Source organism: Hyperolius riggenbachi, chromosome 1, assembly GCF_040937935.1.
Source record: "Hyperolius riggenbachi isolate aHypRig1 chromosome 1, aHypRig1.pri, whole genome shotgun sequence".
NCBI lineage: Eukaryota > Metazoa > Chordata > Amphibia > Anura > Hyperoliidae > Hyperolius > Hyperolius riggenbachi.
This window is the reverse complement of record NC_090646.1, coordinates 23,573,457-23,645,545: the sequence shown is the minus strand read 5'-3', so window position 1 is coordinate 23,645,545 and position 72,089 is coordinate 23,573,457. Positions and strand designations below refer to the sequence as shown.

Genomic DNA, 72,089 nt, shown 5'->3' with positions numbered 1-72,089 from the left:
AATGAGTACCTTTAGGATTTCACAGGTCATTTTGAGAAATTTCGTTTCAAGACTGCTCCTCACAGTTTAGGGCCCCTAAAATGCCAGGACAGTATAGGAATCCCACAAATTACCCCATTTTAGAAAGAAGACACCCCAAGGTATTCCATTAGGAGTATGGTGAGTTCATAGAAGATTTTTTTTTTTTTTTGTCACAAGTTAGCGGAAATTGATTTTAATTGTTTTTTTTCACAAAGTGTCATTTTCCGCTAACTTGTGACAAAAATAAAATCTTCTATGAACTCGCAATACTCCTAACGGAATACCTTGGGGTGTCTTCTTTCTAAAATGGGGTCATTTGTGGGGTTCCTATACTGCCCTGGCATTTTAGGGGCCCTAAACCGTGAGGAGTAGTCTTGAAACCAAATGTCGCAAAATGACCTGTGAAATCCTAAAGGTACTCATTGGACTTTGGGCCTCTTAGCGCACTTAGGGTGCAAAAAAGTGCCACACATGTGGTACCGCCGTACTCAGGAGAAGTAGTATAATGTGTTTTGGGGTGTATTTTTACACATACAGATGCTAGGTGGGAGAAATATCTCTGTAAATGACAATTATTTGATTTTTTTTTACACACAATTGTCCATTTACAGAGAGATTTCTCCCACCCAGCATGGGTATGTATAAAAATACACCACAAAACACATTATACTACTTCTTCTGAGTACGGCGATACCACATGTGTGACACTTTTTTGCAACCTAGGTGCGCTAAGGGGCCTAACGTCCTATTCACAGGTCATTTTGAGGCATTTGGATTCTAGACTACTCCTCACGGTTTAGGGCCCCTAAAATGCCAGGGCAGTATAGGAACCCCACAAGTGACCCCATTTTAGAAAGAAGACACCCCAAGGTATTCCGTTAGGGGTATGGTGAGTTCATAGAAGATTTTTTTTTTGTCACAAGTTAGCGGAAAATGACACTTTGTGAAAAAAAAACAATACATATCAATTTCCGCTAACTTGTGACAAAAAATAAAATCTTCTATAAACTAACCATACTCCTAACGGAATACCTTGGGGTGTCTTCTTTCTAGAATGGGGTCATTTGTGGGGTTCCAATACTGCCCTGGCATTTTAGGGGCCCTAAACCGTGAGGAGTAGTCTTGAACCCAAATGTCTCAAAATGACCTGTGAAATCCTAAAGGTACTCATTGGACTTTGGGCCCCTTAGCACAGTTAGGCTGCAAAAAAGTGTCACACATGTGGTATCGCCGTACTCAGAAGAAGTAGTATAATGTGTTTTGTGGTGTATTTTTACATATAACCATGCTGGGTGGGAGAAATATCTCTGTAAATGACACATTTTTGATTTTTTTTTTACACACAATTGTCCATTTACAGAGAGATTTCTCCCACCCAGCATGGGTATGTGTAAAAATACACCACAAAACATATTATACTACTTCTCCTGAGTATGGCGATACTACATGTGTGACACTTTTTTGCAGCCTAGGTGCGCTAAGGGGCCCAACGTCCTATTCACAGGTCATTTTGAGGCATTTGTTTTCTAGACTACTCCCCACGGTTTAGGGCCCCTAAAATGCCAGGGCAGTATAGGAACCCCACAAGTGACCCCATTTTAGAAAGACGACACCCCAAGGTATTCCGTTAGGGGTATGGTGAGTTCATAGAAGATTTTATTTTTTGTCACAAGTTAGTGAAAAATGACACTTTGTGAAAAAACAATAAAAATCCAATTTCCGCTAACTTTTGACAAAAAATAAAATCTTCTATGAACTCAACATACACCTAACAGAATACCTTGGGGTGTCTTCTTTCTAAAATGGGGTCACTTGTGGGGTTCCTATACTGCCCTGGCATTTTACGGGCCCAAAACTGTGAGTAGTCTGGAAACCAAATTTCTCAAAATGACTGTTCAGGGGTATAAGCATCTGCAAATTTTGCTGACAGGTGGTCTATGAGGGGGCAAATTTTGTGGAAACGGTCATAAGCAGGGTGGCCTCTTAGATTACAGGATGTATTGGGCCTGATCTGATGGATAGGAGTGCTAGGGGGGGTGACAGGAGGTGATTGATGGGTGTCTCAGGGGGTGGTTAGAGGGGAAAATAGATGCAATCAATGCACTGGGGAGGTGATCGGAAGGGGGTCGGAGGGGGATCTGAGGGTATGGCGGAGTGATCAGGAGCCCACACGGGGCAAATTAGGGCCTGATCTGATGGGTAGGTGTGCTAGGGGGTGACAGGAGGTGATTTATGGGTGTCTCAAGGTGTGATTAGAGGGGGGAAATAGATGCAAGCAATGCACTAGCGAGGTGATCAGGGCTGGGGTCTGAGGGCGTTCTGAGGTGTGGGCGGGTGATTGGGTGCCCGCAAGGGACAGATTAGGGTCTAATCTGATGGGTAACAGTGACAGGTGGTGATAGGGGGTGATTGATGGGTAATTAGTGGGTGTTTAGAGGAGAGAAGAGATGTAAACACTGCGCTTGGGAGGTGATCTGATGTCGGATCTGCGGGCGGTCTATTGGTGTGGGTGGGTGATCAGATTGCCCGCAAGGGGCAGGTTAGGGGCTGATTGATGGGTGGCAGTGACAGGGGGTGATTGATGGGTGGCAGTGACAGGGGGTGATTGACAGGTGATCAGTGGGTTATTACAGGGAAGAACGGATGTAAATAATGCACTGGCGAATCGATAAGGGGGGTTTGAGGGCAATCTGAGCGTGTGGGTGGGTGATTGGGTGCCCGCAAGGATCTAATCTGATGGGTAACAGTGACAGGTGGTGATAGGGGTGATTGATGGGTGATTGATGGGTAATTAGTGGGTGTTTAGAGGAGAGAATAGATGTAAACAATGGATTTGGGAGGTGATCTGATGTCCGATCTGCGGGCGATCTATTGGTGTGGGTGGGTGATCAGATTGCCCGCAAGGGGCAGGTTAGGGGCTGATTGATGGGTGGCAGTGACAGGGGGTGATTGACGGGTGATTGACAGGTGATTGACAGGTGATTGACAGGTGATCAGGGGGGATAGATGCATACAGTACACAGGGGGGGGGGTCTGGGGAGAATCTGGGGGGGTGGGGGGTGATCAGGAGGGAGCAGGGGGCAGTTTAGAGACTAAAACAAAAAATAGCGTTGACAGATAGTGACAGGGAGTGATTGATGGGTGATTAGGGGGGTGATTGTGTGCAAATAGTGGTCTGGGGGGTGGGCAGGGGGGGGTCTGAGGGGTACTGTGGGCGATCAGGGGGCAGGGGGGGCAGATCAGTGTGTTTGGGTGCAGACTAGGGTGGCTGCAGCCTGCCCTGGTGGTCCCTCGGACACTGGGACCACCAGGGCAGGAGGCAGCCTGTATAATACACTTTGTAAACATTACAAAGCGTATTATACGCTTCCTATCCGGGGATCGTCGGGTTAACAACCCGCCGGCGCTTCCGATTGGCCGGCGGGTTGACGTCGTGGGTGGGCGGAGCCTATTGCCGGCGGATGCGCGCGCATCCCAGCGCGCGATCCCCGGCCAAAGAGTGCCCCAGGACCTGACGCCATTCTGCGTTACATGGTCCTGGGGCTGCCACTTTGCCGCCGCCAATACGAAGTAGGCGGTCGGCAAGTGGTTAAGCAGAAAATGGGAGTGCACACACAACTTCTCTCACTGGTCAGCTCTGTTGTGCCGGGTAGAAAAGAAAACACACAGTCTTTGGTTCACAAACAAAAAAACTATACACAGTACACTGGTGCTGCTATGACGACATTTCATCTTTTCTGTTCTTCTCACACACACTGTATATATCAGCTGATATTAGCACAATCACCTAAACTGTAGAGGATTTAGAAAAAGCAGTTTCAGCTGACTTGGGTTGATAGATTTTTTTTTGTGTTCTTACTATTAGGGAATATTTTTGAGTAATGCTGAAATGTCTTTTTAACCAGTTCGCATTCAGTCGTTTTTCGCTTCATGCATCCGAACAATGTTCACCTCCCATTCATTAGCCTATAACTTTATTACTACTTATCACAATGAACTGATCTATATCTTGTTTTTTCCGCCACCAATTAGGCTTTCTTTGGGGGGTACATTTTACTAAGAGCCACTTTACTGTAAATGCATTTTAAAAGGAAGAATAAGAAGAAAACGGAAACAAATCATTATTTCTCACTTTTTGGCAATTATAGTTTTAAAATAAAACATGCCTCCATAATTAAAACCCACGTATTGTATATGCCCATTTGTCCCGTTTATTACACCATTTAAATTATGTCCCTATCACAATGTATGGCGACAATATTTTATTTGGAAATAAAAGTGCATTTTTTCCGTTTTGCATTCATCACTATTTACAAGCTTATAATAAAAAAAAAAAAGAAATATTTCATCTTTACATAGATATTTAAAAAGTTTAGACCCTTAGGTAAATATTTGTGTTTTTTTTTTTTTTTTAATTGTAATGTTTTTTTTTTTTTTTAAATTAAACATTTTACGCTTACGCTTAGAGCGACATAGGAAGCAGAAAAAGCGTAGCTTCCGAGAGAAGCTGTCGCTTTTTCTGCGGGGGAGAGGAATCAGTGATCGGGCACCATTGCCCGATTCACTGATTCACTGGCTAACAAACCGCCGGCCGGGAGCGCGCGTGCATGCGCGCGATCGGCCGCGTGGACGCGCAGGAGCGCACATGGCTTCCTGGACGTGAGTTTCACGTCCAGGAATGTCAAATAGTTAAATAAACTCCTGTCACTTTCTTTCTGCATTTCCGTGTGGTGTGATTTCACTTATCTGGTTACTTTTCCCTGAAGCTGTCTCCCTGGCCTTGCTGAGTTGTCTCTCACTCATTTGTGGATGATATTTGGAAAAGAAGCAGGCGGTTTACTTTCGGCAAAACAGAAGGAGCGATCAGAGTGGCAGGGTGGAAGAGGGGAAGGATAAAGGTGCTGCTCTTGGTATCCACCTCGGTGGCAAAAGTATCTGTGTTTGAGACAAGAAGAGACCGAGCGCACTCAGAGGAACAGTACAGCAGTAGATTGGGTGAATTCAGCATAATCTCACCTCTAGAAGTTGCTGGCGAGCCTGTACAGGAGTAGCCGGCGTGTAGGATTTTATCCCTCTAGCCAGGGATCAGGCACAAAGGCAGCTGGATTCCTCCTTCACTCGGATGGTTGTTGGCAGGCAGCGAGCGTCTCTGAGGTTGTACACCCTGTCTGTGTGCGAGTCCCATAGCCGGCCTTTGACCTGTGCGACCAGAGCGGTCGCTCAGGGCGCCGGCTTCCAAGAGGGCGCCTAATAGCTGGTTACCTATACTGAGAGCACCTATACCTTATTTCCTATACTGCGGGCACCTTTAGCTGGCTACCTTTAATGAGGGCACCAACACATGGCTACCTATACTGGAGGCACCTACGCCTGGCTACCTATGGGGCGATGGAGACCTTAAACTGACTTCCTATACTGGGGGCACCTATGCTTGGTAGTGTTGTCCGGATCATGAACGATTCGGATCTTTGATCCGAATCTATTTTGTGAGTCGAATCATCCGAATCATCAAAATGAGTGATTCGGATCGCAAAAGGGGCCAGGAGCGACACGCCCCCTCTCAGCGGGCAGCGGGGTCCTGGAAGCAGAGAGCAGGGATGGATCGCTCAGTATGAGGGGAGGCAGCCTTGCACAGGGACAGGTAGATGAGAGAGAGGGGACATGGGTGCCACTGCCAGATATGTGTAGAGCACACATACTGGCTATAATGTGCTGCTCATTACAGGCTGTCTGTTCCGTAGTTGTGCACAGTGAACAAATTGGAAGCTTTTGGCTCAGCTCAGCACAGCTCAGTAACTTTGCAGGCACTGTGATTGCAGCGTAATATGATCCTCCTGCACTCGGCACTAAACAGCTGCACTTATCTTCTGGGAATGCTTTGGGGAATGCTTTCTTTCACTGTGCGACGTTTCCATTCAAGGTATACAGATGGAGATGTAGGTGAAATATATGTAAAGCATAATGATTGCAGCATGTGGGTATTGTGTGCAAGCAAACATTTCTGCTCTCTGCTTCCCTCCTCCCTTCTCTGTCCACTCCCTGCCCTCTGTCCATCTTCTCCCCTTCTCTGTGTGTCCACCCCCCTCTCCTTCTCCTGCCCTGCTAGTCATTTCAACCCCCGAATGCTTCGGTAGTAAAATGATCCGAGATTCGGATCAAAGATCCGGATCTTTTCAATGATCCGATTCGAATCATCCGGATCATTGAAAAGATCCGAACTTCCCATCTCTAATGCTTGGCAACCTATATTGAGGGCACCTACACATGAGATCGGGGGCGTTTTTTGGAGGGGGCGCACTGTGGCTATAACGTGTGGTGCAAATTGTCGGTGCTGTGTTATCATTCTAAATGGGGGGAGAGGGGCGGCTAACTGTCCCACTGATTGTTTTTATTAATATTCCTGAAAGGTTCTAGCCTTCATTTTTAAGTATATTCAGGATAATGCACTCCCTCCATCCATTCGTGGTTATTAATAGTATTTTTCTATTATACATATGTGACATGTCACAGAGATCTGAGCATTTAGCGTGATGTGTCACGACATCAAAAAGGTTGCTAACCACTATCCTAGGAGATATCTCAGGAGAAAAGGTGAATTGCATATGGGCCTGTGTGCGCGCATGCGTGAAGAGGATGAAGGGGGCACAAAAATCAGGTTTCGCTCAGCGCGCTGTGAAACCTAAGGCCGGCCCTGGCGAGTCCGCTGCATGCGGTTGCACAAACAGATTGTGGTGGATTTCAAAGCATCAGCTCCAGGATTGAGGGATCTAAAAGCAAAGCTCCACGCTGCTCCATGAGTCTTGCACAGGCAGTTCACGAGCAGTTGGAGTGTTGGTCTAATTGTAATGCAGCAATGCGTGTAGGAAAGAAGAAATGTCGGCTGCCGTATAGTGTTGATTGAGATTTATTAAAATATATTGCAACGTGTTTCAGGAGACCAAGTCCTCCTTTCATCAGGCAAAGATGCCATTTGTGGATGAGGTGTCTCCCGTTTTGGCTCTGGGCGCTGTCTCTCACATTCCCCCCTCACTGTGTGTCATCTGTGGACTACACTGCTCTGCTGCTGGGTGCCATATCTCTCTCTGTGAGCTCAGCTCCTCCCCCTCTCATGTCTGCCTCCTCTCCACACGCTGCCCGTGTCGTTCTGAGGTAAAATCAGAGAGGGCTTGCCTCTTCAGCTGGAGGGGCGTTCCCAACCTCTGTAACTGGCACCCGCCCCCTGTCTGAGAGCAGAACAGCCATCTTGAGTGCTGGCTGCTTGCTCTGTGTAAAAACAGCCTGTGCCAGCACTACTTCTCATAGCTGATGCTGGCCAGGGTAGAAATAAATCTTTTTAAAATTAAAAAAGCTGTTCTATTTGTAGCAGGGCTACACCCCTCTTACATTTTTGTAAATATTTTATTATATTGCCATTTTCCTCTGTGCATTAATTGTACAGTGATGTCCACAACCGATAAAAAAATCAAGGCTTACCAGCCACAAACAACCCACAGTATAAGGTTGTTAAATGAGCAGTAGAACAATCTCCAAGCACTGGATATAGCCAGATATAAGTGCCCCCAATATAGCCAGGTATAGGTGACCCCAGTATAGATAGCCAGGAATAGGTGCCCCCAGTATAGATAGCCAGGTATAGGTGACCCCAGTATAGATAGCCAGGAATAGGTGACCCCAGTATAGATAGCCAGGTATAGGTGACCCCAGTATAGATAGCCAGGTATAGGTGCCCCCCGTATAGGTTGTCCTGTGTAGCTGTCACCAGTATAGACAGTCAGGTATAGTTGCCCCTAGTATAGATAGCCAGGTATAGGTGCCCCCAGTATAGATATTTAGGTATAGGAGCCCTTAGCATAGATAGCCAGGTATAAGTTCCCCCAATATAGTCAGGTATAGGTGCCCCCAGTATAGACAGGGCCGGCGCTACCATTAAGGAAAAGGAGGCAGCTGCCCCAGGGCCCCAGAGCTTGTAGGGGCCCCCAGTGGCTACAAGAGGAAAAAAAAAATTCAAAATCGGCCTTATAGTTTTTGAGAAAATTGATTTTGAAGTTTCAAAGGAAAAAAAAACACATTTAAAAACCTGCCGACTTTAATGGTTAATAGTAAATCCACCTTAAATGCTAGAAACCCTAAATTTGCAGGGTATGTTAAGGAGATCATTAGGAATAAGAGGAAAAAACAATTTTTCAAAAAGACCTTATAGTTTTTAAAGTTTCGAAGGAAAAAAAGTATACTTTTAAATGCGGTAAATGTCACTTTTAGTAGCAAACCTAACGGTAGTGTAATTTTACATGCAACAAATGAAAGCGCAATACATTTCCTGACGGGGTTTCCAGGGGGTCTATACGCAGCCGCAGCGCTTTGGCCAGGGATCGCTATACAGCCGCAATATGGCTGTATGAAGATCCCTGGCATGTTTTCCTATTTTCCCAATTTTTTTTTTTTTATGTTTAGAGTGTGGGAATTTAAAAAAAAAATTGTGGGGTCCCCCCTCCTGAAACTTTTTAACCCCTTGTCCCCCATGCAGGCTGGAATAGCCAGAATGTGGAGCGCCGACCGATTGGGGCTTCACACCCTGACTATACCAGCTGCAAAAAAAGGTCTCTTAATGCCGATTTTTGTTCCGGGGTATATGTTGGGGGGGCCCCCCAGGTTTATTTTGCCCTGGGGCCCCATTGTTGCTTAAACCGGCCCTGAGTATAGATAGTCAGGTAAAGGTGCCCCCAGTATAGATAGCTAGGTATAGGTGCCCCCAGTATAGATAGCCAGATATGGGTGCCCCCAATATAGGTTGCCCTGTGTAGGTGTCCCCAGTATAGATCGTCAGGTATAGTTGCCCCTAGTATAGATAGCCGGGTATAGGTGTCCCCAGTATAGATAGCCAGGTATAGGTGTCCACAGTATAGGTAGCAATTTATAGGCCCTAGTATAGATATTCAGTTATAGGTGCCCCAAGGTTATAAGGGATAGCAGCAGGCACACACAGCAGCAGGGAGGGGAGCCCGACTCTCCCCTCCCTCAACTCAGGCTCCCCCTTCAGCACCCCCCCCTCTAGAAATTAGAGCAAGGGCAGGGAACGCAGGCTCACCTCATGCGTTCCCTGCCACACATCTCTGGTCTTCTCTGCAGCGCCTCATTCTATTTCCTGATTAGCTCAGGAAGTAGAATGAGGCGCTGCAGAGAAGACTGGAGGTCTGTTGCATGGAACATATGAGGTGAGTACACATTCCCTGCCCAACCCTTGCTCTAATTTCGGGCGTGCAGATGAAGGTTGAGCCCGAGGTGAGGTGTGGTAGTCAGGCCTCCCTCCCCACCACTGTGTGCCCGCGGTTCCCCCCTCTTGTGCTGCACCCCCTCCTGCCCCTAAAAATGGCCCTGGTCGAGCCCCAGAGCAGCAGGCCCCCCAGGTTTCTCCTTCTATGGGCCCCCTCCCCCAGGCTGCACACATTGGGGAGGCAATTGTTATGCCCTGATTCAGACACTCCCAAAGCATGAAAGACCAACAGGACTGTTGGGCAACTGATATTGTTTAACAGGGAATACATATGGCAGCCACCACCTCTAACTTCAGGTGTCCCTTAAAGTACATGAAACACATGGATATGACTTGACACATATTGCACATATTTATCTAGTGAAAGCAGCAATATTCTTTTTAAGGAGTCATCAAACAACTAATGCTACCCAGAGTATTACTTACCCGGGGGTTCCTCCAGCCCCTGGCAGCCGCTATGTCCTTCAGCTGTTGACCCTTGGCCCCCGACGAGTGTGCAGGACGACCTCCAGGTTGTCCTCTACTGTGCCTGCATGAGCGTTGCTGTCAATAACCTCCACGTGGTGTGGAGTATACTGTGCCTGCCCAGTACGTTCAGGTAACCCGGAGCCAGTGGCGGAGTGTGGAGGAAGCACCGGGTAAGTAGTACTCTGGGTAGCATTAGTTGCTTGATGACGCCTTTAAAGGGAACCTAAACTGAGAAAGATATGGATTTTTCTTTTTAAATAATACCAGTTGCCTGACTCTCCTGCTGATCCTGTGTCTCTAATACTTTTAGCCACAGACCCTAAACAAGCCTGCAGATCAGGTGCTCTGACTGAGGTCAGACTGGATTTGCTCCATGTTTCTTTCATGATAATGGTAGAGCCTAATCCCCTTTCCACCATTCTCACCCCATTCTTAAAACTCTAAAATAAAACACGGACTACTTGGCATTGAATGGATTTTAAGGCCAAAGCAGTCCCTCTTTATTTAATTTGGTTGAATAAAGAGGGACTGCTTTGGCCTTAAAATCCATCCAACGCCAAGTAGTCCGTGTTTAACAATAATCCAAACACATTGGGTAATAAATAACGCATTAACAATAACAACCCAGAAATTAATCCAAGAGAGCTGGGGATAGAGGGATCCGGAGTGTAACGATTGTGGAACTTTCTCAGTGATCAGCGCACAACGCGTGCGCTGACACGGCAGAAATCCTCTACAAGCGTGTAATTGCAGGCACCCAGCAAAAGGTGCTACGCACCTGTAGAGGGAAATTCCTGTCGGCAGATGGCGCTGGGGAGTGCAGAGGAACCAATCCTCTGTACCTCCACAAATGCCAGACAGGAATTGTACGAAGCGCAGAACGCAATCGCAAGAGAGGCGATTGCGAATGAGAACGAGCAAAGGGACAGGTTGTATGTGTGTGCGCCAATCCAGTCGCCACCCCGCAACCGCGCACACACAACAGCAGATATGAAATAGGAACGCGATCGCGAGAGGTGCGATCGCCAGACGTGACACAAGGCAGATCAGAATAGAATACGAGGGTAGCAAAGGCACAGCAAATAAAACAATGAGGAGATACGGAAAATAACAAACGCTAGCTAACCGCGAACACCGCACTCATTCGCAACAGTGCACGCGGTTATGTGTGGTCTCCACGTGATAAGCACAATAGAGACAAGCACGCCTAACTAACCATTAACAGACAAACATGAAACAGAGGACGCGAGCGCTTGCTTAACGGTTACCTCACCAAGCGTAGCAGACAAGACAGACACACGAAAACAGGGACAAGCGAGAGATAGGATCCACAGCACTAGCGAAAAGTGGCTAGCGCGATCCAGGTACAGAGTAGCAGAACAGAAGGATCCCCAGCGCTAGCGAAAAGTGGCCAGCGCGATCCCAGAAGAAAGAACAGAAGGATCCCCAGCGCTAGCGAAAAGTGGCTAGCGCGATCCAGGTACAGAGTAGCAGAACAGAAGGATCCCCAGCGCTAGCGAAAAGTGGCCAGCGCGATCCCAGAAAACAGAACAGAAGGATCCCCAGCGCTAGCGAAAAGTAGCTAGCGCGATCCCAGGAGACAGAACAGAAGGATCCCCAGCGCTAGCGAAAAGTAGCTAGCGCGATCCCAGGAGACAGAACAGAAGAGATAGCTGGTAGCAACCGCTGCACTAGCTATACTCCAAGAACAGAGATCAGAACCATTTCCTGTCGACCACCGTAGGGACTGGACAATGGCAACAGGCAAGACAAGACAGAACAGGCAATGTAGATAATACAATCCTAACTGCACTAGGGAAATCTGCCTAGTGCAGATTCAGGAATTACTCTAAGCTGATGTTCAAACAGAGAGCAAGGCTGACACCCCACCAGGAGTGTTACATAGGACGAAATCCTTATGAACAGCGAAGCATTGTGGGAAAGACATAGTACTTATAGTACACGCCTCCAATGAATGTGGCCAGGCAATTTGCATGACAACGTATGCAAATTCCTCTGCAAGCACAAGCTGCAAAACTGACAGAAGCTCTTCTTTCCAGAGTCCTAGAGCATGCAAACCTACACAATGGGCAAAAGGCTGGCTGCCTGCACAGGCAGCTGAGCAAATCTTCACACGGAGGTACTGAGTTAATATCGATAACCATAAACCTGGCGTGCAGCCTTGTAACCGTCCCCCAGCCGTGTTCACCGGCTCAGGGACAACTGCATGCCCACGCCATCATAACTTGTCGCTGGACCATAAAACACTGGATTTGCCCTGCGGCAAATCCCCATACCAAATATCCACCAAACTCCGGACCCCCCACCCCCCTCCGGCTGCAATGACAAAACAATACAAATAAAAGCAATAAAACATCAATCATAATAACAAAAAAGGGCAAGAGGGAGGGAGCTTCTTCAACCTCAAGCTTCCTGAGCCAGGAAGGTCCGCCCACCCCACTAATACCCCTCCTCACCCAGGCCGGCTCTTTCCTGCCTGCACCTACACTCCTTCCCCCCACCCACTATCCTTAAAGTGGACCCAAATTAAAAATACAAGATTTCAGAAATAAAATCTATTTTCTAAATGATAATTATAAATAGCAGCCTTTTTTCAGCTGCATGATGACAAATATAAAATATATTACATTTATTGGAGGAACCCCTCCCTTCCTTTCAAATTGCTGGGATTTTTCCGGCAAACTGGTGGAGTAGATGGTGTCCGGCAATGGAGGAATTGCTAATGGCTGCCCCCAGTATAACCCTAGTTATGAAAAGAGAAGGGTGAAAAGCATGCACCGAAATCTGAAATGCTCATAGGTTTGAAGGAGTGTTTATTTATCTTTGTATGTGTCAGAGGGGTGCAACTAAATATTTTTCATTAAAAAGAATGTTCGGTTTGGGTCCGCTTTAACCCTTGCTTTCCCGGGGAGGTCACCGCAAACAAAAACATGTTTAAACGCAGGCAATCCAGTACTAACTGCTGTATCAAACAAATAACCGGGGGCGGGGGGGGGGGGGGTGATGCTGAGCAATTCCAATTCAAAATTGTTCACTGTGTCCTGCATCCATAGCAACCTTCAGTTAAATTCCGTAAGGAACACCTCTGCCTGCAGATCCGCACTCAGCCGAATACGGTGATGCACAGCAATCTTTTCCGCCATTGCCAGGGACAACCTCCTGCAGAATATACGCCCCATGGACATAATCCTGCAGGCAAAGTTCAACTTGCCTAATAGTGACTGAATTTCTCTCAGTGTGAGCTTTTTGCTGCCAATTGCTGCTTCCTCAATTGTTTTTTTAGGATTATGCACCTTATCCTGCGGCAGCCTGCACTCCATAGCCACTGTGTCTATGGTGATCCCCAGAAACTTCAAGGAGGTTGTTGGGCCCTCAGCCTTGTCTTCCAGTAACAGCACGCTGAAACGTTCACAAACATGCCGCATAGTGGCAACTGGCTAGAGCGTATGCACAACAAGGTGAATCAGCTGATCCCATGAATAAGAAATTGTCCAGATAATGTATGATCGACTGGACATTCGACACGTCTCTAACAACCCATTCCAGAAAATGACTAAACTTTTCAAAAAAGGAACAGGAGATGGAGCAACTTATAGGAAGGCACCTGTCCACGAAATACTCACCTTTCAAAAAACAACATAACAACCTAAAGCTAGAAGGGTGGACAGGTAACAGCCTAAATGCTGCCTCAATGTCAGTTTTTGCTAACTGCGTTCCCTGCCCCAGCTTCTTCACTCAGGACAGAGCCATGTTAAAAGAGGTGTAAACTACCAGGGTGTCTTCGACCAACAGACCATCATTAACCGACGACCCTCGCGGAAACAACAAATGGTGAATGAGGCAGAAGGAACCAGGTTCCTTTTTTGGCACTACCCCCAATGGAGACACAACCATCCCCTCCAATGGGCAAGTCGCGAAGGGTCCCACAAGGCAACCTGCTGCCACTTCTTTAGCCTTTTTTTTGTCAACTACTTCCGGGAGCATGATAGCAGATTTCAAATTCTTAAAAGGGGGCTGGGACATTAATGAACAACTACTGGGTATAACAAAACACTCCTCAAAACCAGTTCGCAGGAACTTGGACATCTCTGCCCTCGGTTATCTTTTTAGGAACAGCTTCATCCCTGCTACCCTCACTGGAGTCGTCCCTCTTGCTTGCAGCATCTGTAGACCTCCCCCTCCTTTGCTTGTAGCATCTTGAAGCTGCATGGGAGCCTCCGGAACTGGTGTACTCGTGCTTGAAACGGCATGAACCATCATTGAATTGCCAGCACAAGCCCCTTCCCTTTGTTGGCCAGCTGTCCGGTGGGAGCCGCACCGCTGGCCTGACCAGGAAAGGACTGCGGGCCCCTTGGAATCATGAGCTGCATCCACAAGTTAATATCCTTGTGATCCAATCGTACCGCAGTCCGCACCGCCTTCGTTCGTCTAAACTTCTCGTCATATTGCAGTCACGAGTTGCCCCAGTATGACCTGTACGCCTCCCTGATTGACTTCATATATCCAAAAAGTGCCGAGCAGTGTTCAGGCTGTTTCTCCCCGATCACACTAGCCACAATTTAAAATGCCTGAAACCAATTTTGAAATGTGCTTGGAATCAGTCGATACCGCCGTTCTTACTCCCTTTTCTTTTCATCTGGCTTACCCTTATCCAAATTGAATATTCCAAGGGTAAAAGAGAAAATATTTCAACGTATTCCCCCTTCCAAATATGTTCCTTTACCTCTTGCTTCAGATGTGTGCCCAACAGACATCTGAAGCAGACATACAGCTCAGCATGAGATGCATCAGCTATCCTCACCTGACCTATCTCGCCTGACCTACCAGACTCACCTGCTGCTTCCATCTGTATCACCACCTCTGACTGTACACTGACTGGGACAAACAACCGCTCCGGAGTGGTCACCACTGTAACACCCTGAGAAGAGATTGGGGAAGGGGTGGGGGCCCCAACCGATGATTACGTGCTGTCTGATCCCAATACACTAGGTGATGCAGCCCCCAAACCCAAGGGAGAGGCTGACCATGCCCCCACTGGTGTTATAGGCCCCACAGCGATAGGTAAAGGTAATGTAGCCTCACCCATCACGACTGCCAAAGGAGGCTGACTTGCTTGTGAAGCTACATGTACACCTAATCCCCCCCTGTGCACCTCCTTAATAGCCCCCAACAACAACGTAGCTTAAGTATTTAAGGCATTCAAATTGAACTCACCTGGCCGCTCCGGACGTTCATCCAGGACAGCCGTCCCTCCAGATCCAGCTGACGGGCCTGCACCATCCTCTGCTATCGATCGTGCCTCAGATGTCGAGCTGCTCCCTGGCACTTGGATGTCACTATGCTGGGCAGCGATCTGCTGCAAACGACAATCCTGGCCATCCACTCTCCTCTGACTTGAGCCCCGGGCCTGTGCTGTGGCCCCACCCTTCTTGTTCTTCTTGTTTGAGCTCCTGCTCCCACCACATGTAGACTGGGCTGCCACCGTGGGCCGGGAAGAGGCGGTGCCCACATGTCTGGTGTCCTTCTGCTGCTTCTGCTGGGCTTGCTTGACCTGCCGCGCAAAGCGGGGGTCAGGAGCCGCATCAGGTCCGGCAATAGAAGCCGGCGAGGCAGCGGGGGACGGTGCGGGCTGTACCTCACCGGACGAGCTCCGCCTATGCTGGAGAATCCTCTCGGCAGCCCCGCTGGCCGAAGCAGTGGTTCGCTTGGCAGGGGGAGCCGGAGGATCCTTGGCAGGGCTCCCATTGTGGCGCTGAGCTCGAGGCGAAGAGTCCGGGCTGAGCCGCTACAGCGGCTGAGACTTCCTCTTCACTCCCTCCTGCTGGCCAGATGTTCCTGGGGCCAGAGCGGCAAGCTGGACCTGCACCCAGTCTGGTTCCCTGGCCACAGCTTCAGCCCGGATCCTGCTCAAGAGGTCCTCCACACCTTCCATTAAGGCCAGCAAGCGAGGCACAGCTATCCAGTTTCTTCAACCTCGAGCTTGCTGAACCAGGAAAGTCTGCCCACCCCACTTAAACCCCTCTTCACCTAGGCCAGCCCTTTCCTGCCTGAACCTACACTCCTTCCCCCCACCCACTATCCTTAACCCTTGCTTTCCCGGGGAAGCTACCCTTTCATGTGGGGGCCCTCCACACTACGCTACACTCCGGTTCCAGACCCTTTCTGGTGTGTGATTCAGCCACTACTGCAGCAAAAGAGATCAACAGGACTGCCAGACAACTGGTATTGGTTAAAAGGAAACAACCATATCCCTCTCAGTTAAGGTTCCCTTTAAGGGACATCACATTACTGCTCTGCACATTCCTGATTACAATAGGATCCTTATAGGGACATGGAACAGAGACAGAATTACACATGACTTCAGCTGTGTAACGTATTTAGGAAACAGAATAACAATTCATTTTAAACTTGTAGATACTGTAAGTTTCTAACGATGTATTAACTTTTCTCAAACAGTCTAATTGGCACAGCTAAAATATCCTCAGCTAGTGTATATAAGGAGGTTGTCTTCTGACATCGGCCACACTGGCCGTAGAAGGGAACTATGGTTAGACTAACATACAGAGTGGGCATCCCTCATTACACATTGTGAGGGTCCAGTAATTCACCTCATGTAAGCACCCCATTTCAACAAACGCTTATAGGCGATGTTTAGGGTTATCTTTGCAAAAACAGAAATGGACCTTTGGATATGAATTTGCATATTTAAAGGGATATATACACTCTTCGGTTGTGTTACATGAGGAATGCTATACTAAAGCTAATAAATGTTTCTTCCTCCAACCCCAGCAACAGCCTCATATCAGCGCCGAGGATGACTTTTATGCAGTGTAGATAAAGTGCTGGGATCTCTGTAAGTCCGGCTGTGCTGAGGAGGATCTGCACAGCCAACACTGGGAAGACTTCTGACATGAATCAGGTTTCATTTCACATTCTCTGCTTTGGGTTTGTGATTGTTTTGTGCATAAAACCTCATGAAATGCTGATGAAGAACTTGTCCTCTCCCTGCGCCCTCACCGCCCTCACACCTCTGCTAGAGTATGAATATTATCAGCCTGGAGACGTCATTATTGGGGGGCTGATTTCTGTTCATGGTACAACTGTTGAGGCTATTGTTAAAGACATCTACAGACTGAATTCTGCTTGTTTCAAGTGAGTACTTCGTTTTTCATTTTAGCTGCTATTAATTTGCATCCATGGGTGTAGCAATCACCCATTGCAGGGGGACTCCTTCTCCCTCTCCCCAACCGCAAGCAGGGTCGGATTTGTACTCTTTACTGCCCTAGGCCACTGTCACCAGCTGCCCCTCTTCAGTATAGGTAGCGAGATGACTCCTCCCCCCTTCCCTCCAGTATAGGTAGCCAGATGACTCCTCCCCCCTTTCCATCCAGTATAGGGAGCCAGATGACTCCTCCCCCTTTCCATCCAGTATAGGTAGCCAGTTGAATCCCTTAATCCCTCCTATCAGTATAGGTAGCCAGCTCGCATTCATACCACAGCAGCTATCAGTGTCACTCATTTTTCTGCTCATTTCCAGTACAGAAGCTTCCTCTTCCCCTCTGTCTCCAATGCTGCCCAAGTCCATAGCTGCCGGCCACAATGCAAACATGCACAGAAAGCAAGGTGGCTGCTGCAGAGGCGGTTAGCAGCAGAATACCGCGGTCAGGCACTCGTCCAATGTCCCTGCATTGCAGCATTTGCAAGCTTGCAAATGCTGCACCAGTTTAACCTGCTGCTTTGGTGCCCTTGCTCCTGTGGTGCCTAGGCGGCCTTGGCCTAAATCCGGCCCTGACTGCAAGTGCAGCCAATTAGAAAAGGAACCTCCCAATTCACTCACAAAAAACATGTGCAGGAGCATGTGTAATTTTTTTCCTGCTTCGAGAGGATGCTTCCCAGCAAAAAAAGTCTGTGCTGCAATTTTCCAGCTCCCAACCCAGTGAGGATCGGTGACAAAGTGAGTCTTATGCTATCACAGGGCCGGGCCGAGGCATAGGCTGGAGAGGCTCCAGCCTCAGGGCGCAGTGTAGGAGGGGGCGCACAACTCATTCAGCTGTCATTCCTAATTGTGTTTGAAGCAGAAAGAAATAAGAAAAGGGGATACATAGCAGTGACTACAAACCAGATAACTAGAGATTACGGTGTTGGGGAGGTTGTGGGCCCTGTGGCGCCTCTTAGTCTAATAGCAATCAGTGTGTGACAGCTGGGGTGGGAGGGATGGAGGGGCGCACTTTGGTGTCTCAGCCTTGGGTGCTGGAGGACCTTGTCCCGGCTCTGTGCTATCATTTTTGCGGGCGGCCATATTAAGTCTAGTTACGCCCCTGTTTGCATCCTAATACAAACAAGTACTTTGCTTTATTATTATTTAGTATTTTTATAGCGCTGACATCTTCCGCAGTGCTGTACAGAGTATAGTGTTTTGTCACTTAAAGGACAACTGTAATGAGAATAATATGGAGGCTGCCATGTTTAATTAATTTTTAGCAATACCAGTTGCCTGGCAGCCCTGCTGATCCTCTGCCTCTAATACTTTCGGTGGTGCGGTGTATAGGAAACAATGTGCTTAGGGGTCACATGCTGTATCTGTAGACGATGTTGAGTGACTCCCGTACTCATGAGAGATTCTTGCCTGAGCTGGTCTTTATCGGCTGCACCATCCGGGTTTGATGAAGCATTTCTGTAGAAGTTGAAGACAACCTCCAGGGTCAAAACGAAAATCCGGCAGCCTGCACGTAAAATAAAGTTATATTTATATTGAGAAGTCTTGTCCCGCGATTCCGTCCCGAAATCCCTGCATCACCCGACCACCAGGCACCTGGCCCCGCCTCCTCTCTCTCCTCGCAGAAAACCGCCAAGCTATTTACTGTAGTAAATTTGTTTTACTTGCAGGCTGCCAGATTTTCGTTTTGACTCTGGAGGTCCTCTTTAAGGGCTCGTTCACACTAGAAGCATTTTTTGAAATTTTTAAGCGCATGTGATTTGTACAAATCGTCCTGTAAGCGCTTACACTATGCTTTCCAATGAGATACTTCTCATTGGGGTGTTTTATTTGCTTGCCGCTGACAAAAGCACTGCATGGAGATTTTTCAGGGCGATTTGCCCTGAATGGAAGGTATAGGGAAATTGCAAAACACTTGAAAAAGTACAGCGATTTCCCCAGCGCTTTAATGAATAAATTCATTGGGCTTGATTCACAAAGCGGTGCTAACAGTTAGCACGCTGGTGAAAAGCCCCTTATCACGCCTAAACTCAGTTTAGGTGTGATAAGTTTAGGCGTGATAAGTTTAGGTATGATAAGTTTAGGCGTGATAACTATAGCACCAACTGGGTTAGCACCGCAGGGCACAGCTGATCAAAAGTTTTGCGCTAGCAAAGTCTGGTGCACTTCGCATAGAGTTTAATGGCGCTGCTTTGTGTGCGGGACTTTGCGCGCGATCTAAACTTATCTAAACTTATCACGCCTAAACTTATCAAGCCTAATCTTATCATGCCTAAACTGGGTTTTCACCAGAGTGGTGCAATGGTTATCACGCCTAAAGTCTTTTAGGCGTGCTAACTGGGTTAGCACCGCTTTGTGAATCAGGCCCAATGTATTTATTCATTTCCAGGGGCAAAGTAATCACTTCCTGACTGATGTCGGGAAGAGATTTAAATAATTGCTCTGCTGAAGCGCTTACAAAAGTGCTTATAACACGCAGAGCAGAGCAGTTAGAAAAAATTAATAATTGCTCAGTGTGAACACTAACGTGAGCGCATAGCAATGTGAACAAGGCCTAAGAGAAGAGCCTTTGGTCCTAGCTGACATTTAGTGATGTGCGTCTGCCAGCTTACCTTAGGCTTTGCATATGCTTCAATCTTAAAGAGATAGCACCATTAATAAAGTAATGCCAAGTACACAGCAGTGGACTTGGAGGTAACATGTCCTGTCTGAATGTATTCCTCATGTGTAGAGGCTGCTAGGGATTCTCATTCGGATTCCGCAGAATTTACATTTCCACATTTCCGATTGGAAATCAGAAAATGTAAATCAGAAATCGCCATTTTGCAGAAATCCGATTTACAGCAACTCGGTAGTTTTAGCCCAATCACAACACTTGAAAGCATTGGACCAATTAGAGAACGCAGAATTTTTCCGCAAAACCGCATTACCGCAGTAATTTTAGACCGATCGCAAGGCTGATTTTCCGTTTTTACAATTTTCAATTTTTCGATTTTTTTTTTGTCCTTTTTTTGCATTATCTGATGTAAAAAATAACAAATAAAATACTCCTTGGAAATTAAATAATCAGGAAAAAAAATGGAAATTCGGAAATCAGAAAAAAATTGAAATTGGCATTGGCACAAATCAGAATTTCCACGAAATTGTAAATGGGCATTTCTGAACATCCCTAGAGGTCACAGGCATCACCATGTAATAGAAGGATTAAAGGATACCCGAAGTGACATGTGACATGATGACATAGATATGTGTATATACAGTGCCTAGCACACAAATAACTATGCTGTGTTCCTTTTTTTTTCTCTGCCTGAAAGAGTTAAATATCAGGTATGTACGTGACTGACTCAGTCCTGACTCAGACAGGAAGTGACTACAGCGTGACCCTCACTGATAAGAAATTCCAACTATAAAACACTTGCCTAGCAGAAAATGGCTTCTGAGAGCAGAAAAGAGATAAAAACGGTCAATAGTTCATAAATTTTAGCTCTGGTATTCTTCAATGAATGTGTCATTGAGCAAAAACAATAAGACAGTTAAAACTGAAAAAGTCGATTTAAACATAAAATAAAACTGTGGAATATCTTAAAAAGTCATTTTTAGGAGAAGGAAGTTAGATCCAATCATTTATTTCATTCAGTTTATTTTCACCTCAAGTGTCCTTTAAAGAGAACCCGAGGTGGGTTGGAAGAGTTGTGTTTTAGTGAAAGGTTTTCTTTAAGGTGAAATGGTTTAAACTCAAACTATCCTTTCTTTTTCACAGTCCTTCTTTGATGGAATATCGGGTTATCTTGGCCTTCATATTTGCTATTGAAGAGATTAATATGGATTCTAGTCTTCTACCCAACATCACATTAGGCTATCACATCTATGACACATGTGCTGATCCAAAGAAGTCAGTCAGGTACGCCCTGAAGATATTGTCTGGTTACCATACAGAGGCTCCTAACTATTCCTGTATGAAGAGCGGTAGAGTTGCCGGTTTTGTTGGTGACTCCGGCTTTACCACAACACTTGCTCTGGCCCAGCTCCTCAGCCTGTACCGCTATACCCATGTGAGTCATATCAGTGATGATTACCAGAGATGGTCGATGTAAATTTTATGCAGTGTTTTTTTTTTTTTTTATTATTATTTTAATTAGTGTAATTCCAGGCTAAGTACACAATTGTTTGTAGCGGCACAGTCTTGGGCAAGCAGCTGGGAAGACTGAGCCTGTCCCTAGACTCAGTAGAAGAATGTGTCACAATAGATATCTCCCAGAGCTACCGCATACAGACCATAGTCCTGAGGTAAAATCTGCAAAAAATCAATTGTTCTGAGCACCTAACATAAGGCCAGTCTCATAAATTCCTTGCAACAATCTGTATCCAGCCCATGCTAAAGGAATGTCAATGTTCCATAAGCAAAAGGGACTGTCACGCTTTCATTTAGGTCCTTAAGCTTATGCACATATAGAGCAAAAAACATGCCACACAGTGGTGGCCCCTGTAAATGCAAGTGGTTCAATCGCAAACACAGAGACAATCCACGTGGTGGTGGTAAAAAACACCCAAGTGGCTCAGCCCCACAGTACATATACAGCCAGCGGTCTTACCACCTCCTGGTGAATGCTGCTTTAGCAAATTTCTTCCATTGCATAGAAGCCTGGAGCAATCCGCTCTTCAGCTTAGTCACCTGACCTACACCCAACTGGAAGTCTCATCGCGCAGCTCTCACTCGGGTCTTGGCTGCCGTCTGCTTCACCAATAAGCCTCCTCACAAGCCTTGGTAGGCGGGCCGTTCACTGCTATACAGTAGGAATGAGAATAAAGATAGTGCAGACTGTGCCTGGTAATTCTAGGCTACATAAAATTTGCATTACATTTGCAAGCACATTGGAATTATTAACATCTCATGGACCATCTCTACTGATTATTAGTGATGAGCACACATTTTACTTAAACTTGTGCTCAACTTGTAATTCGCAATTATGATTCAAAATCATAATCGAAATGTCAGTTAAAATCTTAATTAATTTTGATTGTAAATGTATTCATGAACGATAATTTCACAATTTTGCATAATTTTTCAAAAAGGCGGTGTACTTTTTGAGATACTGAATATACTCGCATATAAGCCGACCCCCAACTTTTACCTGAGAAAACGTGGAAAAATGATTGACCCCCATATAAGCCGGGGGTCCCCCCAGTGTGTCCCAGTATAGCTAGTATAGTGCCCAGTATGGGTAGGTAGTGCCTCAGTATAGCTAGTATAGTGCCCCAGTATAGCTAGTATAGCGCTCGGTATAGCTAGTATAGTGCCCAGTATAGCTAGTATAGCGCTCGGTATAGCTAGTATAGTGCCCAGTATAGCTAGTATAGCGCTCGGTATAGCTAGTATAGTGCCCAGTATAGCTAGTATAGCGCTCGGTATAGCTAGTATAGTGCCCAGTATAGCTAGTAAAGTGCAGAGTATAGCTAGTATAGTGCTCAGTATAGCTAGTAAAGTGCCGATTATAGCTAGTATAGTGCTCCAGTATAGCTAGTAAAGTGCCGATTATAGCTAGTATAGTGCTCCAGTATAGCTAGTAAAGTGCCGATTATAGCTAGTATAGTGCTCCAGTATAGCTAGTATAGTTGATAACAAAGAAGAAAAGCAATCTTGCACTCCTCCAAGGCTTTTTAATCAGTCAGTTAAATCATCTTCCATAAACATTCAAGTTATTTCATTGAAAGGTTAAACATTACTGACATACCCTGTTAGAGTCCTGGCTGTGGGGCAATGTGGGGGTGGCAGCGGCCCGCCTGACGACCGTTTCGCTCCAAAGAGCTTCCTCTGAGGCTCCGCGCTGCCACCCCCACATTGCCCCACAGCCAGGACTCTAACAGGGTATGTCAGTAATGTTTAACCTTTCAATGAAATAACTTGAATGTTTATGGAAGATGATTTAACTGACTGATTAAAAAGCCTTGGAGGAGTGCAAGATTGCTTTTCTTCTTTGTTATCAGCTATACTACATCTATTTCATTAATCTATGCACGCAAGAGGCGATACCCTGCATCCTAATAACCGTGTAGTGGAAGCCTTCCCTAAAGCTCATATCCACCGTGCCAGTCTCTTTGATCTTATTTACTGACAATAATAGCTAGTATAGTGCCCCAGTATAGCAAGTATAGTGCCCCAGTATAGCAAGTATAGTGCCCCAGTATAGCAAGTATAGTGCCCAGTATAGCTAGTATAGTGCCCCAGTATAGCAAGTATAGTGCCCCAGTATAGCAAGTATAGTGCCCCAGTATAGCAAGTATAGTGCCCAGTATAGTATAGTGCCCCAGTATAGCAAGTATAGTGCCCCAGTATAGCAAGTATAGTGCCCAGTATAGCTAGTATAGTGCCCCAGTATAGCAAGTATAGTGCCCCAGTATAGCAAGTATAGTGCCCAGTATAGCAAGTATAGTGCCCCAGTATAGCAAGTATAGTGCCCCAGTATAGCAAGTATAGTGCCCAGTATAGCTAGTATAGTGCCCCAGTATAGCAAGTATAGTGCCCCAGTATAGCAAGTATAGTGCCCCAGTATAGCAAGTATAGTGCCCAGTATAGCTAGTATAGTGCCCCAGTATAGCAAGTATAGTGCCCCAGTATAGCAAGTATAGTGCCCAGTATAGCAAGTATAGTGCCCCAGTATAGCAAGTATAGTGCCCAGTATAGCTAGTATAGTGCCCAGTATAGCTAGTATAGTGCACAGTATAGGTAGTATAGTGCCCCAGTATAGCAAGTATAGTGCCCCAGTATAGCAAGTATAGTGCCCCAGTATAGCAAGTATAGTGCCCAGTATAGCTAGTATAGTGCCCCAGTATAGCAAGTATAGTGCCCCAGTATAGCAAGTATAGTGCCCAGTATAGCTAGTATAGTGCCCCAGTATAGCAAGTATAGTGCCCCAGTATAGCAAGTATAGTGCCCCAGTATAGCAAGTATAGTGCCCAGTATAGCTAGTATAGTGCCCCAGTATAGCAAGTATAGTGCCCCAGTATAGCAAGTATAGTGCCCAGTATAGCAAGTATAGTGCCCCAGTATAGCAAGTATAGTGCCCAGTATAGCTAGTATAGTGCCCAGTATAGCTAGTATAGTGCACAGTATAGGTAGTATAGTGCCCCAGTATAGCAAGTATAGTGCCCCAGTATAGCAAGTATAGTGCCCAGTATAGCTAGTATAGTGCCCAGTATAGCTAGTATAGTGCCCAGTATAGCTAATATACTGCACAGTATAGGTAGTATAGTGCCCCAGTATAGAGAGTATAGTGTCCCAGTATAGCAAGTATAGTGCCCAGTATAGCTAGTATAGTGCCCAGTATAGCTAGTATAGTGCCCAGTATAGCTAGTATAGTGCACAGTATAGGTAGTATAGTGCCCCAGTATAGCAAGTATAATGCCCCAGTATAGCAAGTATAGTGCACAGTATAGCTAGTATAGTGCCCAGTATAGCTAGTATAGTGCCCAAGTATAGCTAGTATAGTGCCCAGTATAGCTAGTATAGTGCCCCAGTATAGCTAGTATAGTTCCCAGTATAGCTAGTATAGTGCCCAGTATAGCTAGCATAGGGCCCCAGTATAGCTAGTATAGGGCCCCAGTATAGCTAGTATAGGGCCCCAGTATAGCTAGTATAGTGCCCAGTATAGCTAGTATAGTGCCCAGTATAGCTAGTATTGTGCCCAGTATAGCTAGTATAGTGCCCAGTATAGCCAGTATAGTGCCCAGTATAGGTAGTATAGTTCCCAGTATAGCTAGTATAGTGCCCAGTATAGCTAGTATAGTGCACAGTATAGGTAGTATAGTGCCCCAGTATAGCTAGTATAGTTCCCAGTATAGCTAGTATAGTGCCCAGTATAGCTAGTATAGTGCTCAGTATAGGCAGTATAGTGCCCCAGTATAGCTAGTATAGTTCCCAGTATAGCTAGTATAGTGCCCAGTATAGCTAGTATAGTGCACAGTATAGCTAGTATAGTGCCCCAGTATAGCAAGTATAGTTCCCAGTATAGCTAGTATAGTACCCAGTATAGCTAGTATAGTGCCCCAGTATAGCAAGTATAGTGCCCCAGTATAGCAAGTATAGTGCCCAGTATAGCAAGTATAGTGCCCCAGTATAGCAAGTATAGTGCCCAGTATAGCTAGTATAGTGCCCAGTATAGCTAGTATAGTGCACAGTATAGGTAGTATAGTGCCCCAGTATAGCAAGTATAGTGCCCCAGTATAGCAAGTATAGTGCTCAGTATAGCTAGTATAGTGACCAGTATAGCTAGTATAATGCCCCAGTATAGCTAGTATAGTGCCCAGTATAGCTAGTATAGTGCCCCAGTATAGCAAGTATAGTGCCCCAGTATAGCAAGTATAGTGCCCCAGTATAGCAAGTATAGTGCCCAGTATAGCTAGTATAGTGCCCAGTATAGCTAGTATAGTGCCCAGTATAGCTAATATACTGCACAGTATAGGTAGTATAGTGCCCCAGTATAGCAAGTATAGTGTCCCAGTATAGCAAGTATAGTGCCCAGTATAGCTAGTATAGTGCCCAGTATAGCTAGTATAGTGCCCAGTATAGCTAGTATAGTGCACAGTATAGGTAGTATAGTGCCCCAGTATAGCAAGTATAATGCCCCAGTATAGCAAGTATAGTGCACAGTATAGCTAGTATAGTGCCCAGTATAGCTAGTATAGTGCCCAAGTATAGCTAGTATAGTGCCCAGTATAGCTAGTATAGTGCCCAAGTATAGCTAGTATAGTGCCCAGTATAGCTAGTATAGTGCCCCAGTATAGCTAGTATAGTTCCCAGTATAGCTAGTATAGTGCCCAGTATAGCTAGCATAGGGCCCCAGTATAGCTAGTATAGGGCCCCAGTATAGCTAGTATAGGGCCCCAGTATAGCTAGTATAGTGCCCAGTATAGCTAGTATAGTGCACAGTATAGCTAGTATAGTGCCCAGTATAGCTAGTATAGTGCCCAGTATAGCTAGTATAGTGCCCAGTATAGCCAGTATAGTGCCCAGTATAGGTAGTATAGTTCCCAGTATAGCTAGTATAGTGCCCAGTATAGCTAGTATAGTGCACAGTATAGGTAGTATAGTGCCCCAGTATAGCTAGTATAGTTCCCAGTATAGCTAGTATAGTGCCCAGTATAGCTAGTATAGTGCTCAGTATAGGCAGTATAGTGCCCCAGTATAGCTAGTATAGTTCCCAGTATAGCTAGTATAGTGCCCAGTATAGCTAGTATAGTGCACAGTATAGCTAGTATAGTGCCCCAGTATAGCTAGTATAGTTCCCAGTATAGCTAGTATAGTGCCCAGTATAGCTAGTATAGTGCCCAGTATAGCTAGTATAGTGCCCCAGTATAGCCAGTATAGTGCCCAGTATAGGTAGTATAGTTCCCAGTATAGCTAGTATAGTGCCCAGTATAGCTAGTATAGTGCACAGTATAGGTAGTATAGTGCCCCAGTATAGCTAGTATAGTTCTCAATATAGCTAGTATAGTGCCCAGTATAGCTAGTATAATGTTCAGTATAGGTAGTATAGTGCCCCAGTATAGCTAGTATAGTTCCCAGTATAGCTAGTATAGTGCCCAGTATAGCTAGTATAGTTCCCAGTATAGCTAGTATAGTGCCCCAGTATAGCTAGTATAGTTCCCAGTATAGCTAGTATAGTGCACAGTATAGCTAGTATAGTTCCCAGTATAGCTAGTATAGTGCCCAGTATAGCTAGTATAGTGCTCGGTATAGCTAGTATAGTGCACAGTATAGGTAGTATAGTGCCCCAGTATAGCTAGTATAGTTCCCAGTATAGCTAGTATAGTTCCCAGTATAGCTAGTATAGTGCACAGTATAGCTAGTATAGTTCCCAGTATAGCTAGTATAGTGCCCCAGTATAGCTAGTATAGTTCCCAGTATAGCTAGTATAGTGCCCCAGTATAGCTAGTATAGTGCCCCAGTATAGCTAGTATAGTGCCCCAGTATAGCAAGTATAGTGCCCAGTATAGCTAGTATAGTGCCCCAGTATAGCTAGTATAGTGCCCAGTATAGCTAGTATAGTGCCCAGTATAGCTAGTATAGTGCCCCAGTATAGCTAGTATAGTGCCCAGTATAGCTAGTATAGTGCCCAGTATAGCTAGTATAGTGCCCAGTATAGCTAGTATAGTGCCCCAGTATAGCTAGTATAGTGCCCAGTATAGCTAGTATAGTGCCCAGTATAGCTAGTATAGTGCCCCAGTATAGCTAGTATAGTGCCCAGTATAGCTAGTATAGTGCCCAGTATAGCTAGTATAGTGCCCAGTATAGCTAGTATAGTGCTCAGTATACTAGCTATACTGGGGCACTATACTAGCTATACTGGGCACTATACTAGCTATACCGAGCACTATACTAGCTATACTGGGGCACTATACTAGCTATACTGGGGCACTATACTAGCTATACTGGGGCACTATACTAGCTATACTGGGCACTATACTAGCTATACTGGGCACTATACTAGCTATACTGGGGCACTATACTAGCTATACTGGGGCACTATACTAGCTATACTGAGCACTATACTAGCTATACTGGGGCACTATACTAGCTATACTGGGGCACTATACTAGCTATACTGGGCACTATACTAGCTATACCGAGCACTATACTAGCTATACTGGGGCACTATACTAGCTATACTGGGGCACTATACTAGCTATACTGAGCACTATACTAGCTATACCGAGCACTATACTAGCTATACTGGGGCACTATACTAGCTATACTGGGGCACTATACTAGCTATACTGGGCACTATACTAGCTATACCGAGCACTATATTAGCTATACTGGGGCACTATACTAGCTATACTGGGGCACTATACTAGCTATACTGAGCACTATACTAGCTATACCGAGCACTATACTAGCTATACTGGAGCACTATACTAGCTATAGTGCCCCAGTATAGCTAGTATAGTGCTCAGTATAGCTAGTATAGTGCCCAGTATAGCTAGTATAGTGCCCCAGTATCGCTAGTATAGTGCCCCAGTATAGCTAGTATAGTGCCCAGTATAGCTAGTATAGTGCTCGGTATAGCTAGTATAGTGCTCAGTATAGCTAGTATAGTGCCCCAGTATAGCTAGTATAGTGCTCAGTATAGCTAGTATAGTGCCCCAGTATAGCTAGTATAGTGCTCGGTATAGCTAGTCTAGTGCCCAGTATAGCTAGTCTAGTGCCCAGTATAGCTAGTATAGTGCTCAGTATAGCTAGTATAGTGCCCCAGTATAGCTAGTATAGTGCTCGGTATAGCTAGTATAGTGCCCCAGTATAGCTAGTATAGTGCCCAGTATAGCTAGTATAGTGCCCCAGTATCGCTAGTATAGTGCCCAGTATAGCTAGTATAGTGCTCAGTATAGCTAGTATAGTGCCCCAGTATAGCTAGTATAGTGCCCAGTATAGCTAGTATAGTGCCCCAGTATCGCTAGTATAGTGCCCCAGTATAGCTAGTATAGTGCCCAGTATAGCTAGTATAGTGCTCGGTATAGCTAGTATAGTGCCCAGTATAGCCAGTATAGTGCCCAGTATAGGTAGGTAGTGCTCCAGTATAGCTAGTATAGTGCCCCAGTATAGCTAGTATAGTGCCCCAGTATAGCAAGTATAGTGCCCAGTATAGCTAGTATAGTGCCCCAGTATAGCTAGTATAGTGCCCAGTATAGCTAGTATAGTGCCCAGTATAGCTAGTATAGTGCCCCAGTATAGCTAGTATAGTGCCCAGTATAGCTAGTATAGTGCCCAGTATAGCTAGTATAGTGCCCAGTATAGCTAGTATAGTGCCCCAGTATAGCTAGTATAGTGCCCAGTATAGCTAGTATAGTGCCCAGTATAGCTAGTATAGTGCCCCAGTATAGCTAGTATAGTGCCCAGTATAGCTAGTATAGTGCCCAGTATAGCTAGTATAGTGCCCAGTATAGCTAGTATAGTGCTCAGTATACTAGCTATACTGGGGCACTATACTAGCTATACTGGGCACTATACTAGCTATACCGAGCACTATACTAGCTATACTGGGGCACTATACTAGCTATACTGGGGCACTATACTAGCTATACTGGGGCACTATACTAGCTATACTGGGCACTATACTAGCTATACTGGGCACTATACTAGCTATACTGGGGCACTATACTAGCTATACTGGGGCACTATACTAGCTATACTGAGCACTATACTAGCTATACTGGGGCACTATACTAGCTATACTGGGGCACTATACTAGCTATACTGGGCACTATACTAGCTATACCGAGCACTATACTAGCTATACTGGGGCACTATACTAGCTATACTGGGGCACTATACTAGCTATACTGAGCACTATACTAGCTATACCGAGCACTATACTAGCTATACTGGGGCACTATACTAGCTATACTGGGGCACTATACTAGCTATACTGGGCACTATACTAGCTATACCGAGCACTATATTAGCTATACTGGGGCACTATACTAGCTATACTGGGGCACTATACTAGCTATACTGAGCACTATACTAGCTATACCGAGCACTATACTAGCTATACTGGAGCACTATACTAGCTATAGTGCCCCAGTATAGCTAGTATAGTGCTCAGTATAGCTAGTATAGTGCCCAGTATAGCTAGTATAGTGCCCCAGTATCGCTAGTATAGTGCCCCAGTATAGCTAGTATAGTGCCCAGTATAGCTAGTATAGTGCTCGGTATAGCTAGTATAGTGCTCAGTATAGCTAGTATAGTGCCCCAGTATAGCTAGTATAGTGCTCAGTATAGCTAGTATAGTGCCCCAGTATAGCTAGTATAGTGCTCGGTATAGCTAGTCTAGTGCCCAGTATAGCTAGTCTAGTGCCCAGTATAGCTAGTATAGTGCTCAGTATAGCTAGTATAGTGCCCCAGTATAGCTAGTATAGTGCTCGGTATAGCTAGTATAGTGCCCCAGTATAGCTAGTATAGTGCCCAGTATAGCTAGTATAGTGCCCCAGTATCGCTAGTATAGTGCCCAGTATAGCTAGTATAGTGCTCAGTATAGCTAGTATAGTGCCCCAGTATAGCTAGTATAGTGCCCAGTATAGCTAGTATAGTGCCCCAGTATCGCTAGTATAGTGCCCCAGTATAGCTAGTATAGTGCCCAGTATAGCTAGTATAGTGCTCGGTATAGCTAGTATAGTGCCCAGTATAGCCAGTATAGTGCCCAGTATAGGTAGGTAGTGCTCCAGTATAGCTAGTATAGTGCTCGGTATAGCTAGTATAGTGCCCAGTATAGCTAGTATAGTTCCCAGTATAGCTAGTATAGTGCCCAGTATAGCCAGTATAGTGCTCGGTATAGCTAGTATAGTGCCCAGTATAGCTAGTCTAGTGCCCAGTATAGCTAGTATAGACCACTTTTTGGGGGTCAAAAATTCGGCTTGTATGTGAGTATATACGGTAATCAATTTTAAATATGCAAAGGAAAAATGTTTTTTAAAATCATTTTTCTGTGCTATTAACCACTAAAGTTGTCACAAAATGACACACCAATTATGCAAAAATTCCGCTGCATTTCTAATGGAATACATGAAATCAGTTGAATTTCCAAATTGTAACTGAGTATGGCCATAATTGTGAAAATGTACGCACAATTTTTTTTAATTAGCTTGTTACGACCATCACTATTAATTACTAGCTGGTTGCCCGGGTATGTATTTGGCTGGTGTTGGCTCCGCCCACTTCTTCTAACCCTAACACACATTTACTCAATGACCTAGTTTGTGAGCTTTGCGGTCTTTGGCATCAATAATTTGCATTGAAATTCATTTTCAATGCGAAAATGATTGCGAGCAGCACTGATGAAGTCTAAAAAAAGACCCATTAGAAGAGTGAAAGCTTAAGGTAGCCATGCATCTATAGATTTGATGGCCAGGCAATCATCCATCCAATTCAATAATTATTACCAAATCTGATGAAAATCGGTGCCGCCTAAAGCTTGCCCGATTGACGATGCAACCAATTTTGGACCAAAATTGATCGCATGTATCATTTGGACATGCTGGAAAATCTTGGGCTGAAGTGCTTGATCAGGTGTTGGGTGGTAATATCATGCGATAATCATGAGTACGACGCTGTTCCCCCCAAAGTACACGTAACCCACCCCCCAACCCCTAGTGCGCCGTGCAGTTATACGTTATCTGTCTGGAGATCTGTCTATTGGTGGATCTGCCACTAAAATTGCATGATGTATGGGTACCTTTAGGGTCAGTGCACACATAACATAGCGGGAAAGGTGGCATTTTCTGCCATGTGCCTCGCGTCTTTTTATGTATGTTTTAATTGCGTTTTTTGTGAATTTGTGTTTTTTGCCAGATATGCGTCTTGTATGCGTTTTCATATTGCGTTTTATGCAAATCACTAGGAAGACAACAGGACGCGGAAATACATCAAAAAAAGGCATATAAAATGCATCAAAAACACATTCAAAACGCAATACATTGCGTTCCTATTGACTTTCATTGTGTGCGTTTTTGATGCGTTCATGCGTAATATGTAACAAAACCAGCGTTTTTAAAAACCCCAAAGTCAGAATGCATACCCATGGGTTTTTTTCTGCGTCCCATTGACTAACATTGCTGCATAAAACGCAGTGTTTTATGCAACGCTAGCGTTTCTGCTATGTGCGCACCTTGTCTTACTCTGATTTTTTAAAAGATAATATGGTATCAACTTGATTGAAAGGCTAGGAATGACATATAATGTTCCGGTGTACCACTGATGGAGCTAATAAATGATGGGCCCTGAAATTGAATCAAGGAATTACGCAAGCCCCGTCAGCCACAGAATAAGGGGAGACAACATGGCCTGAGAATAGGTTTCTGGGAGATGCTCTATAATGAAATCTGTAAAGTAAAGCTTAGATTGAACTCACATAAATAAGTAATATAAAATCTCAAACATTTTATTAAAAAGGCATCCTTAACCACTTGAGGACCACAGTCTTTTCGCCCCTTAAGGACCAGAGCCTTTTTCTCCATTCAGACCACTGCAGCTTTCACGGTTTAATGCTCGGTCATACAACCTACCACCTAAATGAATTTTACCTCCTTTTCTTGTCACTAATACAGCTTTCTTTTGATGCTATTTGATTGCTGCTGCGAGTTTTACTTTTTATTATATTCATCAAAAAAGACATGAATTTTGTCAAAAAAATGACTTTTTTAACTTTCTGTGCTGACATTTTTCAAATAAAGTAAAATTTCCTATACACTTGAGCGCGAAAGTTATTCTGCTACATGTCTTTGATAAAAAAAAAAACCATTCAGTGTATATTTATTGGATTGGGTAAAAGTTATAGCGTTTACAAACTATGGTGCCAAAAGTGAATTTTCCAATTTTCAAGCATCTCTGACTTTTCTGCGCACCTGTCAGGTTTCATGAGGGGCTAAAATTCCAGGATAGTACAAATACCCGCCAAATGACCCTATTTTGGAAAGAAGACATCCCAAAGTATTCAGTGAGAGGCATGGTGAGTTCATAGAAGATTTTATTTTTTGTCACAAGTTAGCGGAAAATGACACTTTGTGAAAAAAAAAAAAAAAAAAAAAGTTTCCATTTCTTCTAACTTGCGACAAAAAAAAATGAAATCTGCCACGGACTCACTATGCTCCTCTCTGAATACCTTGAAGTGTCTACTTTCCAAAATGGGGTCATTTGTGGGGTGTGTTCACTGTCCTGGCATTTTGGGGGGTGCCTAATTGTAAGCACCCCTGTAAACCTAAAGATGCTCATTGGACTTTGGGCCCCTTAGCGCAGTTAGGCTGCAAAAAAGTGCCACACATGTGGTATTGCCGTACTCAGGAAAAGTAGTATAATGTGTTTTGGGGTGTATTTTTACACATACCCATGCTGGGTGGGAGAAATATCTCCGTAAATGACAATTTTTTTATTTTGTTTACACACAATTGTCTATTTATAGAGATATTTCTCCCACTCAGCATGGGTATGTGGAAAAATACACCACAAAACACATTATACTACTTCTCCTGAGTACGGCGATACCACATGTGTGGCACTTTTTTGCACCCTAACTGCGCTAAGGGGCCCAAAGTCCAATGAGTACCTTTAGGATTTCACAGGTCATTTTGAGAAATTTCGTTTCAAGACTACTCCTCACGGTTTAGGGCCCCTAAAATGCCAGGACAGTATAGGAACCCCACAAATTACCCCATTTTAGAAAGAAGACACCCCAAGGTATTCCGTTAGATGTATGGTGAGTTCATAGAAGATTTTTTTTTTTTGTCACAAGTTAGCGGAAATTGATTTTAATTGTTTTTTTTTCACAAAGTGTCATTTTCCGCTAACTTGTGACAAAAAATAAAATCTTCTATGAACTCACCATACTCCTAACGGAATACCTTGGGGTGTCTTCTTTCTAAAATGGGGTCATTTGTGGGGTTCCTATACTGCCCTGGCATTTTAGGGGCCCTAAACTGTGAGGAGTAGTCTTGAAACCAAATGTCGCAAAATGACCTGTGAAATCCTAAAGGTACTCATTGGACTTTGGGCCCCTTAGCGCACTTAGGGTGCAAAAAAGTGCCACACATGTGGTACCGCCGTACTCAGGAGAAGTAGTATAATGTGTTTTGGGGTGTATTTTTACACATACCCATGCTGGGTGGGAGAAATATCTCTGTAAATGACAATTATTTGATTTTTTTTTACACACAATTTTCCATTTACAGAGAGATTTCTCCCACCCAGCATGGGTATGTGTAAAAATACACCACAAAACACATTATACTACTTCTCCTGAGTATGGCGATACCACATGTGTGACACTTTTTTGCAGCCTAGGTGCGCTAAGGGGCCCAACGTCCTATTCACAGGTCATTTTGAGGCATTTGTTTTCTAGACTACTCCTCACGGTTTAGGGCCCCTAAAATGCCAGGGCAGTATAGGAACCCCACAAGTGACCCCATTTTAGAAAGAAGACACCCCAAGGTATTCTGTTAGGGGTATGGTGAGTTCATAGAAGATTTTATTTTTTGTCACAAGTTAGTGAAAAATGACACTTTGTGAAAAAAACAATAAAAATCCAATTTCCGCTAACTTTTGACAAAAAATAAAATATTATATGAACTCATCATACACCTAACAGAATACCTTGGGGTGTCTTCTTTCTAAAATGGGGTCACTTGTGGGGTTCCTATACTGCCCTGGCATTTTACGGGCCCAAAACTGTGAGTAGTCTGGAAACCAAATTTCTCAAAATGACTGTTCAGGGGTATAAGCATCTGCAAATTTTGATGACAGGTGGTCTATGAGGGGGCAAATTTTGTGGAATCGGTCATAAGCAGGGTGGCCTCTTAGATGACAGGATGTATTGGGCCTGATCTGATGGATAGGAGTGCTAGGGGGGGTGACAGGAGGTGATTGATGGGTGTCTCAGGGGGCGGTTAGAGGGGAAAATAGATGCAATCAATGCACTGGGGAGGTGATCGGAAGGGGGTCTGAGGGGGATCTGAGGGTTTGGCCGAGTGATCAGGAGCCCACACGGGGCAAATTAGGGCCTGATCTGATGGGTAAGTGTGCTAGGGGGTGACAGGAGGTGATTGATGGGTGTCTCAAGGTGTGATTAGAGGGGGGAAATAGATGCAAGCAATGCACTGGCGAGGTGATCAGGGCTGGGGTCTGAGGGCGTTCTGAGGTGTGGGCGGGTGATTGGGTGCCCGCAAGGGGCAGATTAGGGTCTAATCTGATGGGTAACAGTGACAGGTGGTGGTAGGGGGTGATTGATGGGTGATTGATGGGTAATTAGTGGGTGTTTAGAGGAGAGAAGAGATGTAAACACTGCACTTGGGAGGTGATCTGATGTCGGATCTGCGGGCGATCTATTGGTGTGGGTGGGTGATCAGACTGCCCGCAAGGGGCAGGTTAGGGGCTGTTTGATGGGTGGCAGTGACAGGGGGTGATTGGTGGGTGGCAGTGACAGGGGGTGATTGATGGGTGATTGACAGGTGATCAGTGGCTTATTACAGGGAATAACAGATGTAAATATTGCACTGGCGAATTGATAAGGGGGGGTCTGAGGGCAATCTGAGCGTGTGGGCGGGTGATTGGGTGCCCGCAAGGGCCAGATTAGGGTCTAATCTGATGGGTAACAGTGACAGGTGGTGATAGGGGGTGATTGATGGGTAATTAGTGGGTGTTTAAAAGAGAGAAGAGATGTAAACACTGCACTTGGGAGGTGATCTAATGTCGGATCTGCGGGCGATCTATTGGTGTGGGTGGGTGATCAGATTGCCCGAAAGGGTCAGGTTAGGGGCTGATTGATGGGTGGCAGTAACAGGGGGTGATTGGTGGGTGGCAGTGACAGGGGGTGATTGATGGGTGATTGACAGGTGATCAGTGGCTTATTACAGGGAATAACAGATGTAAATATTGCACTGGCGAATTGATAAGGGGGGGTCTGAGGGCAATCTGAGCGTGTGGGCGGGTGATTGGGTGCCCGCAAGGGCCAGATTAGGGTCTAATCTGATGGGTAACAGTGACAGGTGGTGATAGGGGGTGATTGATGGGTAATTAGTGGGTGTTTAAAAGAGAGAAGAGATGTAAACACTGCACTTGGGGGGTGATCTAATGTCGGATCTGCGGGCGATCTATTGGTGTGGGTGGGTGATCAGATTGCCCGCAAGGGTCAGGTTAGGGGCTGATTGATGGGTGGCAGTAACAGGGGGTGATTGATGGGTGGCAGTGACAGGGGGTGATTGATGGGTGATTGACAGGTGATAAGTGGGTTATTACAGGGAATAACAGATGTAAATATTGCACGGGCGAATTGATAAGGTGGGGGGGGTCTGAGGGCAATCTGAGCGTGTGGGCGGGTGATTGGGTGCCCGCAAGGGGCAGATTAGGGTCTAATCTGATGGGTAACAGTGACAGGTGGTGATAGGGGGTGATTGATGGGTAATTAGTGGGTGTTTAAAAGAGAGAAGAGATGTAAACACTGCACTTGGGAGGTGATCTAATGTCGGATCTGCGGGCGATCTATTGGTGTGGGTGGGTGATCAGATTGCCCGAAAGGGTCAGGTTAGGGGCTGATTGATGGGTGGCAGTAACAGGGGGTGATTGGTGGGTGGCAGTGACAGGGGGTGATTGATGGGTGATTGACAGGTGATCAGTGGCTTATTACAGGGAATAACAGATGTAAATATTGCACTGGCGAATTGATAAGGGGGGGTCTGAGGGCAATCTGAGCGTGTGGGCGGGTGATTGGGTGCCCGCAAGGGCCAGATTAGGGTCTAATCTGATGGGTAACAGTGACAGGTGGTGATAGGGGGTGATTGATGGGTAATTAGTGGGTGTTTAAAAGAGAGAAGAGGTGTAAACACTGCACTTGGGGGGTGATCTAATGTCGGATCTGCGGGCGATCTATTGGTGTGGGTGGGTGATCAGATTGCCCGCAAGGGTCAGGTTAGGGGCTGATTGATGGGTGGCAGTAACAGGGGGTGATTGATGGGTGGCAGTGACAGGGGGTGATTGATGGGTGATTGACAGGTGATAAGTGGGTTATTACAGGGAATAACAGATGTAAATATTGCATGGGCGAATTGATAAGGTGGGGGGGGGTCTGAGGGCAATCTGAGCGTGTGGGCGGGTGATTGGGTGCCCGCAAGGGGCAGATTAGGGTCTAATCTGATGGGTAACAGTGACAGGTGGTGATAGGGGGTGATTGATGGGTAATTAGTGGGTGTTTAGAGGAGAGAATAGATGTAAACAATGGATTTGGGAGGTGATCTGATGTCGGATCTGCGGGCGATCTATTGGAGTGGGTGGGTGATCAGATTGCCCGCAAGGGGCAGGCTAGGGGCTGATTGATGGGTGGCAGTGACAGGGGGTGATTGACGGGTGATTGACAGGTGATTGACAGGTGATTGACAGGTGATCAGGGGGGATAGATGCATACAGTACACGGGGGGGGGTCTGGGGGGGGGTCTGGGGAGAATCTGAGGGGTGGGGGGATGATCAGGAGGGAGTAGGGGGCAGATTAGGGACTAAAAAAAAAATAGCGTTGACAGATAGTGACAGGGAGTGATTGATGGGTGATTAGGGGGGTGACTGGGTGCAAACAGTGGTCTGGGGGGTGGGCAGGGGGGGGTCTGAGGGGTGCTGTGGGCGATCAGGGGGCAGGGGGGGGGAAATCAGTGTGCTTGGGTGCAGACTAGGGTGGCTGCAGCCTGCCCTGGTGGTCCCTCGGACACTGGGACCACCAGGGCAGGAAGCAGCCAGTATAATAGGCTTTGTATACATTACAAAGCCTATTATACACAGTACACGCGGCGATCCGGGTGCTAGTAACCCGCCGGCGCTTCCGAACGGCCGGCGGGTTACAGCGAACGGGGGGCGGAGCCAGTCCCCGGCGGCTGATCGCGTCACGAATGATGCGATCGCCGCATAGCCACTCCCGCAGCCGCCCCCGCCGATGGGCGTATTGCGGTCGTTTGGGCCCGGACTTTGCCGCCGCCCATCGGCTGGGGGCGGTCGTGAAGTGGTTAAAGAGAACCCGGGGCGTGAGTTCTGAGAATAAAATCCCCATACAGAGGCTGGGTCTGTCTATAGAGCCCAGCCTCTGTTGCTATTTAGATCACCCCTAAGCCCCCCCCTGCGCTCTGCAATCCCCCCATAAATAACAGCCGTGCTGCTGACACGCAGCTTGTCAGGGCGGGCTGTGTTTTCCTTTGTAACGTCAGTCTCCGCTCTCCCCCACCTCCTGCATAGCTCCGGTCCCCACCCGCGTCCCTTCCCTCCCCGCTGATTGGAGGGAAGGGACGTGGGCGGGGACCGGAGCTCTGCAGGAGGCGGGGAAGAGCGGAGACTGACGTTACAAAGGTAAACACAGCCCGCGCAGCACGGCTGTGATTTATGGGGTCTCCCTGAGCGCAGGGGGGATTTAGGGGCAGCAGACGCTGGGCTCTATAGGCAGACCCAGCCTCTGTATGGGGATTTCGTTGTGAGAACCCCGCCTCGGGTTCTCTTTAAAAAATAATTCAAATTCACATAAAATACACAAAACACCTTAACATTCTACTATATTTATATCACTGGCACAAATAAGTAATAAAAGATTAGGAGAGAGATTGTACTGTTTATTGTTTAAAAAATATATCTCCAAAGAATAAAATATTAAAGCAAGATTAAAGCAAAGTAGCAAAATAGCAAAACTCACATACAGGGGTGTAACTCAGTGGCGTTCCTACTGTAGTGCGCAGGGGGGCAGGGCGCACCGGGTGACAGACACCCAGGGGGGTGTCGCCACGACCCCCCACAGCACAGAGCAGGAGGGGGAAGCAGCGCTAGAAGGAGGGGCAGTGGGGGCAGCGGTGGGGAAGGGGGAAATATCCCCCCCCTCCCTCACCTGGGACCTCTCCTTCTGCCTCTCTCCCCCTCCATTCAGCGGTGGCAAGTGCGGGCTCGGCGGCAGGGAGACGTGCGGAGACTTACTCACCACTTCCGCGTTCCAAGCGCCGGCAGCGTCATGTCGTCACAGATCTCCGTCTTCATTGAAGGCGGGGATCTGTGACGACATGACGCTGCCAGCGCTTGGAACGTGGAAGTGGTGAGTAATTCTGTGCATGTCTCCCCGTCCACGTCGCTGAGCCCGCACTTGCCACCGCTGAATGGAGGGGGAGAGAGGCAGAAGGAGGGGTCCCAGGTGAGGGAGGGGGGGGATATTTCCCCCTTCCCACCGCTGCCCCACTGCCCCTCCTTCTAGCGCTGCCTCCCCCCTCCAGGGACATCTATACTGGGGGCAACTATACCAGCTATATTGGGGGCAGCTATACTGGGGGCAACTATACTAGCTATACTGGGGGCAGCTATACTGGGGGCGACTATACTAGCTATACTGGGGGCATCTATACTGGGGGCAACTAAACTAGCTATACTGGGGGCAACTATACCAGCTATACTGGGGGCAACTATACTAGCTATACTGGGGGCAGCTATACTGGGGGCAACTATACCAGCTATACTGGGGGCAACTATACCAGCTATATTGGGGGCAGCTATACTAGCTATACTGGGGGCAACTAAACTAGCTATACTGGGGGCAGCTATACTGGGGGCAGCTCTACTAGCTATACTGGGGGCAGCTCTACTAGCTATACTGGGGGCAGCTCTACTAGCTATACTGGGGGCAACTATACCAGCTATACTGGGGGCAACTATACCAGCTATACTGGGGGCAACTATACCAGCTATACTGGGGGCAACTATACCAGCTATACTGGGGGCAGCTATACTGGGGGCAACTATACCAGCTATACTGGGGGCAGCTATACTAGCTATACTGGGGGCAACTAAACTAGCTATACTGGGGGGCAGCTATACTGGGGGCAGCTCTACTAGCTATACTGGGGGCAGCTCTACTAGCTATACTGGGGGCAACTATACCAGCTATACTGGGGGCAACTATACCAGATATACTGGGGGCAACTATACCAGCTATACTGGGGGCAACTATACCAGCTATGCTGGGGGCAACTATACCAGCTATACTGGGGGCAGCTATACCAGCTATACTGGGGGCAGCTATACCAGCTATACTGGGGGCAGCTATACCAGCTATACTGGGGGCAGCTATACTAGCTATACTGGGGGCAGCTATACCAGGCCAGCTATACTGGGGGCAGCTATACTGGGGGCAACTGTACTGGGGGCAGCTATACTAGCTATACTGGGGGCAGCTATACTAGCTATACTGTGGGCAACTATACCAGCTATACTGTGGGCAACTATACCAGCTATACTGGGGGCAGCTATACCAGCTATACTGGGGGCAACTATACCAGCTATACTGGGGGCAACTAAACTAGCTATACTGGGAGTAACTATACTAACTTCACTGGGGCAGCTATTCTGGCGGAAACTACTAGCTATACTGGGGCAACTATATTAGCTAATACTTTAAATTACAGTTAGCTTCGCCCTCATCCGGTCATGACCACGCCAATTTTTGCCACAAAGCGCGCCGCAGGTTGTGGTCACGCCCATTTTTTTTGGGGGGGGGTCTTTTAATACCCAGCACCGGGTGCCAAATGCCCTAGGTACGCCACTGGTGTAACTAAACATTTCCAGACCACCTCCCGCACCCACAGAGGTCAGGTAATCCCCCACCTGCATCATGGGCGACGGGGGCTTGAGTCGGAAGCTAGGGGGGCACAGTCCTGTACAAAGATGGGTGAAGATATAATGGGGCCCTAGGCAAAGTAATAGATTTGGGGCCTCCTTGCGGTTCTTTTGATAAGCTGAAGTGGAGAGGGGTCAGAGAAGGTGGCAGGTGGGCTCCTTGACACACACTAGGCCCCAGGCACGTGCCTAGGTTGCCTGGTGGATGATTCTGCTCTGATCCTGTACAGAATTAATGCAGAGCAGGCAGCACAGCAGAGCATTTTATGTACCTTCTCTTGGTGGGATACATGTCTCCTTCACTTCCTTTTCAGTTTGCACGTGCCATGAAGCCAGCCAATCACCATGCAGGCACTGAATCAGCATGGTGATTGGCTGGCTGCATGGCACTTGCTAAATGAACATGAAGTGGAGGAAACAAGTATCAGGCTGAGAGCAGGTATGTATAATGCTCCGCTGTGCTGCCTGCTCTGCATTAATTATATATAGTTATATATAGGACCATCCCCCTATCTTCTGGGCCCCTCCCAGACCTCCACCACCACCAGCACAGAGTGCGTACAGCATTATCTGGACAGAGATTAGATACAGATATCGATTTTGAAGAGGTGTCTTGTGGGTGAGAACATCTGGGATTTGATCAAGATGAAGCATCTGATGACTGACACAGGCATGACTTTAGAACCTTGGATGACTCATACTTATTAGCAACCTTATAATTTGGGTTGTTGTTATAGACAGTGATGTGGCAAACGGTTTGCCGGGCGAACATCTCTGGGGGGTTTACTACTTCCGGGTCGCACTGACCCGGAGTAGTACGCCTGCACTGCCGGGCGGAGCACGTCCTAGATCGCGCTCCTGTTGCCGGGCACTCTCTGCGCATGAGTTCATGACGTTCATGATGTCGTTCATGACGTCACGCACATGCACAGAAAGTGCCCGGCAACAGGAGCGCGATCTAGGACGCGCTCCGCCGGGCAGCGCAGGTGTACTACTCCGGGTCAGAGCGACCCGGAAGTAGTAAACCCCCCAGGGATTCAGAGGTGTTCGCCGGCGAACAGTTCGGGAACCGTTCGCCACATCTCAAGTTATAGACTGTCTTTAGTGTGGGGCACAATGTTTGTAGTGTCGAAACACCCAGATGCTTGCTGATGCTGAGTTAGTAGCGCTGGAATATAAAATAGTAGTGACTGTGCTTATACTATTTTCAAGAAGTTGGAGTGTCTTTTTTGTTCTTTTTTTTTTCCTCAGAGTCTAGCCACAGCTTATGAATGGCCAACCATATTGATAGGCTTCATCACCACGCTCTTGGTCTTGGGCATAGAATATCCTCATGTTTGCCAATCTGAATTATATTTTGTAATATTATATACATTTAGGAAAGGAGAGAAGAGTCGTACCAGAAAGGAAAAAATAGAGGGAAAGTGTTACCTTCTAAGAAGAGGAAGGTAGTAGGGAAACAGAAGGAACTGAAATGAAAGTGTAGGAAAGTGTTCTTGTTTAGAATAGTATGGATAATTTTTGAGTTTATCTGAACTTTGTCCATCTGTTTTGTTCGTTAGAGATAGTCATTGAGGCATCCAAGGGGTATGAGTACTCTATCATGAGAAACTCCTTAAATCTGATGAGCCAACTTGATACTGTAGGGCTAGTGTTGTTGGTACCCCCAATGCACTACAATTAGTTTCCTACCCACCAAGGTTGAAAAAATGAAAAGGTCTTTACCTAATTCGGTAGTGGATTGAAAGCGCTGGCCAAAGATTGCTCCTACCATATTGCTTTGTTGATCCTTTTGACATCTCTAGAGTAGACTGCCACAACTGTTATAAAGATTCTCTCTTCTATTACCCAAGATCAGCTACCAAGTCACCAATCCTCTCCTGAGCGACAGAGACATTTTTCCGACATTGTACATGATGCTTCCTAATGACCACATCCGTTATGTAGCCATTGTAAACTGCCTTGAATACTTTGGATGGAACTGGGTCGGGATTATCACTCCGAGCGATGGAAGCGGGGAAACGGAATTACACGAGCTCAGAAAACTCATGACCAGTCGTAGAATATGTATTGAATTTGTTGTTTACTTAACTGATGGTAAGAAGACCACCAGGCAGAGAATGGCTCTCCTTGACAATTCCACAAGTGAAGTAATAATAGTATGCGGTCTCTTTTCCTCAGACTATGTTAAATACATAGCTGAATCAGAAAAGACCCACCATAACATTACTTTTATCTTAAATGAGTCATGGAGGACCAATGTTAAATACCTCACACGCTACCCATCCTTCAATTCCAGTTTACTCTTCCTGTTTTCTGATGAAATTGTTCCTGGTCTCAGAATGTTCAGCAATAATCGAAACCCTTACCGGTATCCAAACGATCCATTTCTGGAAGAGATTTGGATTAAAGAATTCCACTGTCTTTCTTCCAATACAAAGAGAAACATCTGGGTGTCCAGATTATTTAATCTAACTGATTTTACTAATTGCACTGGAATGACGAAGGCCCTGAGAGACGTGCATCCTCATAGCGATCTTCCCATGTTATACTACGCATATACTGCAGTTTACTCTATGGCTCATTCTTTACAAAAACTGCTCCTCGATAAAAGAACATCTGAAATTCATGGATTAAGGCAAAAAGTAACTTGATTTTTTCATCAGTAATTTTGGTATTATTGTTCTTTGCATAATAAATACAGAGCATACATGAGGTGCTTTGGTAAATAAGTTAGTTATATATGATTTTTTTTACTCAGGAATGCACAGTTTGTAAAGACTTAAAGAAAGCCCAAGGTGGGCTTGAAAAAATAAAAAAAAGTAGGCTACCTGATCCACAGGGCTGGGTGGATCAGGCAGCTGCAAAAACCGCCGTTCCCATGGCTCACTTTCACTTCCGTGACCTCACGACGCTGCACAGAGAGACTGTGTGTCTCTCATAGCGTGAAGGGAGGCGGGAAGCAGCAGGAGGTGTGGCCAGGGAGAGATGCCCCATAACAGCTCAGGAAACCCTGTAGGAATGTCTCTGGCAGGCGTTTTAAACAGGGAATTCCTCTCCCCTATGTTTACCTAGTAGTTTGCAACAAATCTTGTAGCTAAACTCGGGGGGGGGGGGGGGGGGGAGCAGAGAGCAGCGGTTGGGGAACACAGAGCCATGTCAGTAGGCAGAGAACACGGCTCTGTGTCTCATCTGCCCCTCGAAGATCCACCTTGGGTTCTCTTTAAACTATGCATGTGCAGAATGCTCCCAGCTACAGGAGCCCAATCAAGGAGGCACATGACTAGGACTACGCATGCGCAGTTGGCAATCATTTAAAAACTGTTAGCACTGTGCACACTGGAGGGGATGGAGAGGGTTCCAAGGGACCTGATAAACTGTGGAGGTGTGGAACACACACTAGGTACTTGAAACTCCATTCCACTCTCCCCCCTCCTCTTCTTAGAAAATTAATTATAGTAGCCTGAACGGAGGCCAGCTAGGGTTGAATTATTTAAACATGTCCGATCACCTTCCTGTCTCAAGGTACTCATACATCTAGCGCCGTCTTGGCAGCCAATCGACCAAGAGACAGATCCCTCTCTGATTTAATCTAAATGGAGAGAGATCTTATGGATGAAATAAACCTGCAGGCCAATTCCCAATCAATTTCAGCATTAAATATTTTGGGAATCAGCCTAGTTACGCCACCTTGCTGCCCCTTGCCATGTCTACAAAATGAAGATGAACCCCCCCCCAGCAACCACAAAAGAGGGAGCGTGTGTCAGGAGGAGTGTGGAGACAAAGACAGCTGTGGACACTGACAGGTAAAGTATTCATACATGTGCACTGGGGTGGCACATTTTACACTGGGGGGGACAAGAAAAAATTCAATCAATTATATTCATTGAATTGGACAATCGACCGCCAAGTCGAGTAATGTATGGATACCTTTAGGCAATGCATTTTGAATGAAGTACATTGGGAACAGACCATAACTGTTTTATGGGACAAGGGCAGCATCACACTGGTAAAGACAGAAGGCAGGCATGCTTTAAAATCTCAACTTAAGCTTGATCATCTACAGTCAATTTTCTTGCTCTTATTTTCTCAGACTTTTTTTTTTATGAGAAATTGGAATTCAGAAATCAGAAAGCAGAAATCTGATTTACCACAACTCTGTAATTTTAGCCCAATCATAGTATTTGGAAACATTCGACCAATCAGAAAATGCACAATATTTCTGCAAAAATCGGATTACCACAGTAATTTCAGAACAATCAAGAGATTCAGTGTTTCTGATGTTTTGATTTCTGATCTTTTTGTAATTTTTTTCCATTCTCTGATGCAAAATAAGATGACAAATAAAATACTTTCCGGGAAATTGGAAAATCGGAAAAATTGGAATTTTCACAGAATTGGAAATGGGTATTTCTGACTATCCCTAAGAGAGAGAAAGTGAGAGAGAGACTGCTTAAGCAAAAGACAGCATGGGCCATATGCAAATAACTTTTTCTTCTGAGTTTTCTCCTAGGAGAACTTTTTCATCTTCAATTTAAATTAACTTTTTAGCACTTTGCAATGGAAACAGTACCAAAAAGTTGGTGGAAAGTACTATAAAAATGACCAACCTTGTGTCCATAATGTTGTTGTTCAGTGATGATTGCAATGTGCGAATTACGATTATGCAAAATATTGAGGAAAACTTTGCCGGTTTGGCCATACGTAATTGTGATTTGAAATTCAGTTGATTTTGTGTGATTCATTCCTAAGTTCGCAAAATTTCATGTCATTTTTTTTTGTCAAATTTAGTGGTTAATAGCAAAGCCACAAACATGCTATCATCACCAAAATTGCTACATATATTAAGAGGAAGATTGGGAACAAGTAAAAAAAAAAACCTATAAAAAACATTGTAGTTTTTGAGAAAATAGATTTGAAAATACAAAGGAAACATGGCTTTTAAACTCAGAAAAATTACAGTTTAAAAAACATTTTTACTTTTCATTTTTAAAATCAATTTTCTACAAGGTCTTTTTGAAAAAGAAAGTTTTGACTTGTTGCCACTATTCCCCTTAAAGGAACACTTAAGTCATGCAAAAAAAAAAAAATAGTTTTACTCACATGGGGCTTCCACCAGTCCCCTGCAGCTGTCTGGTGCCCACGCAGTCTCCATCAGATGCTCCCGAATCAGTTGATTTCGGCGCGTGGCTCTGAGAGCCGAGCTCCGAAACTGGGCGCCGTCATAGCAGCAATGCCAGACTGCGAATGCGGCTGCCAGACCACAAATTACATCTCCTTCCGAGTTGCGACAACTCGGAGGGGGAATAGTATTTAACGCGGCAGCAGGGAGAGCCATCATTCGGCTCTCCCTGCGCCGAACTGAAAGGCGCCGATATGACATGCACCCAGACGCTCCTGTCTCCCGCCGGCAGCCACTTCCATTTTCAGCGACAGGCACCGACAGGCTGGGAACGCGAGTGATTCTTCGCGTTCCTGGCTGCAATAGCAGTATAGAGGGCGCTATTGCGGCCAGGAACGCAAAGAATCACTGGTATTCCCAGCCTGTCGGCGCCTGTTGCCGAAACCGGAAGTGGCTGCTGGCGGGGACAGGAGCATCTGATGGAGACTGCGAGGGCACCGGACAGCTCCAGGGGGCTGCTGGAAGCCCCAGGTGAGTAAAACTCATTTTTTTTGCATGACTTAAGTGTCCCTTTAACACATGTAGTAATTTTTGTGATGGCAGATATGGGGGCTTTGCTATTCACTGCAAAGTTGACAAAGTTGAGAAGCCACTGATTTAGAAAGGAATCATCTCAGAAAGGAATCGATTCTTCCACAGTCAGCATATTAATTTTTAATGGATTTCAGCAGGGAATCTATTAAACATCTATCGAACTGCAGCATTGCCATGTTCGATGCAGCTCAATGCTATGGCCTATAGGTCTAATACCACTCATATCCCACCTTTAATCAACACAGATTATTCATCATGTCTGATTGATTCCTTTGCTCTATTTTGGTCAACACGTGCTATACCTGTTGTTAGGAAGAAAAGCAAACAATAAAAAAATCATTTTACTTGTTTTTCTTTTGCGTGTGTGTAAATTGAAATCGTCCCACGGGATGTGTAAAAAAACCTGGTAGATGGCTGTATCAATATTTACTGCCAGTCAATAGATTAGTGCAGGTGTTGTATAAGTAAAAACAGTTCCTGCTTTGTGTTACTGATTATTCAGCAAGGTGGAAGTTTTTTATTCTGTTTTCCCTTTTTTTTTGTGTAAGATGAACAGTTATATCAAAAAACTTAATTACAAAGATAAAATTGGGAAAAATATTTTCTTGAATGCCAAAGGGGAGATACCCAGGAACCTGCATGTAGAAAACTGGGTTATATTTCGAATGAAACCTCGTGATCAGATCCATAGAATAATAGTTGGCTGGTATGAAGGATCATTAGAAGAAGGTATGTGGGTCTACCCTGGAGATAAAAACATGAAATGGAAAACAAACACAGTAAGTCAAATAACATTCCATTGTATGATTGATTATAGTTTTATATAGTTATACAGTATAGTTTATATATATTTTTTTATAGCCCGTTCATACTTTGAGGGGTGCAAAACAGGGCAGACTGTGTTAAAAGTGAACTAAATAAGGCCCAGTGTATGGAAACTCGTGGAGAAGTATGTAATTAATTTGCTAAGCTCTAAAAGGGTTTGAATTGTTAAAGGGGAACTTCAGCCTAAACAAACATACTGTCATCAAGTTACATTCATTATGTTAATTAAAATAGATAGGTAATATAATCTCTTACCCACCCTGTTTTAAAAGAACAGGCAAATGTTTATGATTCATGGGGCTGCCATCTTTGTCATGATGGCAGCCATCTTTTTGGTTGAAAGGAGGTGACAAGGAGCAGGAGACACAGTTCCAACTGTTCTGTGTCCTGATTACCCCTCCCAGCTGCACACGCTAGGCTTCAAATGTCAAATTCAAAATGTAAAAAAAAAAATTGCAACAAAACAGCAGAACGAGAACAACAAAATCAGAAATCCCATCATGCTTTGCACAGCATCAGGGGAAAAAAGCCCGGGCAGTTTTCTTCTGTGCAGCTAAAAATGAGGCTTGTGTAAGAGAAACAAAGTTCTGATGCTGTGAAACTGTTAAAGAAACACCAGGCCTTTTCAGTGCTGCTGAGTCGATTTTTAGTCCGGAGGTTCACTTTAAGATGACATTTTGCTTTAGCATATGATCATGTCCAGCAAATCATAGCCTTGCAAATCCACCTTCTCATCAAACTGTTTAGATTTTCTCTAATAGTCTTCATACTGACAAGTATAACTTTTAATCACTTGCTGCAATGTGGATGCATTAAAACATCCTGTTTGCCCCTCTTAGCTGCAAACAGGATGTCTTAATGCATTGCTTGCTTCTTCCGTCATCATGCATGCCCAGGCATGCTCCCTCTGCGGGCGTCCCATCGAGACTTACTTATCTGTGATTGGTGAGCAGGAACGTGTGCTCCCTGAGCCAATCAATGAGAACGAATAATCATGGCTTCAGCGAGAATTATTTATTTTAATGAAAACGCAAACACTTCTGATGTGCTTGAACTCTGTTCAAAATACACAGAATAAAGTGTGTGGGGACGTCTTGTGGTAAAAAATAAAATTACATGACACTATACTATTATATACATAAATAATTACATTAAAAATACATTAACCCTTTCTGCCCTCTTCCCCATCCCCATAATGACCAAAATAAAAAAAAGCCAACATAACAGCATAACAGCAGTTAAAAAAATTACATAAACCTTAGGGACTCAGCTTTCTTAATATGTGTATCATGAAGGCATTTTACTGTTTTTATTAGCAGATAAGGGTGTGTAATTATTAATAGAGAACAGTGAGAAAACGAAAAACAGAAAAAATAGACCTTTATTTCCAATTAATATAGTGTTGCCAGACATTGTACTAGGGACATCATTAAATGTTGTCATAGCCGGGACAAATGGGCAAAGAAAATGGGTGTTTTTATCAATATTGTTTATTTTGAAGCTATTGTTTTTCCCTTTAAAATGCATAGCAAATAAATTAATTGCTGAAAACAAGTATCACCCACAAAAAAAACCTAATTTGTGGTAAAAAACAAACAAACAAACAAAAAAACACCATGATGTTGATGTAGATCATGTAGATCATTTAGGTGTGATAAGAAGTGATAAAGTTCTTATTGAAGAATGAAAGGAGCGCTTGACAGGTGAAAACTGTTGTTGGTGGGAAGTGTAAAACAGCCTATGGAGTGACGTGGTTACAGAAAGAGGCTTTTAAACAGAAATTATCTGTAACAGTGAGTTTGTCCCCTAGTCTTTTCCGTCCCCCATCCTTCACGTCCCACCTGGCTTTCCACCATAGGATATCCCACCTGGTACTGTTTTTTTCACCAGCCTGCATGTCGGGTTGACTCTGCTGTGAGTGGCGAGTTTCTCCTACTGACAATATATCAACTGTAGCACAAAATCAGAAATATATGCCATTACTGGTGTGAATTGTAGTATACAGTATGGCAGGTGTACGACCCTTGCTGCAAAAGACTTCTGCACATTACAATGGGGCTTCCCATAAAACTGAGAATATTTTGAATGTTTATTACAGAAAAAAACACACCTTATTTAAGGAATTTAACACAAAGTATACCCTAAATAGAAAAGTCACTAAAACTTAGTTTTTAATTTAGTTCCATTTAAAAAGGACCAGATTTGCTGACCATATGGTAAATAGTGATACAATGGACTGGAGGCGGCGTTTTTGGTCAGAGGACCATCCTCCTAGTTCACATTCGTATTCATTATAACCCTACACCAAACTCAACATGTTTCATTTCCTTAATTGAAAACTTCGTCAGGAGTGGAAAGTGTCCTAGTGATAGAATAACAAAGTGCTCAAAATAACAAATACATCATAAAAATCAAATTTCTACAATAGATTAGCAAAGTAATAGAGTAACAGCCACTACCAGCAGCCTGCTGTAGAAATGCTAACCTATTGTAGAAATGTGATTTATTTAGGGTATACTTTGTGTTAAATATTTTGAATGTTGCCAGACATTTTAGACAGGTGCATTCCGGTGACATTTGTTATTTCAGGGAGTTGAGAGAGTTATCTGCCCAGTTAGATGGGGGACACTTATACTGTACAAAGCTACTATTGTGAGAAGCATATTGGATCCTAACGCTGGGCACTTGTGTCCCGGGTGGACTGAATGCCAGGAGGGACCTGAATCTTGTTTGATGATATCCTTTTGTCATTTGTATTACTTGTGATTTTAATTGATTTTGTATTACGAATATATCTGTAAAGGGTATTACTTTCCATTTTTTATATGCCTATGGGTGTGTCTCAAGAGCTTAGATGCCTGTGGGTGTGTCTCAAGAGCTTAGATGCCTGTGGGTGTGTCTCAAGAGCTTAGATGCCTGTGGGTGTGTCTCAAGAGCTTAGATGCCTGTGGGTGTGTCTCAAGAGCTTAGATGCCTGTGGGTGTGTCTCAAGAGCTTAGATGCCTGTGGGTGTGTCTCAAGAGCTTAGATGCCTGTGGGTGTGTCTCAAGAGCTTAGATGCCTGTGGGTGTGTCTCAAGAGCTTAGATGCCTGTGGGTGTGTCTCAAGAGCTTAGATGCCTGTGGGTGTGTCTCAAGAGCTTATATGCCTTGCTGGATGTCTGTATATTTGGGCTATGATAAAGGTATAGTCCGAAACATGTTAGCCATGTTATGCTGTACCTGATTGCGTAATAAAAACCTTTGGACTTGTGCTACTACCTGGAGTGTGCGGACTTCGTACTGAACTCAAACAGTTAATATGTTCCATCAACATAAAAATATATGCTAATAAAACTGTTCAAATAATAATTATTATAAAAAAGGGTGAGGAACAGATTTAAAATAGCAATGTGTCAACATCTAACCCCATAATTGGCTGAATATTTAGAAATGTTCTCATCTCTCATCATATGTCCACTGTTTTTGTAGAGTATATAAAGATCTTAAAGGGAACCTGAAATGAATAAAATTATTTAAAATAAACACCTGTAAATGAGTATTACATACTTACTTAGCCATCAGAGGCGCTTGACCCAGCTGTTGATCTTCTTTTGTGTTCTCCATCCTTGATTGCCTGATGAAGCGGGATATTGGCCCGAGAAACGCGTTGCACACTTGGAGATATTGTAATAAATTTTACTGTTATTATAATAACGGCTTATTTGTCCGGTCATTATTACCTGAGGGAGGTGAGTCCACCCACTTCCCTCCTTTTAAACGGATTTTAATTGCTTTTATACTTTGTTGGCGCCTCTGTTTACCTGTTTTTAACGCTCACCTTGCCCTCAGTTCCTCTTAGAAGCTCACCATTTTCTTCTAACAGTGATCCCTTTCAGTTCTGACAAGATTTCAGTTGCTGTCAGCTATAGATCTGTTGTTTTCAGTTATATTATTATTATTTGTATTTATAAAGCGCCAACATATTACACAGCGCTGGACAATAAATAGGGATACATACATTGTAACAAGGGGTGACAGACAGAGAGATAGCAAACTGTTATACAGCATAGCACAAGATTATACATGCAATCAGGGCAGTGCAGTTTCTAGGTTAAAATGCACCCAGGGCGAGGGTGTAAAAATTGCGCCCCCCCCCCGAGCAAGGTATGGGTGCCCGCAGTATAGGTTAGCCAGGTCTAGTTGCACTTAGTATAGGTCCCCCCAGTATAGGTAGCCAAGAATAGGTACCCCAGTATAGGTAGCCAGGCATAGGTGAGCCAGTATAGTTGCCCCCGCTATAGGTTAGCCAGGTAGGTGCCTCCAGTATAGGTAGCCAGTATAGTTGCCCCCAGTATAGGTTAGATAGGCAGGTGCCCCCGGTATAAGTTAGATAGGTAGGTGCTCCAGTACAGGTTAGCTAGGTGGGTGCCTCTAATATAGGTAGCCAAAATAGTTTCCCCCAGCATAGGTTAGATAGGTAGGTGCCCCCAGTATAGGTTATTTAGGTAGGTGCCTGCAATATAGGTAGCCAGTATAGTTGCCACCTGTATAGGCTAGCTAGGTAGGTGCCCCCAATACAGGTTAGATAAGTGCCCCCAGTATAGGTTAGATAGGTAGCTGCCCCCCAGTGTAGGTTAGATTAGGTAGCTGCCCCCCAGTGTAGGTTAGATAGGTAGCTGCCCCCCAATGTAGGTTAGATTAGGTAGCTGCCCCCAGTGTAGGTTAGATTAGGTAGCTGCCCCCAGTGTAGGTTAGATAGGTAGCTGCCCCCCAGGGTAGGTTAGATTAGGTAGCTGCCCCCCAGTGTAGGTTAGATAGGTAGCTGCCCCCCAGTGTAGGTTAGTTGGTAGCTGCCCCCCAGTGTAGGTTAGATTAGGTAGCTGCCCCCCAGTATAGGTTAGATAGGTAGCTGCCCCCCAGTATAGGTTAGATAGGTAGCTGCCCCCCAGTGTAGGTTAGATTAGGTAGGTGCCCCCCAGTATAGATTAGATAGGTAGCTGTCCCCCAGTGTAGGTTAGATAGGTAGCTGCCCCCCAGTGTAGGTTAGATAGGTAGCTGCCCCCCAGTGTAGGTTACATTAGGTAGGTGCCCCCCAGTGTAGGTTACATTAGGTAGGTGCCCCTCAGTATAGGTTAGATTAGGTAGGTGCCCCTCAGTATAGATAAGATAGGTAGCTGCCCCCCTATAATGGAGGGGGGAGCCGGAGCCGCGGGGAGGGCAGCCCGACCTCTCCCTTCCTCTCCTCTCCCGGACCGCCCTCCTGCTCCCCCCTCCAGACTGCAGAGTAATGCGCAGGGAGCGAAGTATACAACATACCTCCCTGCGTTCCAAGCCCTGCTCTCTCGCCGCCGGTCTCTTCCTCTCTGCCTATGCGATGATACACACGCTGCTTCCGGCTAAACAGGAAGCAGCGTGTGTATGCCCTCCCCACGGCTCCGGTTCCCCCCTCCATTATAGCGCCCTCCCAACAGCGCCCCGGGCGGCGGCACGCCCCGCACGGCCCAAGAAACGGGCCTGAATCAGGGTATAAAATGCATTTTACAGAGACCCAGCAAATCAAATCTGAATTAGTCCATGAGAAGGGTGTCATTGCTGGAGTAGTAAAGTTAAGAAGGACACACTAATGGAGGGGGGAGGACCTGCCAAGGGCATACAATTTAAAGGGTGGAGGAAGGACACATAAGGTAGGACTGTGGAAAAGGTGGTTGACTGAGAGATGCTGTCAGTTATAACTGAACAGTTGCTGCCAGTTATAACTGAAAGGACAAATGATGAGAAAGTTAATATTACAGTTTAACAGTGTGCTGACCTGGAAGCTGTTACTAGGTCATTGCTATTTTTAAAATGGAGGAAAAGAATTCCATCGAGCAGAGTGGATAAACAGGTCGTGGGAGAGGAGAAAAGGATTGAGGAGTAGGCTACATGAGAGGTAAGTATGACAGGTGTATGTTTATTTTAACTTTTTATTTTTAGTTCAGGTTTTCTTTAATCTCCAAAAGATGCAGATATTTAGCAGACTGCTGTACAATTGTTATGTTCTAACTACATTTTTATCTGCTATTTCCCCATATAAGAGACCAGAGTCTCGGTGCAATAAGAAGTGCCTTCCTGGATACAGGAAAGTTCCAACAAGAGGGATCCATTCCTGCTGCTATCATTGCGTCTCATGTTCCACAGGGGAGGTGACTAATGTAACAGGTGAGAGATGAATAAACCTTTAAAGTAAACCAGAGATCTAAAAATAGCAAGAACTGATACTTACCCTGGGCTTTCTCCAGCCCTATAAACACATCCCTCGGTGTCCTCCCGCGGTCTGCCGTTCAGCCGCCATCAGCCCCAGTAACTGGCTCAGTCATGTTAGTCTGAGTCTGCTGTGTATGCACTAGAGGTCTGCACATGTGCATAAGATCAAGACTGAGCCAGTTACCAAGGCTGATTGCGGCTGAACGGCAGACCGTGGGGGGACGCCGAGGGACTCAGACGTGTTTATAGAGCTGGAGGAAGCCCCAGGTAAGTATCAATTTTTGATATTTTTAGATCTCTGGTACACTTTAAAGCAAACTTAAGCTAATGCTTCTCCAGGGCAACCAATCACTCTCATGTTATATAAACCAACTAGAGATGGCTCGAACCTCCGATTTCCGGTTTGCGAACCTCGAACCTGAACTTCCGAAAAAGTTTGCGGACCTGCAAACTTTTCGAACCACAATAGACTTCAATGGGCAGGCGAACTTGAAAAACTACAAACACTGTTTCTGACCGCAAAAGTGATGTAAAAGATGTTTCAAGGGGTCTAACACCTGGAGGGGGGCATGGCAGAGTGGGATACAAGCCAAAAGTCCCGGGGAAAAATGGATTTGACGCACAGCAGGGTTATAATCCCTAAAAGGCAGAAATTACATTGCATTGCTAAACTGGAGACATAAAGTGCTTGAAAACATCTTGCGTGTGTACACATGGATCAGCAGGTAGTGTAAGTAGTGCTGGGCCTAAATTACGCATTAGCGTAATTACGCATCGTAACTCACTACAAATGCACCGTAAGCGTTACGTGTAAGGTTACGGTATTACACATAATTAATTACACGTAGACCGTAAGTTACGTTATTATGCGTAACAAATTACGCGTAAGACCGTAAACTCCTATTGCAATTAAACAGTCTGCCGTAATCGCGTAATATTACGCTCCCGTATAATATAAAAAAGCCGCTGACTTTAAGGGCTAATTGCAAAGCCCCCTTAAATGCTAAGAGCCTCAAATTTGGAGAATATCATAAGGAGATCAGAAGGAATAAGAGGAAATTTTTTTTTTTCCAAAAAGACCTTAAAGTTTTTCAGAAAATCGATTCTAAAGTTTCAAAGGAAAAATGTATACATTTAAAAACCCGCCGACTTTAACGGTTAATAGCAAAGCCTGCTTAAAATTTAGGAACACCAAATTCCCAGGGTATATTAAGGGGATCAGTGGGAATAAGAGGAAAACATTTTTTTTCAAAAAGACCTTATAGTTTTTGAGAAAATCGATGTTTAAGTTTCAAGGGGAAAAATGTCTTTCAAATGTGGAAAATGTCAGGTTTTTTTGCACAGGTAACAATAATGTATTATTTTCATCGATTCACCCAAGTGGGAAGAGTTTTACTTACTTTGTTCTGAGTGTGGGAAATATTAAAAAAAAAACGACGTGGGGTCCCCCCTCCCAGACCTCTTTAACCCCTTGTCCCCCATGCAGGCTGGGATAGCCAGAATGCAGAGCACCGGCCGTGTGGGGCTCCGCACCCTGACTATACCAGCCCGCATGGTCCATAGATTGGGGGGTCTCGGAAGGGGAGGGGCAGCCAAGCTTTCCCCTCCCCCTCCGAGCCCTTGTTCAATCCAAGGACAAGGGGCTCTTCTCCACCTCCGATGAGCGGTGGAGGTAGAGGCCGCGATTTCCTGGGGGGTTCATGGTGGCATCTTGGAGTCCCCTTTAAAAAGGGGTCCCCCAGATGCCCACCCCCCCTTCCAGGAGTAATGAGTATAGGGGTACTTGTACCCCTTACCCATTTCCTTTAAGAGTTAAAAGTAAATAAACACACAAACACTTAGAAAAAGTATTTTAATTGAACAAAAAACATAACCACGAAAAAAGTCCTTTAATATTCTTAATTAACCATTAATACTTACCTGTCCCTTTAAATAAATGATCCCTCGCAATAGCCTCGGAAATGTTCTATCAGTTACAATGTAACAACGTTATTACAATGTAACAACTTTGTTACATTGTAACTACGCCGCACCCGACGTCACTCGCCGCTCAGCCGCCACATACACTTACGCGTCCTTGCAGGACGCTAAGTCCCCGCCGGCTCCCGCTGTCCACCCCGCCCACATCTGTCACCCACATGTCACCCACATGTGGGTGACATGTGGGTGACATGTGGGAGAGGCGGGGAGGGCAGCGGGAGCCGGCGGGGACTTAACGTCCTGCACGGACCCGACTGAGCTCTGAGCTATATAGCTCAGAGCTCTCTAAGCATCTTTGAATTTGGGCTCCAAGGAGCCCCATTGGTCCTTAGCAGGCCAATGGGGTTCCTTCAAATCAGAAGGAATAGGGGGCACACCTGGCTATCTATAGGGGGCACACCTGGCTATCTTTATCGGGGCACACCTGGCTATCTATAGGGGGCACATCTGGCTATCTAAAGGGGGGCACATCTGGCTATCTATAGGGGGCACACCTGGCTATCTATAGGGGGGCACATCTGGCTATCTATAGGGGGGCACACCTGGCTATCTAAAGGGGGGCACATCTGGCTATCTATAGGGGGCACACCTGGCTATCTAAAGGGGGGCACATCTGGCTATCTATAGGGGGGCACACCTGGCTATCTATAGGGGGGGGCACACCTGGCTATCTATAGGGGGCACACCTGGCTATCTATAGGGGGCACACCTGGCTATCTAAATGGGAATGGGACACATCTGGCTATCTATAGGGGGGTACACCTGGCTATCTATAGGGGGCTCACCTGGCTATCTAAATGGGAATGGGACACATCTGGCTATCTAAAGGGAGGCACATTTGGCTATTTGAAGGGGAGCACATCTGGCTATCTGGACAAGGGAAGGGGACACATTTGGCTACATAAATGGGGGGTAAGGGGGGCACATATCGCTATCTTCAAGGGGGAGGAGGGTATATCTGGCTATCTAAACAGCATTTGTACATTTGACTCCACCCATGACCACACCCACATTCTGATGTGTGGCCACGTACATTTAGCCCAGGTGTATGTGTGTGTGTGTGTGGGAGGGGGGGGGGGGGGGTTTGCAAAAACTGTCTTCATCCCCAGGTGCTGAAACCCTAGCAACGCCTCTGTACATGATAATCATGTCACCTCTTAGAACTTAGAAGTTTTTTTTACAAGCTAAATAAGCCCAGTTTGTCCACCTTTCTTGGTAAGTGAGACCTTCTATCCCTCTGATTATTTAGTTGCCCATCTGTTGTAGTATATCCTTTCTATAGTGTAGTGCCCAAAACTGTATACCATACTTCATATGTTGCCTCACAAGGACTTTTGTACAGAGGGAGTAGTATACTAGAATCTTGTGATTTTATTTCCCGTTTTATGCATCACAGAATTGTATTTGCTTTAGCTACTGCTGCTTGACATTGTATACAATTACTTAACAGTGCAAAAAAATTAGAACAAAAAAATGGAAATCGGAAAAATGGAATCTTGTGATTAGTCAAAAACTACCACAGAAAAATTCTGTATTCTCTGATTCAAAGTCCTGTGATGAGCTAAAATTATCAAGTTGCGGTAAATTGGATTTCCGCAGAATTTTTCAATTCCACGGACTCTGAATGAGCACCCCCTACTTTAATGAAGTGAATGCCGATATCTGGAGCTTGGCTATATAATAGTGTTGCAAAATTACTTTGAGGTCTATGGTAGTGCCTAAGTTAACAAACGGGGTATACGGCCAAATTACCTTTTTTGGATGACAGAGACTAATATGACGTTTCCTGTTTAATTTTAGATAGTGAGAAGTGCCAGAAGTGCCCCGAAGAAAAGTGGCCGGATGACAGAAAAGTGAAATGTGTTCCTAAAACGTATGACTTTCTCTCGTACGAGAAGGATATTTTGGTTCTAGCTTTTTCAGTAATTACAGTGATGTTTTCAGCTGTAACGATATTTATTTTGGGAGTTTTTATTTATTACTGGGACACTCCAATAGTAAAAGCCAATAACCGGACTGTGAGCTTCATTCTCCTGACCTCCATCCTGCTGAGCCTCCTCTGTGTCTTCTTGTTCCTCGGACGTCCTGTGGATATAACCTGCATGCTGAGACAAGTATTATTTGGAATGTTTTTTACCATTGCTGTGTCCTCCATTCTGGGCAAGACTCTCACTGTCTGCATTATCTTCAAAGCAAGCAAACCTGGAAGCTCCTGGAAGAAATGGCTCTCAGTCAAAGTGTCCTATTATGTGATCTTGACATGTTCCTCCATCCAATGCCTGAACTGCATCATCTGGTTGTCCACCTTTCCCCCATATGAAGAGCATGACATGCACACTTATTCAGGACAGATCATCATTCAGTGTAATGATGGGTCAGTGCTTAGCTTCTATTCAGTTTGGGGTTACATGGGGTTTCTAGCAGCTGTGAGTTTTCTCCTGGCTTTCATAGTGAGGACATTACCGGACAGCTTTAATGAGGCCAAGTACATCACGTTTAGCATGCTGGTGTTCTGCAGTGCCTGGATTGCCATGATCCCGGCCTATCTGAGCACCAGAGGGAAATACATGGTGGCTGTGGAGGTATTCGCCATCTTGACCTCCAGTGCTGGGATATTAACCTGCATCTTTTTCCCCAAAACTTACATTATTATTCTTAAACCTGACCTCAACTGCCATAAAGACATGTTAAAGAACAGTAAAAGTCCCGATCACAATTAAAACATTGGTATGCTAGAATCTAAATATAATCATCAATGACAATCTATGCTTTGGGAATTGCATGTCTTTATGCAAGAAGTTTCTGTTGCCTTAGACTCTGATACTATGAAGCTCCATCATCTTAACCCTCCTCAGCTCTTTCCTGTGATTCATTAAAGTAGATCCGAGATGAACTTTTACTCATTGCATAATTGTGTTCCTTTCCTATTGTTTATAGGGCATTCCTCAAACCAAATACTTTTTTGTTTTTGTTTTCCCTATAAACTAAACAAGCCACGCCCACAGGTTTTCAGAGAGACTTGGCAGTAGCAAGGGTTCATGGGAGCTCAGTCGGGGCAGGAGGAGGGGGAGGTGTTACTAGCCAGATTTTTCAAAGGCAGAGGGGAGGAGGGAGGAGGGGGGGGGGTTAGGTTTTTTTTCACAGGCTGAGTGCTCAAGATGCAGATAAGCCTGCCTCTGTGTAATGTTTACAAACAACATGGCTGCTGTCATTGTATCACAGGAAGAAATAATCATTTTCTATAGAAGCTGTTTGCAGCTAGATTTGCTGTGTAAACTATCTAAACTTTAGATAGGATAGATAGACAAGTTACTTGTTATAGTTAGTTTTTCATCTCGGATCCGCTTTAAGAACTTTGAGGTTGATTCACTGTGCTTACTATGTATTTTTCACTTGAACTGTAAGGAGAGCTAATACATGAGATAAACAAATAAGGAGAGGTAATCGATGAAAAAAAAAGATAAAAGGCGCCTGATCCAATTCACTTGTTCTCTTAAGTTTTTTCCTAGGAGATAATTTTTCATTTTCTGTTTAAAATAACTTTTTAGCAGTTGGCAACTAAAAAAGTACTACAAAGTAGTTGAAAAAGTACTGTCAAAATAATTCGGAGTTTTTTCTTGCTTACCGGCGATTTAAAAGGCATTTTATTGATAAGATGTGAAAATATCACCTAGTAGAACATTTAAGGCCCACAGAACGAACAACATTTTAGGGAACAACCAGGAAACCATAAACCGTTGGTGGGTACAGGGTGGGTGGGGAGACACATGAGGCTCTCCAAGGATTCATCATGTTGGATCTTTGCATGTGCTCATCGTCCCTCCCTGCCGCCCAGCAAATAAACCTACAAGTCATCAACAAGAGACCGGTGATGCAGATGTACAGCGTCATAGCTGCTCTGTTGCCTGGCAGGGATCTGTAACCGATCCCTTGGGAGAAGAGCTCAAGAGAAGATCTTCAGGTGAGTATGTAGCTTTGGAGATACATTGAATTGGATTGGGCCAACAGAGAGTCAAATAAGGAGAGATAAATCATGAGGTAAGTCATTTAAAGAGAGATAAATTGTGAGTTAATGAGTAAGGTGAGATGATTCAACAGAAAAGCTTTGTGAATCAGCCGCATTGCTTCTTACAGAGTGTGGGCCCTGCAAAGATACTCTAGGCATCTGGTTTGGGAGACAATTGTCTTACTTACCTCATGATTTATCTCTCCTTATTTGACTATCTCTCTGTTAGGCCAATTCACTTCATCTCCAAAGCTACATAGGCCTCTATTCACTGAGATCATGCTGGAGATAAGGCAAGAGAAAACTTATCTTATCTCTTCATTCCTTAAGTTACCTCCTCAGTAGTTATTTTCACACTCAGTTAATAAACAGCCTGTCTTTAATTCTGGAGTTATTTTAAGGATTGGAGAGTTAACTTAAAGACAGAAGAGTTAAGTTTAGGTTTGCCTGAGGTAAAATGTTTCCTGAATACTACATGCCTTATCACCATGGTGATCACTCTAGAGATGTTATTAAAGACAGGAGATAAGCTTAGTGAATTGAGACCATAGTCATACTCATAAAATCCAGCAAAGGACCGGCACCACTCCAGTGTATTATACATCAGAAGCAACAACAGACTGCTGTTTCGGGCCTTCCATAGGCCTTTGTCAAGTTGCACTTTGTGCAACTTGACAAAGGCCTATGGAAGGCTGAAACAGCAGTCTGTCATTGCTTCTGATGTATTATTAAAGTATTTGAGCTATAATACACTGGAGTGGTGCCGGTCCTTTGCTGGATTTTTTTATTACGACCCCTTGGTACTGGGGTTGGACCTTGGCACACATTTTTGTTTTTTGAATTTCATCGGTGCTCCTGGATCTATTTTTGCATATAGTCATACTCATACTAACGTTCATTGATAATCCATAGTAGAGTTATTGATATAAACTGTAAACTGCAGTAATTCTTACACTATTAATGGTAGGGTTCTCAAACTTTGCACAGTTGGTCCACGGGTGACTGGCATTAATATTCAGAAAAGTGGGAGGAGCCTACAATAGCCAATCATAATTCACCTATTGATTTTCAAGGAGAATATTTACATTGCTGCCATTCTTGCACTGTTAATGGCACAAGCCTCAAACCTGGTACAGTTGGTCATTGGGTGACTGGGGTTCAATTTCAGAAAGGGGGTGGAGCCACAAACAACAAATTAGATTTGCTTCATTCCAATGCAAATTATTGATGCCAAACACAGCAAAGCTCACAAACTTGGTAATTGAGTAATTGATTAATTGTGTGTGAGGATTAGAAAAGTGGAGCGTATAAAAGCCAATCAAAATCCATCCATTGATTTTTAAGGGGAATATTTACAGTGGGTTGCAAAAGTATTCGGCCCCCTTGAAGTTTTCCACATTTTGTCACATTACTGCCACAAACATGAATCAATTTTATTGGAATTCCACATGAAAGACCAACACAAAGTGGTGTACACGTGAGAAGTGGAACAAAAATCATACATGATTCAAAACATTTTTTACAAATCAATAACTGCAAAGTGGTGTGTGCATAATTATTCGCCCCCCCTTTGATCTGAGTGCAGTCAGTTGCCTATAGACATTGCCTGATGAGTGCTAATGACTAAATAGAGTGCACCTGTGTGTAATCTAATGTCAGTACAAATACAGCTGCTCTGTGAGTGCCTCAGAGGTTGTCTAAGAGAATATCGGGAGCAACAACATCGTGAAGTTTAAAGAACACACAAGACAGGTCCAAGACAGGTCAGGGATCAAGTTATTGAGAAATTTAAAGCAGGCTTAAGCTACAAAAAGATTTCCAAAGCCTTGAACATCCCAAAGAGCACTGTTCAAGCAATCATTCAGAAATGGAAGGAGTATGGCACAATTGTAAATCTACCAAGACAAGTTCATCCACCTAAACTCACAGGCCGAACAAGGAGAGCGCTGATCAAAAATGCAGTCAAGAGGCCTATGGTGACTCTGGACGAGCTGCAGAGATCTACAGCTCAGGTGGGAGACTCTGGCCATAGGACAACTATTAGTCATGCACTGTACAAAGTTGGCCTTTATGGAAGAGTGGCAAGAAGAAAGGCATTGTTAACAGAAAGCATAAGAAGTCCCGTTTACAGTTTGCCACAAGCCAAGTGGGGGACAGAGCAACCGAGTGGAAGAAGGTGCTCTGGTCAGATGAGACCAAAATGGAACTTTTTGGCCAAAATGCCAAACGCTATGTGTGGCAGAAAACTAACATTGCACATCACTCTGAACACACCATCCCCACTATCAAATATGGTGATGGCAGCATCATGCTCGGGGGGTGCATCTCTTCAGCAGGGACAGGGAAGCTGGTCAGAGTTGATGGGAAGATGGATGGAGCCAAATAAAGGGCAAACTTGGAAGAAAACCTCTTGGAGACTGCAAAAGACTTGAGACTGGGGCGGAGGTTCACCTTCCAGCAGGACAATGACCCTAAACATAAAGCCAGGGCAACAATGGAATGGTTTAAAACAAAACATATCTATGTGTTAGAATGGCCCAGTCAAGGTCCAGATCTAAATCCAATCGAGAATCTGTGGCAAGATCTGAAAACTGCTGTTCACAAACGATGTCCATCTAATCTGCCTGAGCTAATGCTGTTTTGCAAAGAAGAATGGGCAAGGATTTCAGTCTGTAGATGCAAAGCTGGTAGAGACATACCCTAAAAGACTGGCAGCTGTAATTGCAGCAAAAGGTGGTTCTGCAAAGTATTGACTCAGGGGGCCGAATAATTACGCACACCCCACTTTGCAGTTATTTATTTGTAAAAAAAATGTTTGGAATGATGAATGATTTTCGTTCCACTTCTTACATGTACACCACTTTGTATTGGTCTTTCACGTGGAATTCCAATAAAATTGATTCATGTTTGTGGCAGTAATGTGACAAAATGTGGAAAACTTCAAGGGGGCCAAATACTTTTGCAACCCACTGTAATTGCTGCCATTCTTGCACTGTTAATGGCACAAGCCTCTTGCACTGTTAATCACCTGTACCTGGTACACTTGGCCATTGGGTGATTTGGGTTCAAATTCAGAAAAGGGTTGGAGCCACAGCCAATTAGATTTATTTTATTTCAATGCAAATTATTGATGCCAAAGACCGCAAAGCTCACAAACTTGGTCATTAAGTAATTAAGTAATTGTGTGTTAGGGTTAGTAAAAGAGGGTGGGGCCAACACCAGCCAAATACATACCCAGGCAACGCCGGGCGTCCAGCTAGTATATACAGGATCTTCTCAAAAAAATTAGCATATTGTGATAAAGTTCATTATTTTCTGTAATGTACTGATAAACATTAGACTTTCATATATTTTAGATTCAAATACACACAACTGAAGTAGTTCAAGTCTCTTATAGTTTTCACTAGCTGATTGCCCGGCGTTGCCCGGGTATGTATTTGGTTGGTGTTGGCTCCGCCCACTTTTCTAACCCTAACACACAATGACTCAATGACCTAGTTTGTGAGCTTTGCATTGTTTGGCATCAATAATTTGCATTGAAATGAAACAAATCTGATTGGCTGTGGCTCCACCCTCTTTTCTGATTTTGAACCCCAGTCACCCAATGGCCAAGTGTACCAGGTTTTAAGCTTGTGTCATTAACAGTGCAAGAATGGCAGCAATTGAATATTCCCCTTGAAAAGCAATACATTAATTTGGATAGGCTTTTGTAGGCTCCACCCTCTTTTATGAATATTAATCCCAGTGACCAACTGTGCAAAGTTTGAGAACCCTGCCGTTAACAGTGTAAGAATGGCTGCAGTTTTCCCAGTGACATTTCTATTTGCCTCTGCCCACTGATGACCCAGCATTGCCTGCTTATGTATTTGGCTGGTGTTGGCTATGCCCACTTTTTATAATAGTAACAGACAATTACTTAATTACTCAATGACCAAATTTGTGAGCTTTGCAGTCTTTGGCATCAATAATTTGCATTGAAATGAAACAAATCTGATGGGCTTTTTGTGTCTCCACCCCTTTTCTGCGATTGAACCCCAGTCACCCAATAAATAACTGTACCCAGTTTGGGGCTTGTGCCATTAACAGTGCAAGAATGGCAGTAATGAAATACTTCCCTTAAAAATCAATAGATTAATTTTGATTGGCTTTTGTAGGCTCCATTCACTTTTATGAATAATAGCTGATGTATTTGGCTGGGGTTAGCTCCGGCCACTTTTTCTAACCCTAACACACAATTACTTAATGACCAAGTTTGTGAACTTTGGGGTCTTTGTCATCAATAATTTGTATATTCCCATAGAAATTAAGCAAATTAGATTGGCTGTTTGTGGCTCTGCATCTCTCCGGCATTTGAACCCCAGTGACCCAATGACCAACTGTAGCAGGTTTGAGGCATCTGCTATTACTAGAGCAAAAATGGAAGCAATTTAAATATTCCCCTTGAAAATAAACAGGTGAATTTTAATTGGCTGTTATAGGCTCCACCCACTTCCCATAATATTAATCTCAGTCACCCAGTGACCATCTGGGCAAAGTTTGAGAACCCTTGCCATTAAAAGTGTAAGAATGGCTGCAGTTTATATTTTCCCCTGTAATAAAATGCAGTTGTTGGCTCCGCCCACTTTTTCTAACCTTAACATACAGTCACTCAATTATCAAGTTTATGAGCTTTGGGCTTTTGGTATCAATTATTTGTATATTCTCATTAAAATTAAACAAATCTGATTGGCTGTTGGTGTCTCCGCTCCCTTTCCAAATTTGAACCCCAGTCACCCAGTGACTAACAGTACCAGGTTTGAAGCATCTGCTATTAACAGTGTAAGAATGGCAGCAATGTAAATATTCCCTTTGAAAATCAACAGGTGAATTTTAATTGGCTCAAAAATTTGGAGATTTGCCAAGCAACTGCAGCGCCTATGCTCAAGTGCTCACTTTAAATTATTATATGCACATCTGGTGAGTTGGTGCGACCAGTATAGTTCATATCAAGAATCTTGAATTTTAATTGGATGTTGTAGGCTCCACCCACTCTCTTGAATATTCATCCCATTAACCCAGTGACCAACTGTGCAAAATTTGAGAACCCTGCCAGAAACAGTGTAAGAATGGCTGCAGTTTATATTTTCCTAGTGAACTTTATTTTTGGCTCCGCCTACTTTTTGTAACCTTGACACACAGTCACTCAATGACCAAGTTTGTGAGCTTTCAGGTTCCTGGCATCAAAAATGTGTGAATGGAAGCAGTTTATCCAGCAAGGAAATCTGATTGGCTGTTTGTGGCCCCGCCCCTTTAGTGAATTTGGACCCCAGTCACCGAATGACCAACTGTACCAGGTTTGAAGCATCTGCCACTAACAGTGTAAGAATGGCAGCAGTTTTAATATTCCCCTTGAAAATCAATAGGTGAATTTTGATTGGCAGTTGTAGGCTCCACCCACTTTCTTGAATCTTAATCGCATTCACCCAGTGACCAACTGTGGCAAGTTTGAGAACTCTGCGATTAACAGTCTAAGAATGGCTGCGGTTTACATTTTTCCATTTAAAATGAACGGCTGAAATTTGATTGGCTGTGTTATGCTCCTCCCACCTTTCCTGTATTCGTAACCTCGGTCACCAAGTGACCAACTGTGCCAAGTGTGGGGACTCTGGCTTGATTACTGTGAGAATGGCAGCCTTTTACATTTTTTTCCATTGACTTGAATGGGTGAAATCTGATTTGCTGTTTGTAGCTCCGCCCAGGTGTGCAGGGGGGGGGGGGGGGGGGCGCGAGACCCCCAGAACAATTCATCCCAGGTAGTAAGGGATCTGTATACCAAGTTTTGTTCAAATCGGTCAAGCCGTTTTCGCGTGATCGCGGCACATATACACACACACACACACACACACACACACACACACACACACACACACACATACATACACACACACACACACATACATACACACATCCGATTTTATATATATAGATATTGAGGATTTTGGCATACAGCTCATGAAAACCCAAATTCCCTATCTCAAAAAATCAGCATATTTCATCCGACCAATAAAAAAAAAGTGTTATTAAAACAAAAAAAAGTCAACCTTCAAACAATTATGTTCAGTTATGCACTCAATACTTGGTCGGGAATCCTTTTGCAGAAATGACTGCTTCAATGCGGCGTGGCATGGAGACAATCAGCCTGTGGCGCTGCTCAGGTGTTATGGAGGCCCAGCGTAAAGAATGGGGACTTATCTCCGTGGTCAGCGCACCACTTGTGCGCTGACACTGCGGAAACCCTACCCCACAAGCGTTTAAATAAGAGAACCCAGCTTTGGTGCAAATGCACCGGTAGAGAGAAATTCCAAGCGGCAGATGGAGCTGTGGAGTGCAGAGGAATAAACCCTCTGCACTGCCACAGATGTCAGTTGAAATTGTACGAGATGAAGCAATACAGGGCAAGATAGCCCCTCGAGAGAGAGAGAGCGAGCACAGAGACAGAATGTATGTATGTCCACCAATCTAGTCGCCACCCGGTGACGGTTGACATACAACAGCGAAGACCAAAGTGTAAAAGCAATCGCAAGAATGGCGATTGCTAGCAGAGACACAAGACAGAGTAAACACAGAACATAGGATGAATAAAGACAAAACCAATTAGCAACTGCAATCCAACACGAAGGAACAGACAGGACTAGCTACACGCGGTCACCACACGTTAAGCGCAATAGCGACAAGCGCAACAGCGATAAAGCGTACCAACCCTGACTAACAAATGAAACACGAAAAATGAAAACAAACAGAGAATGCGAACTTTTGCTAAAAGTTTGCCTCACCCAGACAAGACAGACAGAAGGAGCAACCAGTAGCAACAGCAGCTCTGGCTTACACTCCTAGACAGAGTACAGAAGGAACCACCGCCTCTACCGCTAGGGCGGATGCGATCCAAACAAGACAGACAGATGGAGCAACCAGTAGCAACCGCTGCTCTGGCTTACACTCCTGAGACAGAATACAGAGAGATCCACCGTCTCTAACGCTAGGGCGAATGCGATCCAAACAGACAGTGCGATTCCCTGTCAGCCACCGCTGGCGACAGAACAATCGCAACAGATAAGACAGAACTAGGCAATACAGATAATAAACAACCTGACTTTGCTAGAAGGAATGCTAGTGCACTCCCAAGGATAACTACTCTAAGATAATATTAGCAAACAATTAGCAGAGGGCTGAAACTCAAGGTAAGTCTAGCAGGACCAAACCTTTATGACCAGCAGGGAATTCAGGGAGGAAATGGTATTTATACTGCAAGCCTTCAAAGGAAGCAGATAAGCAATTTGTATGACAAGTGGATGCAAATACCTCACCAGAACAGCAACTCTGAAACTTGCAGAATGAAGACAGGTCTCCTTCCCAGGGACCTGCAGCATACAGACCTGAAAAATGGTCAAAAAGCTGCCTGCCTGTGCAGACAGCAGAGCAGATCGTTACAGTAACCCCCCTCTAGGGACGGCTTCCAGACGTCCCTCAAAACTGATATTTCCAACAAAACAGTCTGGCTGAACACTCATGAAGGTCGGGGCAGCCCGACAAGGCCCAATTCCAGAATCAATCCTCCCGAAACCGAACTCATCGGAAGCAGGACCCACCGAAACATGCCCATCAGTACTACAAGCCTCAGTGTAACACCCATCAGAACTGTGATTGCCAGAGAAGAACCCATCAAAACTCTCCGAGCAATACCCACCACCTTCCAGGGACAGTCCAAAAATACCAAACCTCCCACAATGCCTACTCGAAGTGTCCCTATCAACACAGAAGCCACTGTTGATCCCATCCAGGGTACCAAGAAATTTTTTTCCCAGAATCTCCCAGAACACTTTGAAGCTCCGCAGAGATCCCAAGAGGCCAGAATGCTCTTTAGGTTCACATGGAGAACTATCAAGAACCCCTATGGAACCTATGACAATTCCGGATTCAGGATTACCAGGACAACCATCAAGATCAGGGCTTTCAGGGACCACTTCTGGGCATGCAGGCAGGCAGGCAATATCAGATCATGTCTCCACAGAGGAAGTAGCTGAACATGCTGGTAACCGAGACACACTTGGGCATTCTGGCTCACAGAGTGCATCGGGGTACACTAGCACAAGAGAAACTTCTGGACATGTCGAGGAACTGCAAACCCCAGAGTCCGTCACGACAAGACCAAAACCAGGACCGGGCAGAAAATCATCACGAGATAAAGATTTCATTTTTCAGCACAACCTAGCACCTGCTCACAGTGCCAAAACCACTGGTAAATGGTTTACTGATCATGGTATTACTGTGCTCAATTGGCCTGACAACTCTCCTGACCTGAACCCCATAGAGAATCTGTGGGATATTGTGAAGAGAAAGTTGAGAGACGCAAGACCCAACACTCTGGATGAGCTTAAGGCCACTATCGAAGCATCCTGGGCCTCCATAACTCCTGAGCAGTGCCACAGGCTGATTGCCTCCATGCCACGCCGCATTGAAGCAGTCATTTCTGCAAAAGGATTCCCAACCAAGTATTGAGTGCATAACTGAACATAATTATTTGAAGGTTGACTTTTTTTGTTTTAAAAACACTTTTCTTTTATTGGTCGGATGAATTATGTTAATTTTTTGAGATAGGAAATTTGGGTTTTCATGAGCTGTATGCCAAAATCATCAATATTAAAACAATAAAAGGCTTGCACTACTTCAGTTGTGTGTATTTGAATCTAAAATATATGAAAGTCTAATGTTTATCAGCACATTACAGAAAATAATGAACTTTATCACAATATGCTAATTTTCTGAGAAGATCCTGTATATATATATATATATATATATATATATATATAGATATAAACAGATATATATCCTACTAATATCATAAATGGGAAAGTTCTGATGTTTGTTACACATAGTACATTACCTGGAATAACACATTGGATACTTTTTATTCCCATAACCAAAAAGTGGGCGGAGACAAATACAAATTTCACTGGGAAAATGTAAACTGCAGCCATTCTTACTCTGTTAATGGCACAGTTGGCCACTGGGTGACTGGGATTAATATTCAGAAAAGTGGGTGGAGCCTACAAAAGCCAATCAAAAATTACCTATTGATTTTTCAGGGTAATATTTCATTGCTGACATTATTGCACTGTTAATGACGCAAGCCTCAAACCAGTTTGTCATTGGGTGACTGGGGTTCAAATTCAGAAAAGGGGGTGGAGCCACAAACAGCAAATCAGATTTGTTTCGTTTCAATGCAAATTGTTGATGTCAAAGACCGCAAAGCTCACAAACAAGGCGATTGAGTAATTGTGTGTTAGGGATTAGAAAAAGTGAGCAGGGCCAACACCAGCCAAAGACATAACCAGGCAGCGCGAAGCAATCAGCTAGTATATATATATATATATGTGTGCTAGAGTGTGTATATATATATATACTAGCTGGATTGGTCTTAAAATGTGATCTGATCTTCATCTAAGTCACAATAGGCAATCACAGTCTGCTTAAACTAATATCACACAAATAATGAAACATTTCTATGATATATTAATCAATGACAGTTGTTTATAAACATAGGTCTATTAACAACTGGCACTCTTTCTAGTCCAAGGGAAGAATCATGGACAGATAAGGGGGGTCTAAAACAGATTAGCTACTAATTTAAAATGTAAGTCAAGTTTCATGCTTCTACTTCCTATAGAATCCATTGTGAACATTTGCATGGGCTTGGTGATGAGGAACCTGGGGATTTAAAATGAAAAATGACCTTTTCATATACAGTATGTAATTGATGAAAAGCCTTGAATGAATTGAGAGATCAGAATGAGATGGCAGTAACACCAAGATACAAAGATGCAAAAATCCCACTAATGAATATCATCCTTAAAGGGGCACTATTGCGAAAAATTGTAAATTTTAAAATATGTGCAAAATAAACAAATAAAAAGTAAAAAAAATGTCCAGAGTAAAATGAACCATAAATTACTTTTCTCCTATGTTGCTGTCACTTACAGTAGGTAGTAGAAATCTGACAGAAGTGACAGGTTTTGAACTAGTCCATCTCTTTATAGGGGATTTTCAGGGATTTATTTATTTACAAAAGCATTTAGTGAATGGCAGTTACTCTGTCCAACTGCCAAAAAACTGTGTAGTGAGCAGGGAAGCTGGCCAGCATTATTTTACTCTGGAAAAATGTGCTTCTTATTTGTCTATGTTTGCACATATTTTACATTTTACAATTTTTCGCCATAGTGCCCCTTTAAGTTGTATAGGAACTTGACTAGGGAAACGTGAGCAAGAATGTATGGCCAAAATGAAATGGACAAAAAAATCAAATAATCACCATGAATATAAGATGTCTGAGATATTGAAATTACAACAGCATCTTTCAAGCACATTAAAGGACCACTATTGTGAAAAAAGTAGGCAGTTAAAAAGTGACAGAACCGACAGGTTTTGGACTATTCTGTCTCTTCATGGGGGATTCTCAGGGTTTTCTTTGTTTTCAACAACATTTACTAAAGAGCAGTTGCAAAGTCTTAACTTACAAAATAGTGTGCAAGTGAGTAGGGAGGCTGGCTGGTATCTTAAGGTGGCCACTAACGGTCCAATTTCTAGCGAAAAATCGTTCGAGCGATCAGAAATTCTGATCGGATTGGTTGTAAATAATCTCCATTGGTGGACACAATCGATTATGAACGAGTGAAAAAAATGTCGCCCGAATGAATTTTCTTCTAACCAAAATTTGGATTTTCTTGTTGGTTGTGATAGATAGGAAGCAAAGATTGGTTCGTTGATGGTGTAGTGAACGATTTATTACAATATTTCACTTTCGATCAGGATTTCTGATCGCTCAAACGATTTTTCGCTACAAATTGGACCGTTAGTGGTTACCTTTACTTACTTACTTTTGGCAGTTAAACTGCTATTCAGGAAATGCTTTCAAGAGCATAGAAAACCCTGAGAATTCCCTATGAGGAGATGGACTGGCCCAGAACCCGTGGGTTCTGTCAGATTTTAAAGACAAACCATGACCAAGAATTTAACATAATCCCAATCAGTAGCTGATACCCCGTTTTACATAAGAAATATATTCCTTTTCACAAAGATCATCAGGGGGGCTCTGTATAATGTGGTATATTGTATATTGCTTTGCTGATATTGTTGTGAAACCCAAGATGGTCCTGACAGTTTCCTATCTGTGAACCTTGTTGCATTGTTGGAAATAACTGTTTACAGCTTTTACCAACTGCCAAAAAAGCAAGCATCATCTCCTTCCAGTGACATCACCTGCCAGCAGTAAAAATTTCACCATGCAATAAATGTCAGAATGTAAATCAGATAAATGACCTCGAAAACAGAGGCAGACGCAATAATATAAAGATCAGAGGGATACCAACTCAGGTACCAAAGGAAGAGCTGGAGAAATGGGTACAGGGGATTTTTAAACAGGTGAACGGTAGCCAAGATCAGACGGAGGTGGCGGTGGAGAGGGTCCATAGGGTAGGGAAAGCTAAGAACTTTGGACAGGGATTATGTACAGATGTCCTCTGTAGAATACATAATTACACAAAAAAAAGAGTTTATTTTATCACGCCTAAACTGAGTTTAGGCGTGATAATGGGCTTTTCACCAGCAAGCTAACAGTTAGCACGGCTTTGTGAATCAAGCCCATTGTCTCAACAGAGGAGAGGAGGACCAGTCAGATACAATAACTGCCCCATCGATCTCTTCCAGAACCTGTCCCAACGAACAATACAGAGACGAAGACTACTCAAACCATTGACTGCCATGATACGTGAAAAAGGATGGAAATACAGATGGGGTTTTCCATTATCTCTTAAAATTTTTGCAGAAGGGAAGGCACTGACCTTGAGAGATGGTGACCCGATACAGACAGTAACAGAACGCTTGGGTTTACCAAGTTGCCAGATTGATGGTTGGGCCTCAGAACCCCCACCACAGGCTAGCTTAGCAGATCTCAAATGCCACAAATGGAAGAAACAGGCTCAATAAAAGGATAACCCTAAATAGAGAGAATTGATTATCTAGGTAGATTAATTATTTATGCACGGACCAGGGCAGGACTAAAACTGGAGAGTCCATATACCTTCTCTTGTGGTTAGGTGACTACTGTGAAAGAGGGATGTGTCTTAGAGACACTAGCTGGAGCTACAGCGCTTGTGTCGAAGCCCGACTTATAGTTTTTAGGAGTCTTAATAAAGTTGTATGTAGAATTGCAATATGTCAACTAATCCTTTTTTTGTTTTGTTTTGTTTTTTTGTTTCTCACCCGAGCTGTGGTCCGAATATCCAGTTCTCTGGTTTATTCAAAGGAAAGGAATCCCGTTTCCTATACAATATGATAGTTATACGAGTTGAATCTATTAACGTTAAAGGGGCCAACTCTGGGTGTAAAAGGGGTAGAATTATGGAAGAACTCAAAAGGAATAAAATACATGTGGGCTTCATATAAGAAACACATTTATGGCAGGAAGGGTACCGCACCTGGGAAAGAGAGAATATCCAGTATGGTTTATGGACTCATGTTTGCAGAGGAGAGCGGCCGGGGTTGCAATATCCTTAAAAAAAAAAGATAATTTTAGTCTCGAAAAACAGTACACTGATGATGAGGCCAGAATTCTGATTATAATAGGACAGTTAAATAATATTACAACCACCCTGGCCAATGTGTATGCCCCTAATAAAGGACAATGGATCCTTTTACAACACTTTTTTTACAACTCTGGAATCAGTTGCCAAAGGCAGAATAATTATTGGATGAGATTTGAACCTCACACTAGATTCAGAGCTTGACAATTCTAAAAAGAACTTAAAGGGACTCCGAGCAGTGCAGAAACTATGGAAAGATGCATATAGTTTTGAAGCTCTCTTTCTCCTCTTTCCAATGATATATAAACCGCCGCCCTACGCCTTTTAGTTTTCGCTATTTTCGCGATCGAAATCACGACAGCTGCAATTTCAATCGCGAAAATAACGATAACTGAAAGGGCGGCGGTTTATATATCATTGTAAAAAGGAGAAAGAAAGCTTCAAAATTATATCCATAGTTTCTGCACTTTTTGGAGTCCAGCATTGTATTACACAGGACGACACTTTCCCCAGTGTCGGCAGCTCCATTCAGTGCAATGCAATGAGATACAAGGAACCCAGGGGGA

The 72,089-nt window shown here is 44.5% G+C and overlaps 1 protein-coding gene across 1 annotated transcript; it reads left to right on the top strand.

Moving 5' to 3' along the window:
- Positions 1-16,760: 16,760 nt before the first annotated feature.
- Positions 16,761-57,623, top strand: LOC137525046 (vomeronasal type-2 receptor 26-like). The gene is made up of 6 exons (XM_068246197.1): positions 16,761-16,933; positions 20,758-21,049; positions 42,012-42,255; positions 42,340-42,803; positions 46,423-46,603; positions 56,704-57,623. Exons 1-6 carry the CDS (start codon positions 16,761-16,763, stop codon positions 57,621-57,623), a joined length of 2,274 nt encoding a protein of 757 aa, XP_068102298.1.
- Positions 57,624-72,089: the final 14,466 nt, after the last annotated feature.

Excerpts from the sequence above, each read along its gene's own strand:
- LOC137525046 (XM_068246197.1), top strand. The coding sequence starts at position 16,761 with ATGCTGATGAAGAACTTGTCCTCTCCCTGCGCCCTCACCGCCCTCACA. Across the intron at positions 16,934-20,757 it reads CTGAATTCTGCTTGTTTCAA|TCCTTCTTTGATGGAATATC; the intron begins GTGAGTACTTCG and ends TCTTTTTCACAG. Across the intron at positions 42,256-42,339 it reads TGTTGTTTACTTAACTGATG|ACTATGTTAAATACATAGCT; the intron begins GTAAGAAGACCA and ends TCTTTTCCTCAG.